The sequence below is a fragment of the Ambystoma mexicanum genome, chromosome 9 (genome assembly GCF_040938575.1).
Source record: "Ambystoma mexicanum isolate Mex_15411 chromosome 9, UKY_AmexF1_1, whole genome shotgun sequence".
NCBI classification, from domain to species: Eukaryota; Metazoa; Chordata; class Amphibia; order Caudata; family Ambystomatidae; genus Ambystoma; species Ambystoma mexicanum.
The window spans coordinates 361,010,063-361,082,151 of NC_090931.1; the positions used below are offsets into that span (position 1 = coordinate 361,010,063).

At 45.1% G+C, this 72,089-nt stretch overlaps 1 protein-coding gene across 2 annotated transcripts; it reads right to left on the bottom strand.

The window, feature by feature from the left end:
* Nucleotides 1–3,472: 3,472 nt before the first annotated feature.
* On the bottom strand, nt 3,473–38,792 carry BCL7B (BAF chromatin remodeling complex subunit BCL7B). Of its 2 annotated transcripts, none has more exons than XM_069614789.1 (6): nt 38,586–38,792; nt 16,894–16,969; nt 16,245–16,341; nt 15,843–16,013; nt 5,554–5,639; nt 3,473–5,205 (listed from the first exon to the last, which is right to left on the bottom strand). In XM_069614789.1, the coding sequence occupies exons 1-6, from the start codon at nt 38,675–38,677 to the stop codon at nt 5,110–5,112; spliced, it is 618 nt and encodes a 205-aa protein (XP_069470890.1). In that variant the 5' UTR covers nt 38,678–38,792; the 3' UTR covers nt 3,473–5,109. The 2 variants fall into 2 exon arrangements, with proteins under 2 accessions (XP_069470890.1, XP_069470889.1); XM_069614788.1 differs by having other exon boundaries at nt 16,245–16,344; nt 38,586–38,791.
* Nucleotides 38,793–72,089: the final 33,297 nt, after the last annotated feature.

A 72,089-nucleotide genomic window follows, 5' to 3' on the forward strand; every position in this document is an offset into this window, starting at 1 on the left:
TCTCAGATATCTCATCAGAATTAAGGCCGCAATTTGGAGACGTGTATTGAATGTGCCTAATGCCGTTCCAATTGCAGCAATGCATTTTGAATTAGGGATATCATCATTGAAGGTGTGTATTCAGTGGCAAATCTTGTCTCTGTTCCGCAAAATAAATATTTCGACCAGGGATTCTCTATAAACTGATATAAATATTTGCATGGAACTGAAGCAGGTACAGGAGGGGTATCCCATGTTTATTGGAAAGTTTAAACAAAATTGTGAAACCACACTAGATGATCTTAATCAAGATGTAAAGGATTTGATTACTAATACCGATAAAGTCAAAACTGCGCTGTCAAACCTGGTCCGCAAACATAAAAAGGAGGTATTGTGGCTCTTTATTTGCATATATTGCCTAACCATTTTTGGATCTATTTTAATGCGCCTAAGATGGAACTTGTTACAAACCAAAGAGGTGCTGCTAAAGAGGAAAATGATTTGTAGTGGGGAAGCCTATTGGCGATTTTATAAGGACAAAGAAGTAATAGAAACAAGGCATTTACTTTTGGAGTGTTCAGCTCTAACCATGTAAAAAACGGCATATTTTAAGAAATTGATTTTCTCTATAAAATGACCTGGCAATGAAAACCTCTGGAAGAGAAGTTTAAGTGTCAATTTAACGTCTGATGGGATAGCTGTGGTAGCTTTCTAAAATTCCCTGAAGTTAGGTACAGCGTTAAGTTCATTAGGAGATCGCATTTTATATGGTACTGATTTCTTATCTTTTAAACATTGTGTGGCATTAAACCCTGCGCTTTTTAGAGATTTGATATAATAAATGTGTGTTTTTAGAAGAATGCTTAAATGCGGATGAAGTATAGTATTGTGCACATGCAATTGTCTTTTATTAGTAATTGTAGGGATGATGACGTTGATGTAAATTGTTGCTTCTAACCTTAATCTTTTGTACTTATGAATTGTAAAGGTATTTTTCAACCAATTTTATAAATTAAAATTATTTGTACTGTTTTGTGAACGCCATTAGTTCTATTAGAACAAACTGGGAGCTAATATTGCATTACTAAATGCCTTTGCAGTCAATAACTGTCAACTGACAATTGTATCAGTTTTCAATCCTGGGTTCGCTCAGGACCAAGAACTTTAAATACGTAACATTTATTGAATGTAAAAAGTCAATAAGCCTAAAATGTGAGATATAGCTTGGACAGGTGGGCGAGGCGAGGCGGTTTATTTTATTGAATTTTCAAAATCACATTGTACACATGCATCAACTGATCCAATTAATAGATCAACATTAATATGACAGAATACTAAGCAAACAAAATATGCAAGTGCATCCTTCAGTCCCCACCTCTCCTACCACAACCCCCTCGTTCCCCATCTCTTATTTCACCAAAGGCTTAGTTGTGTACAACATTAGCTGCTTAAACCACTAGGGAAAACCTCAGCTCTTCACATGGATGACCACCTCCTTTCATGCATGTAAACCATTTAGATAAAATATTTAGGGCTTCATATCTCCCCAGTGGACTCGATGGGGCTCAAACCCACTTCCTCATTGACTGTATTTTGCACAGAAGTCTGCCCACTCCATTTCAACAGACCCCTGGTCTACGTGGATGGCTGCAGTTAGACGGTCCAGCAGATACAGATTCCGGGCTATATTAACCCATTCACTTTTCCTCGGGGGGGGGGGGGAGGGGGAGTTCTCTCTTCCAGTATGTCGCGAGACATGCCCTGGCAGCATGGAGGAGACCATGAATCATCCTCGGTAGCCTAGTGAATTCACCATCCTGCTCCTGCAGGTCGAACAATAGCAGCATCAGTGCTTTCTCCCTCGTAACCCTGCCTAGGTACAAGAGGTTTATGTTTAATCCCTTTAAAATACTTTAGAAATCCAATCCATGTTAGTTTATATTGCTTTTTATATTGCTAGCACCAACCTGGAGGAGCTTTGAGCATAGAGGGTAAAGCTCAGAGAAATGGTGAGATGAGGTAAAGAGGATGACAAGGGAAAAACACATTATGGTATGCTACTTGCTTGAATAGTATTTATAACTGCCACAAAATCAGATTAAAAGCGTAGAAAAGACAGACAGTAATTGGCTCCTGGGGTTAGGTGAGCAAAAGAGCCAATGGCGAAAGAAGAGTTGACACAAGGAAAGAGGCCTATGAAACGTGAATGAGGGGGAACAATGACCTTGGGTTGTTCGGGTGAAAAGGTGGCGTACCAAGAGAACAGGTGGTGGAAGAAAAGTGGAACACCGGGTGACGGAGACTATGGTGGAGATTGTTACAGGCAAGGCATTGGATTGTGAGAGAGTGGTACCTGGGAATGAGCGTGCATGAATGATTGGTGGAAGCTGTGAGGATTAGGGAAAGAGCAGGCGAGAGTAAGCAGAGTGTCTGAGAGTTAAAGGAGTGAATTTAAGTGAGATGAGGGGAGGAGAGTTTAGTAGAGGGGAGAAGAGGAGAATGTAGGAGAAGGGAGAGAATAGTGGAGAGTGGTATTGAGAAGAGAGTTGAGGTGATCGGAGATGAGACAGAGCATAGTGAGAAATTGTGTAAACATCACAGGGACAGGAGGGGAGAGTGGATGAGGAAGGAGACATAGGGGGAGGAGTAGTTGAGAGAGGTGAAGAATCAGAAAGGAACACCTGGGACAGATACTCAAGAGTCCGGAAGAACAGAGTGCCAGGAACTGGATGATTGAAAAGGCACCATACCTAATTTAACAACTCAATACCCCCGGGGATGGTTAGGATAGGTCCCAGACCAACCCCCCCAGTGAAAAATCACCAGGAGGGAGATAGAAAACGCTAAGGCCTTTAGGCCATCACTCTAGCTAGATGTATAGATTGTAGGCTTTATCGATCTCTAGTTTTCAACACAGGGAATAGGGATGCCTGGGCTAGATGTCTGGGGGGCACAGGAAACGCGAGAGGGACAGCCAATAGAGAGCCATATTTTATTCACATATCTTCAAGTTTCAGCCTCATTTGAGTCCTGCGCAATAAAAAACCTTGAACCATCTTCTGGAGTCTGGATACTTGTACGGCCATCTGTGACAGCAGGCACTTCTACCGAACTCATCTTAATGAAAAGCGGTTTCCGAATAAGCAGGACTACAAATATTACTCATTGCTGCTCAGGTACACAATCCTGACATGACAGTTAAAAAATACAATGTTATGTGCGGTGGCAGAGGCATATATTAGTGCAAGAGGGGGCACAAGGGCTACTCCTGGGGCACTGGTGAATACAGTTTCATTGAAGGGATTTGCTTAGCTGAAGATTGGCCAACCGAACGGTGCACAATGTCGAGTATTTTGATAGGGCCAGGAAATATCTTCAAATGCTTATCTGTATTGAAGTGATTTTGTTTAGCAATGGCTGGCAATTTGCAGGTTGTGTGGCTACTAAATTTCAACTAACAACCAGTGTTGCAATAGAGTGCACAGATACATCATGGAGTTTAAATATTAATAGTTTATTTTACAAATGTTATGTATACAAAACTAAAATATTTATTCATTTGCAGGAGACCAGTTTAATCTTCTTCAACAGATTGAAAAGCAAATAATAAAATAAAAAACGTTTTGAAAAATGCGTGTGAAAGAGGCAATGGAGAAACCGGGAAAGTCACAAAGGATGCTGTTTGGTAAGTCTGGAAAATGAGCACAAAAGTCTAAAACAGTGGTCCCCACGTCGATTCCTTAAGAATTACAATCACACCAGGCTTTCAGGATAACCAAATTACTCTCACTTAACTGTACTTAAATGTATTTTGCGTGGATAGCCACAGTTGATTTAGCACTTGCAGATTTGTATCTGCAGACCTCCGATCTAGGGAGTACTGGAAGTAACAGCACCTTCCCAATGCTTAAATGGAATGGAAAATGCATTGCAGCTTAAAGTGCTGTTAGGAAATATACAGCAATGCCAATAGATCAGCCACAAGTCTCAAAAGGAAACATAAAAAATAAAAAAATGATAATAAAATAAAAGGGTCCCTTTGCAAAACAGGAAACCTCTGTGTGCATTAGGGATACTTTCTGAGACTCGAATAGGAACCAGAACTAAAATCATACTGCAGAGGATCTCCCTACTGCTACTGTGGCAGATGTCAGGAAAACATCCTTCCGGAAAGAGTTTTGCTATGATCTTAGGAGGAACAAGACATTTAACAAAGTGGAAGATCCTGCGACTACTAAGAGGAATGGCTACCACCAAGATTCACAAGTGCTAAATTTAATACAAGTACCACAAGAGCCGCTGTACATGATCCCAAAACAAGAGCAAGCACCAATAAGCGAGACAGCCTAGACATATCTCTGTAGCCTCCATAGAGAGGGATTTTCATGGAAATAAGAGCATGGCCAGATTATTGGTTGTGATGCGATGACCCTGTGAAACCTAGTTTCAGTTAACTTAGTTCTCCCTATGGTTATGGCTGTACAGTCCCACACAGACCATACATCAGCCTGCTGCCCCAACCTTACTGTATGACTTAAGACCCTCCTGGGCTATTCTTGCCATTACCTATGAAACAATCAGTCTTGCTTTCACAGGACCATCCCCTTGGCCTGCTTAGCATCAGTTATGATCAGACATCACCCGTAGGACGAGAACAGCATTACACAGAAATCACTACCAGCGCAGCTGGAAACCACTAGAGATCTTGGATCACCATCCCTTATAGCATTGCTCCACTGACAACTTGCCTGCGTTGTGCATACTGAGGACAAACCTAGAATCCCCATAGCCTGAGCTGTTAGAAACTGGTCTCCGGAGATGTAACCGCAATCATGTTCTCTCTCATTACCAAGCATAAAATTCATGATACACTCGCCAACACATGAAATGTAGCTTGGCTGTGCTAGAATGCAGGCCCCGGGCCATGCCAATCACATACGCTGCTTTGCCTGCGCCATCGCTACACAGACGGAACACAGCTTATCAAAGGAATCTTGACCTCCAACATGCAGGTTAGAGACATCAACCTCTGTGCTCTTTGTACATATTGGTACCAAGCAAAGTCACGTTGTCCGTCACATCATTGTTAAGAGTCATAATTGCCATGTGGCAAGAGCTCCCAAGTTGGGGCTAGCTCTTGGAGTTCGCTTGGAAATGTGAATTCAGTTCTGTTCGCATCCGCTTCAATGGCACCACAAGCACATCATCTTTAGTCCCTTCTGTTACCTGTGAAGACACAAAGTTTTAGGAAAATCAAGTTTGGTTCATGGTGATCTGTATGCTACAGAACTCTATCATTTATAGAATACACTTGAAAATCAGTTTTGGTCCCGTCAGTTCTTCGTTATTACACAGAACCCCAGCTTTGTGAGTTTCGTGCCAGAGATAACCACTTTGTGTCACAACACCCCTAGAAGGATGATCTTCCTCCCAGCAAAGCCATGGGAGGATACAGGAATCCTAGTACTATTCTATTACTGATACTAAACTCCAAGCAGTGCCTTCCTTCCACCAGCCCTTCCTGTGCATTAGAATGCCCATAAGCTTAAATTTTTAGAAATCTCTTCCACATACTCGTAACTTTGTATCCTTGGATATCATTTCTTCTTTTGTGAGAGTTGGAGGCTCTGCTCTGAGTTCCAATGCAGGCTGGGCAGATTCTGAAAGCATAAAATGGAACAGAACAATTCATAAGGTGAAAGCAAACCTACTCTCCTCACTTAGCCGCCTCACCTAAACACAATTTATGAGAGTTTACATAAAGAAGTATAGTTCTCATTAAAGGGACCTCCCAGTGCTTTTTGTTTGAGGCACACAGTCAAGAAAAGTTAAGGTTCTTTAACTATGGCAAACGACACACTGCTTTTCTTGTTGCACATGGCTATTTGGTATGTTAGTGTAGCAACCTTCCATTGAAGGATTGGCAAAAAAAAGCTTGCCCAAGAGCGACCATCTTGACCTCCAGTCAGACGTAGTGCTTGTGGCAAGTATTTCTATTTTTGTATTTATTTGAAGACCAGGGATGTCAATTTCAAACAGAAATTGATCACAATAAACACATTTATAGATGGCAGTGACATTCCCACAATGGGAACCTGTACAATAGCACAAAGATGAGAACAAGTGGTGAGCAAGTTCAGGAGGGTGTCAAAAAGTGCAAAATATACCAGGGACAAAAAGAGAGGCTACTTCCAAAAGTAAGTAACTTAAGGGGGCGAGTGAGTCAAACTAAATAGGAGTATTGTTTACATATACAAAATTACATTATCACCCGAGGCGGTGTGGGGCCAGGCGGGGAGGGTGGGGTTAAAGGAAAGGGGCGCTCCTTCTTTGCCAATTGAGGTTTAAGCCGAGTTTTGAAGAGATACATTGTTGGGCTTGCTTGGATTGTTATGGGCAGTGTATTCCAGTGGAGCGAGGGGAGTAAGGCGGAAGCGAGTGGAGGTTCAGGCAGGGTATGGGACGGGGAGTTTCAGTGCAGAGGAGGATTGGAGGGAACAAGATGGTGAGTAAACCGAGATACAATCAGACAGGTTCTGAAGAGCAGGCCCATTGAAAGCTTTGTATACTAGGAGAAGGAACTTGAAGAGTGCTTGGAGAACCAACTAACATGTCAGTAGGTATAAGGGGGGGGGGGATCTGGGTAGGTTGTACAGTGTGGGTAGCAAAGTCAAGGACTTTGCCCTTCAAAATGGGGGCTGGTCCTCTCTAGGGGGGACCCGAAGAATGTCCGTGGGGGGGGGGGGTTGGGTGGCAGTGTGAGGAACTCATGGTGACAACAGTAAAGACGGACATCAGTGATCACAGTTCAAGGGCGTTTATTAAACTGTATGCAGGTTGGAAAAACGCCTAATCTAAACCTAAATCTAAGATGGGAGCAAGCGTCGACCATCAAATGAAAATAGGGCAGTCCTAGTGGCGTTGTGTCAAAATAAAAAGGGCCTATACTAAACCCATTGCCAACCCTTACAACTAATACAAAGGGGATGTGGGATGGTTTTCAAGAAAAGAAAGAAGTGACACACCGACTTCAATAGGGAAAACATGAAACACTGGGTGAATCTGCATGTGGGATGGAAGGGTCCGCTTCATTGCTACAGGGCTGATGACTTCTTCAACTGGAAACAGGCCCAAAAAAATCTATGTTGGGATTTTCACGGCCCCTTAAGAGCGATGTGCCTAAAAGCTAACCACACCTTGTCCCCCACTTGATAACTTGGAGTATCTCTACAGTGTTTGCCAGCAAATCTTTTCTGGCTCTCTTTCGCTGCAGCCAGATGTACCAAGGCTTCCTCTTTAGCTCTAGCAATGTTTTTATTTAAGTTCTGTACCGCAGGCATCTCTAAAGGCTCTGGTGGATCGAAAGCGGAGGTTTGTGGATGGCAATCAATCAAAAGGTAAAAGGTGGTACAACCGGTAGATGGGTGCTCTGAATTGTTATAAGCGTACTATGCAATCCAAAGCAGATCCACCCAAGTGTGATCTGTTTGATGGAGGAGACGTCGGAGATATTGTTCTAGGGTCTGGTTTGTCCGCTCAGTCTGTCCTTCAGTCTGTGGATGATGACTGGTGCACAAATGCACCTCAATCTTGGCCATCTCACAGCATCTCTTCCAAAACTGGGAAACAAATTGGCTGCCTCTATCAGAAACCATAACCGACGGGAAACCACGTAAGCGTACAATGTGCTCCAAGAAGAACTTAGCCAAGACTGATGCCGACGGAATTCCTTTCAGAGATACGAAGTCGGCCATCTTGGAAAACAAATCCACCACCAGGATTGTGTTGTAACCCAAACAAGGCGGCAATTGTGTAATAAAATCCATTCAGATGGTGTGCCATGGGGCTGGTGGAACGGCTAAAGGTTGAAGAAGTCCTGCAGGTTTCTGCTTAGAACATTTATTCTGAGCGCATATTCCGCAAGTATGAACAAAAGCGATGATATCTTTACGCCACGTGGGCGTAAAGACCAAATAACCACTTAACTTTCGCTGTGGTTTTAGCGATGCCCGGATGACCCTCCAACAGAGCACCATGATAGTCTGCAAAGGCCTGCTCTTGCAGAGTGTAACGTTTACCTGGACTCCTCGGGAGCGTAATGCCTTCTCAGCCTGTGGGCATGGTGCTTGATACTTTTTGGATTCTGGTTCCGTTTAAATAACAATAATAGAACACTATAACATCTACTGACTAAGATACTACTGCATGAGATGTGTACTCTTTTAATCCCTCCCTTCTCACCTGAGTTTATTTTTTTGTGGAGCTCTCCATCCTGCTTTTCTACAGGGGCGCGTTGAGATGATTAAACGAAGGGAACTTGGGTAGCTGAAGTATTCTATAATCTCTTGTAACAAAACTTTTTTAAGAATGAGACTTGGGGTAAGTAGCTGGTGAAAATACTGTAAAATGTTTACGGCTTGATTAATTCCTACGTTGGAGAGATCTCTCTTTCCAATATCTCTTTTTCTTTCTTTTACAGGATCTCAGAATTCAGGAAAAAGAATTATGGCTGCGGAGATACTTAGGATGAGAAAAGCTTTAAAACGTAAGTTCGCTTATACGGAGAAACTGCAGCCTTCAAGGAAAAACAACTGAGGTGAAAACTTGAATGTGAAATGCTTAGTAAACCTCTTTAACTATAAAATGTGTTTATTGTTATTTTAAAAACCTCTTGTCTGCAGGTTTTCGTAAAGCTGAGGAAAAATACCTTTGGAAGATGCAGGGGCTGCTGAAGAAACTTGTGACTGAAATTGCTGTGACTATTCTAATAAACGGGGGACCTGGTTACAGCCCTGCTCTACCCAGGTAGGTGAATATTCATAATACAAAATGAGCAAGGTTATGGAACCCAGTTAACACTTACTCCTACTGCCAATTACCAAATGGTGACAATGACTGCTGTTTTGCAATTTTAAAAACATAAAAAGCATGTATTTTCAGTTAGTCAATACTCACAGGACAATCAACAAATTACATACAACATCTAAAACATGGTACAAAGTAGGTTTATCCAAAAACTGGATAATGATTCACAACAAATACATTCTCTATGCTCCTATCATGGTTAACATGAGATGCAAATGTGCATTTGTGATATAAAGTGCAATTAGCACTAAAATGAACAGTGCGTCAGTGAAACACTGAGACAAAAGTCATATCGTCAACATGACTGTTTTTCGGCCTAATAGACCTCAACTGGTGTAGCTGCTGTTCGGTCGGCCTTCATCAGTAAGGGGTAACTTTGCATAGGGAGTATCCTGTGGACTCTGGCAACAAATTAGACAGAGGCGAGTAAGGAGTGTGTAGGGTTCGAAAAGAAATTTATAATTCATAACTGCAATGTATGCTTACTATCAATGTAGGTCTCTCGGAAGAGAATGAACCCAAAACGGGTCTTACCCTATTGGGTTGCGTGGGTGCAACGGTCTAGACATCCCAAGTGGTCAGACGGGGGATTCAATAATCCATCGGGGATCAGATCTGTAGATAATGACCGTAGGCTGGCATGAGAAACTGGCTAGAGTGATCTAGGATCTGGTAAAGCGGTTTTCAAATAAAAGCTCTTACCCGCTCTTTGTCAGGAAACTGGATCGGTCAGGTGGTTATGGCGACAGCACAGGGACAAAATCCACAGTAAAAGGGGCTACGTTGCATGGAGATCGTTGCTGTAGGTAAAATAAAGTAATAGTGGGTATGTATTGCATGTGGCCCTCGCAGGGATCATGCAAAATGATATTCAGTTGCGAGTATGGCAAGGGTACTGTGCCAAAACCTAGCCCTTAATCAAGATTGAACAGGGGAGCAGATTAATCAATGGCTGTTATGGCGTGGGATCGGAGGGGGACACATAATGGTCTGGCCCAGGGTGAGCGCACATAGTCAGATGATGGATGCGTGCCACGTGTGGCCGCAGACAGGCAGGGATTCTTACCATAAACGGCTCGAAAAGCAGCAAGTCCGGGTATCTGCACAGCGCGGGACAGCCTCTCGTCAATATGGTGGCCATATTGGATTGCCAACGTGGCATATGCGGATAAAACCTGTTGTGCTGGGTGTGCAAACGACTCCTACGATGTAAAGAAACACTATCCAAATAATTTACATTCGAAGGTTGGATGGCCCTGGAATTTAGGTCCCATAATATTTAAATGTTGTGAACTGTTGCCATGGTAACCATGGCGTTACTCTAAATGGAGGTAAAACCTGTCGGGTTCAATGGTAATAGAAGTACATTGAGGGGTACTAGTTTAGATCTGTGTCTGGGTTGTGGCGTTAGAGACCCGGCAGAGTGCATGGTAATCAGTTCCTACGTTCAGGGGAACTGATATAGCATGTGTCAAAAGCATGTTATAAAATGGACATGTCCAGCTATGTAATAATACCGGACAGCTAGGTGGTGTGTAAATACATGTCGGTACTGTGGCATTCAGTCAGAAGAAGGCCCATGACATAACTTAGGCGCTTAAGGACATCAATACAACAAGTTGCACATCATAGCATAATTTTAAAACTAACATTTACATAACTTGGCACAAAAGAAGTCTCAGATAAAATACCGGCACAGGAGATTACATTGTGCATTATATAAACACCAGGTGTATTCCATAACTATTTACCTGAATTACATATCAGTACAACATATTGTATTGTGTAGCATGTTGTTAAGGCAAGGGCATTATATGCCTGACATTTAACAAGGTGCTGGGCGTGCCAGGGGAGGCATCACATTTCCAAACCCTTAAAATCGCCATTAGATTTGCTGGGTTGGGCTTTGGTGTTCCAAGGTCAGGTGGGGCAAGAACGACATAACAAAATACCAGTATGGAGGCCCCTACATTCAAGGTATCGACTACCAGAGTGGGTATGTACTGGGCTAGATGAAATGTTTCCATTCTACTGTCACATTGAGTCCTTCTCTTACAGTGTTCAGCTTGTGTACCCAATTCTGTTCAAGTTGGGTCAGGGCTTTAGCAATGTCACCTCCCAGTCTTCTTGTGGACAATCTCCGAAACACAAACCTCTTGAGGTCCATGTTGGTATGTTTTTTGCGGTTGTAGTGTTCAACCAATGGTTTATCTTGTACATTGTTTTTAATGCACGACCAGTGCTCTGATATTCTGGTCTTGATTGCTCTCATAGTTTTTCCGACGTATAGGAATCCACACAGACATTCAATGATGTATATAACTTATTTATTGTTACAGTTGGTGTGGTCCTTTAGAGGCCAGGAGCCTTTTTTGTACTCAAAAGTCTTTTTTGTTTCTGTGAGTTGACAGGTGAGACATTGACCACATTTAAAATGTCCTTGCACTGAGAGAAGGTTCCACAGGGTGTTAGGTGTAAAGGTCGGTTCAATAAATGTATGCACAAAAGATTCTCAGGTTTTTTACTTTTCTTAAATGCAAAAAGAGGCATCTGGTTGAAGGTTCCGGTGTCCTTTATCAGATGCCAATGTTTTTTTACCTTGTTCTTGATAAGGTTGCTCAATAGACTGTATGTGGTCACACATACCAGTCTGTCTAGATCTTTTTTTGTTTTTTTTGTAAGGCATACAGTTCAGTTGTGACAGTACTGGTGTAGTGGTGGATGTCCTCCCTCTTGTCCCCAAGACTGAGGCCCAGGAACAATGAGACCATAGAGCTGCACAGGAACAGAAGTCATCAGCTGCATCTTTTCTTCATTGCTAAGGTTCTGTAAAACAGGTCTAAGAGAACCTACCTCTTACCGTGGAAGTGCTTGTAACTTCTGCAACTCACAAGTCTAATCAGCATGTGGCCCTACATTTGATTCTTCTTTTCATCAAAGAATCATAAGAACCTGTGCAAAGACTTTTCCATTTACTTACCTGAAGAGCTGCATCCTATACAAATACTTTTGCCCATGGACTTTGGCTTAGCCTATTGAATTGTATGACTAAGAGGATCTGAAAGTATTTGCCCTACTTAAGATTATTGATAATCTCTTGTGTTCTAATAACATAACCTTTTGCCTTTTACCAACTTTTAAGAGTGTTCTGAATACCAACAGTAAGATATTAATGTCCCCAGCACCCTTGTTATTGAGGTCACCTGTGGGTGTAGGTTGTCTGTGGGCCATCCCAAAAGGGTCTTGTCTGAGTCAGAAACTCAGAGTGTACAGTATTGAAGTGTATTTGTGTATTACTATTATATTGATCCCTTCTTAAGAAGGCTTTATAACTGACTGATAAATAAAATAATTGTTTATGCAAGAAACCTTGAGTGTAAGAGTTTTTTTGAATACCTGTAACTGTGAATCTTTGTGTACCTCCCCTACTGCTCACATTTCCCCTCTTGAGATAAGGCTGGCTGCTCAACACGCTACCAAAACTGTGTAGTACAAGCTTATACCAAATGTTGGGTTGCCTATACCTGTAGTCCTAGTTGTTTGTAGTGTTCCCAGAGGGTACTGCATTCAAACTTTGCCTAACAAGCCAGGAGAGAGTGAGAGCCTTTTTCCCACTCATGTATTTTAATGTGATTTCTGGACTTTGTGTTTCTTTTTGGTTGTGGAGTCTGACAAACTCCATAGGCATCATCTGTGCATTGTGTCACACAGCACTTTCAGTGCAGCGGCACAGGGAAGTCTTTCAGATTTGCCAAAGGCTTACATACCTTCTCTGGGATAAACAACTGTTTCCCAGAGCAGTAAAGTGAAATTGACTAAACTTAGATTTGTAACTTTCTAGACCCAGCACGCACTATCTTACAATAGGGTGGTGGTGGGGTTACCTAGTATCCCCTTTTATCTAACTTCTCATGCAACATTTTTATGTTTCCCTTACCTCCCTAAATGGTTGGTGGCAGTGGTTTCGTTTTAACTACTATGGTGTGCATTTACTGCGGGCTGTGTTCGCAGCTGCAGTGAAGCGCCCAAGGGTGCTATTTTTGTCAAAATGGCCCCGGTCGTCTTTTTCCGCCTTTTCTTTGTGGAAAGGTCTTTCTTGAGATTTACTCTGCGCGCCAAACCAGGTTTGGTCCCATTTTTCGATTTGCCTTTCAGGAGTGAAGCCCACCTCTGGCTTCCGGGTGTCTGGGGTGGGCAGGAAGTGAGGGAGGGGCCCAAAAACTCCCTGTGCTTAGTCTCCTAGGAGACCCAAATGCACTGTATGGTGATTGGTCGGCTGACTGTCCGGCAAAAACATCCACCCTGCTGGGTGACTAACAGCGAGGCTGAAATGAATGGGAGAAAACTGTATAAAAAGGCAAAGCTTTTGGCTTGGAAGGCAGTGTCGACCACTAGACGAAGGAACCGAAGAAGAACTTGAAGAGGACGCCTGCTGCGACTCCTGGACCGTTGGTTTTCCCGGTGAAGCCCTGCTGCTGTGCTGAAACTCCAAACTCGCATCGATCTAGAAGCCCCTGCAAGGACGACTTCTCCCGTTGAGTCGGTGGGACCAATCAGCTCCAAAGTAAGCCACCTGGACATCCTTCTCGGAGCTGGTTGAATTTCCACAGAGTTGCTGCTGGAAACCGTATAGCCAGGGAGAGGAACACCAGATTGTGTGCATTGCTTTTAAGTTGGCCAAGAGCTCCAGGAAGATCCTCCGGAATCCCAGGAAGCAGGACTGACCGAGCCTGAGGCCCCTCAACAGAGTGCGGGACCCCAGAAGCATGGAAAGTCCATCTCGACAGCCAGGAACCGCTGTGTTGCTATTTGCGGTAGTCACGAGGAGCTGAAACACTGTATTGCTACTTGTCGGAAAGATTGCCGGTTGCGAGCAGTGACCGTCCCATTGCAGTGCAGGAGTCCCCAGACGTCCTCCCTCTTGTCGCCACGACTGAGGCCCAGTAATAGAGAAATCTGTAGAGCTGCACAGGGACAGAAGTCATCAGCTGCACTTTTTCTTCAATACAAAAGGTACTGTAAAGTCTGAGAGAACCTACCTCTTATTGTAGAGTTGCTTGCATCTTCTAGACTTGTCAGTAGTAATCAGTTTGTGGCCCTACACTTGATTCTTCTTTTCTTCAAAGACTTCTACAACATTGTGCAAAGACTATTCTACTTATCTACCAGAGGTGCTTCATCCTATATAAGACTTTCGCCCATTGACTTTGGCCTAGCCCGTTATACTGAATGACTCTGGTGTGGGGATCCAAAAGTATTTGCCTGCTTGAGAATATTTGTGATCTCTTGTTTGTTCTAATAACCTTTTCCTTTTACTAACTTCGAACAGTATTCTAAATGCAAACAGTAAGATATTAATGTCCCCAGCACCCTAGCTATTGAAGTCACCCGAGGGTGTAGATTGTGTCTGTGGGCCATCCCAAAAGGGTCTTCACTGCTTTTAGAATATTAAGAGTGTGTGTTTTGAAGTGTATTTGAGTCTTACTTTTATATTGCTCCCTTCTGAAGAAGGCTTACTCTAACTGATAAATAAATTAATAATTGTATTCAAGAAACCTTGTGTTTAAGTGTTTATTTGAATACTTGTCACTGTGAATCTCTGTGTAACTCCCCTACAGCTCACAATGACCCCTCTTCAGATAAACCTGGCTGCTCAACACGCTACCAAAACTGTGGGTATCCCTACAAAATATCCCCACTAAAAATATTGCCGTACATATGGCCGTTTGTCTCCCCATAAGCGATATTTTTGGGGGGGATATTTTGTGGGAGCCGGGGTTGCAGGGGTGTCGCCCGCACATTTTAAAATAATGCAGGGGTTGCAAGGGTGTCCCCCGCAGGGTCCATGGGTCAATATTGGCGCAATAATAGGGCAATATTTTTGCGGGGATATTAACACATGGAACCAAACTGTAGTACACACTTCTACCCAAAGGTTGGGTTTCCTATTACCTGTAGTCAGAGTTGTTGTAGTGTTCCCAAAGTGTACTGCATACAAACATTGCCTAACAGTCCCCATATACCACTTCCAGGTAGCGCTCTAATAGAACGGTAATATAATATAGAGCAAATTCACATAAACCTGTGGACCCAGAGATCTGAGTGCACTTTATCCCCGTACCTTTGCCCACAGAGGTCACCTCGCAATTCCTAGTACACATACTGGAATAGTGGGCAAAGAGGGCACAATGGCCCCTCCCCAACAGCAACCCACAGATCCTTGGCCACATTGTGTTTTCCACTGTGACTGAGAACACCAAATGCAGAGGAAAGAGACAGATACAAGCTCATCATGTTGTGAATCTGGACACCTTTGATCCATGGCAGTCCCTCCCTTGGCTCGACCCAGACCGCATTCTGGGTGCGGGCCAATTCATTATGGAAGAGTAACCTGCATGTAACATGCAGGTGTTTTGTTCAGTTGCATGAAAGAAACTAAAAATAGCATGCTAGGAATCAAAGGAAGGACAACAGATGCGTGTACTAGACAGCACATCGAGATCCCAAATTAGAAAGCGCTGCATTAAATATAAATATTTAGATGTACATATAGGCAAATATAGCAATAACAAACCCAGACCAGAAACAGGTTATTCACAATGTACTCAAAATAGTATGTTCTTATTTAGTACAAACGTAGCAGGTATAGTACAACTAGGCAGAGTGACTTCCCTCGTACAAAACTAGCACATCGGTTCTGTGCACAGAAAGGCCTATATAAAAAGGCACTACCTTCAAACATTTGCACCAAGACAGAACACATTCCTACAAAAGACATTTCCTTTCTGAAATGTCCTGAGCACTATGGACTTATGACGAAAGTACTGTGGTACAATTCAGTTTGCACAGCAGTATTATATTTATGAATTCATTCACAGTACTGCGTGCCCTTTTGTAGTGCTTTGTGACATAAGCAGCAATGAGCCACACATGCCTATTTTCCGGTTTGCTGCACCTCTGCTGCTGCACACAATGTTCCACTGATGCTATAAAGTTACCTTCCAGGATCTCCTGTCCCAAGGTGGGAGGCTGCAAGTCGTCTGTTCTGAAGTCAGACATGTGGGGGGGACTGGAGGACTCGCTGAGCTGGGGGCTGGGACTGGAGTTAGTGCTGCTCTCCACCTTCAATAAATACCCATCTGACAAAGAGCTGTGGTTACTGTTTTGATCTTGAGACAAAAAGACAAACAAGCATTGTTTAATTGAACCGTTTTACATGGTTGAAAGCTACAGTATACTGACCAATGGGTAATGCTACAGTCTACTGACTAAAGGGAGCTGCTATTGTTTTCCATCAACAGAAGCAGGCACTGGACGTTGGTGACAGGAGAATCAATTAACTAAAAATACTGATTTGAAGGCAGACAAATTCAGGGACATACTGCCAGGAAAACACTTACCGTGGAACTCCAGGAGTAGAGAGGAGTTTGCTGCTGCTGGGTCCGCAGGTAAGCCATTCGATTCTGTCACTGGGCTCCTACTCGACTTGGCCTTAATCTTCTTCAAAAAGGAAAGGAACCAAGAAAATGGGATGCAACAACAACAGATGTGCAAAGATTGGAATTTGAACGAAAGTTCTAAAAAATATGAATGGCTTTGTACTAAAGGGGGTTGTTAAAGGGGTGCAGAGTACATTGTACTAGTAGTTTGGGAGGCTTGGGTGCAAAGATAGCCGGAGGGACCCAAAATGATGTGAGACAGTATTTCGGTCAGGGTGGAATGAAGTGCATCAAAGCCCAATAGGTGCAGTATTTTTAGTGCACGCATCAAAGCCCAATTCTTCAATGTACATGGCATTCAGAAGGCTCAGGTGCAAAGAAAGAACGCAGTTTGGAGATCAATGGCATTCATTTGGGTGTGGGGAGAGAAATAATGGAATCAAGAGGGACACAGAATTGTGGCAAAATGGTCCACAGCAGAAGTGGAATGCTGTTCAGAGGGGACTCGGGGTTTAATGGGAGTAAGGAGGAGCAAGGTATGATTGCATTAAGAGGGGCCATGGATCGAAGTGCGATAGTAGTTGGGGTTGTTCGCAGTGTACCATCTCACCTCCTTACGATCTACCACAGGAACCCACTTGAAAATCCGCAGTGAAGTGTCGCCAACTGTCACCCACTTCTTCTCCCTGTACAGTAAAGAAGAAATGGATCACAAAAAAAGATAAACCAGTGTAGAAATAGATCTGTCAAGTTCAGCCTCCCACATAGCGTTACCATGGGCTCTTGAACCAGTGCCAGAAGGTGGGTGCTCCGATAACTCTCTACGTCAGAAACTGAAGAAGCAAGGTATAGTCTGTGCCCGGTCTCCCAGATTCTGGGAGAAAAAGGTGGAAGCTATGCCAATTCTGGGGTGTTATAATGTTACTACACCTATCACCAAGGTAAGGTACAGCATACTGTACTGTGTCCCATGCCATGCTTGCCCTGACATGTGTTTTAGATGGAGTTTTTGAGCAGGCCTCCAATATGTGTGACAAAGCACCAACACTGTTAAGCGATGGCCAGCATGGACCACGGGGGGGAAAAAAAAATAGAAAAAAAAAGATGCCGTCTATTCGGGAATACTTATCGGAGCACTATCTGAACTGAAGCTTGTGCTGGAACTCTAAACAAGCAAGTAAATGCATGTTGGGAGTCTGGTTAGCCGCTTTGCAGAATGCCTAAGACCAATGAACTTCCCGCCAAACATTGGCAATCAGGACTCTACAAGTTCTTCCACGAAAAGGTTTTAGTGATGTTTTATGTACACATGGAGGGAAGCCAACCCAGGTGAATATGACAGCCAGTCAGTTCTGGAAAGCAACAAACCATGTGCCGGATGCATGCTACATCAGTACTTTAGGGCCAACCTATGCTTTCAGCTTAACTCTTCATGCACACACTCCCAAAAAGGTGGTTGGAAGACAGATAATGGCCATCAAAAAAAGAACACTATCGAAGTTCACCCATCTATAAACACAAATCAAGCCACCTCAAATCTAAAAAGGGGGCATGGATGACTTTCACAAGGTGTGCCAATTAAGTATGCTTGAGGCAAACCAACAGGTGCCATGGAAGCCTACTGGTGCTGGTTATTTCTTTTATAGGTGATGTGAGAAGCCTCAAGGTGTCTCATCTGCTAGTCCCCGGATCTGTCATCCAGGTGGCCAGGACACGGCCATCGCTTTTGGATCCAGTTCCTGGGGGTGGACCAGTGCGGGAGATCACCTGGAGGAGGGGTCTTCAGGGAGTGGGAGACCGGATGGTGAGACGCGGTATCCCCTCCCCTGTAACAACATTTCCACATCCTATCAGGTAGGATACTTGAGCTCAACCCCCTCACCCGACACAAACACTTTCTCACGGACAGCCCATTGTGAGCAAAAACAGACTAACACCAGAGCCGTATGCCTGACATATCCCAATACACTGGTCAGGCAAGGTTAGGCAATTGCTGATCATTACACACACCAGACTTCCATCACACTTCCCCCACACAGATAAAAGGCAGAGCATGAAAGCACACTTTAAGCAAGGCAAAGCACACTAGGCAGCAGCAGTTCCAAGATGGCAGTTTAATACGGGGAGAAAGACGGCAAGACCAGAAAGGGTTGCAAGGAGGGAAGTGCCCTTGACCTTTTCAGATCATTACTTCGTGAACCTTGGAAGAAAAGAAGCCTAAGACCAGGGACTAAAGCTGAAAAAACCTGCATTGTGTGTCAGAGGTACCCGGGCTCTCCCCTGTCGATAACCCAGGCAGGGAGGAGCGTTTCCCCACCGCAATACTGTCTTTGGCTCCTACAACAAAGCAGCACCAATAAATTCAGCACAGCCGGTGAGTCGGAGAGACTGATACCAGACCAGCCTGTCTTAGAACCAAGGGTGTAAGCAGTAACATTGTATGAAGAAATCAAAAGAGAACAGTGCGTGAAACTTATGTGACGAGCGATGCAAATATAATTGAAAACCAGAGGAGTGTCTGAACTTTGGAGGGCAAGAAAGATACTATAGACATGGTGGTCCGGCGCCATGTGGGTGCTCATTCGAAGGTCTCTGTTAAGTACCCAACTGGTTGGCAACTCGGAAAAGGGAATATTGAGGTTGAAGTGGTCCTGCAACGGGTCAAGCAAAACCGTATGCACATTCGAAAGTCTTCAATAGTTTAATGCAACTGAAATTGATCCGATCCCGGCTGAGGCAGACTGTCTAGAAAGAAGATCGGAGCACGGCTGAGGGGGATCCGGGATGAATCGTGAGTCACCCGAGAAAGAATATTCTCTGAACATTGTAAATGAGGGATCTGAGCCCATCACCGGAAATGAACTTATAAAAGGAAAAGGACTTCGTGTTTTGTTTTTGGTACATCAGGCCCTCTGAATCAAGAGACTTTGATAAGTAAAGAGACTTGGGCACAGAAGGCCCCGATGCTGGTAATGGAACTGTATACTCGTGCCGAAGAAGTCAGTGCGTGCGCTGTGCTCGAGTGAACCCTTATCCCGTGCTGACAACGTGGGGAAGGGAAATCCGAACATCCCGACATATTTTGTGAACACTTTTTCATGAACACTATTTGTATTTAGCGGTAAGGATTGGCAAACGTTTTTTTAGTTTAGGACCTTTTATTTTGACGAGACTCCACTAGGACTGCATTATTATTTGATGGTCGTAGCTTTCTCCCTTCTGTAGATTTAGGATTGGATAGGTGTTTATCACACCCTTGTTGAATTTCAATAAACACCCTTAAACTATGGTCACTTGTGTCTGTCTTACTGTTGATACCATGTCTTCCTTACAGTGACAACATCCTGAGTAATTTCCTGCAGTCATTTACGCCATGTGATGCATCAGAGATGCAGACGCTTTCTGATCTTGACCCTAGGGGTGCTGTTCTGTGGGAGGATCACAAGGGGGGTGGGAGACGACCAGGTCAGGAGGAGTGGACACCCCCTTGTTTATTTTTTCCAAGACCCTAACATTTGATGACCGATTATAGTGGACACTGTAACCAAAACCATTAACAAGTCCATTAATTCCCATAGTACTGGGACGAGGAAGAGGACTGCAGAGGCACAAGACTGCAGGATGCAGTCAATCAGGAGGATTTATCCACACCTGAGGACGACAGGCATAAAAAAGCCGCCTCAGGCGCAGGCCATTAGTGAAGGCGAAGGAGACAGCAGTAGTAACAAGTGGAGCAGTTTGGTACTCTCCATGTGGCAGCAGAAGTTGAAAGCTAACAGAAGCAGAGGCGGCGGGGCCGCAGCAGGGTGTAAATGTTATGCTGGTCCAAAGCGGTGTCTCAGAGGCTCACGTTTGCAGTTGCAGAGGTTGCGCACCGGAAGGCATACCATTTTGCAACTTTTCTCATTGTCAGACAAGCACAGAAGTCGGAGGAGTTCCGCATTGCTGTGGAGCCGGGAAAGCTCTGAAACTGACAGACGAGAGCCATTGGAAGCCGTGCAGAGGAGATTGCTGGGCCGCGCTGGGAAACCAAAGCAAAGGACTTGGAGGCGGCAAGGCGAAAGGACGCGCATGCCAGACCCGGTGAGTTCACGGTTACATTGTGATCCCGGAGTGCTCCATAACCACCCGCTTACCGCATCCAGGTGCTTGTATTTCACAATTGAGATTAACAAAGTAGCGTAAAAGCGGAAGAAGTTCCCTTTTGAATATTGAACAAATACAAAAAAGAATTTGACTTGGAATGTTAATCAGGCTGATGTAAGAAGGCTCAGAGGGCGAATTATGAACTGGATAATCGTACCATAGAAGTGTGATTGTGACATTTTGGGGCAAAGTGAGAGTCACCTATCAGAGGGGGCAATATTTGAATATCGAACAAGGAATGTTGTGGAAGAAGAGAGAAACCATTATTGCCAAAGCCAAAAGAGAAAAATAGGCAATTACAAAAGAACCATAATTGCCCAAACGAAGGCGATTAAAACATTAAACAATGATACAGATGGTTGCCCCCTCTAGAAAAGAGATCTCAAGTAGAATGATTTAAGTCCACATTTCCAAAGCCAAATACGAGTGAAAGTGTAACAGAATTCTTACCAGCAGTTGGTTGAAAGAAAAAGGGGAGAAACAAGAATCGCAGGCATGCTGCCCTTCTGAGAAAGAATATTCAGAGAAAGTGGAGCATAACTTGCAAAGAGTGAGGCAGATACACAGTGTAATAAGCAGCACAATTTTCCCTGACACATTGCACATACTTAAAATTGTGAAGCATAAGACACTGCTAACATATTTAACCTTTACTGCTGACGTACCTAAAAGAAGTATTCGGTTCTGGCCTGGCAGGAGAGTACACCAGGTCAGGAAGTGTTGTAATACTTTGATCTGTGCTGGCAGGAGAGTATACCCGTACATAGAACATTTTTGCAACATTTCTGCCAGATGGGTGGACCAGGTGGAAAGCACTGAAGAACTGTAGTGTGGTTAACAATATTGAAGCAGTTGAAGAATCCATTAAGTGTTTCTGTGAATTGAAGCATACCGACAAGTTGCTAATATTGAAACAAATGGTGTATGAACTGCTTCAGAAGTGTTTAACTTTGTCAACGAAGTGGTTTGTGTACGAAGGCTGAAAAATGATAAAGACCTTTTTCTTATTGAAACCAACGATGCAAGAAATTATTATAAGCTTAAGAGAAGACATTGGTTAAAGGTTTTTGGTACAAAGAAAAGGAACAAACTTTGTTGAACACTTGTGAACTGTTGGCTGAATACTATCTTGGAACATTTATTATCAAAGCGGAACAAAGAATTGATCTGGAACTTTAATAGACAGGATTTCCTGAACTGTTGTTTGGAACATGGGAACCGAATCCTGCTCAAATTGGGGGAAGGTTTGCAAGATGGCGGCCGGTGGAAGAAGATGTGTGTAAGCGTCTCTCCCGCAGGGCCGCGACAAAGCATTGCAAATAAAGCATTGGAGCCAAGACTCAATTCACAGGTCCCTGACAGGAAACAACCAGTTAGGGGGGGCTACTCCAGGAACAATCGGGACGCCACGATTCGTCCTGGAAAAAAACTCTGCAGCCCCGGGACACACGCCGACCGAGGGACATAGTCCGGAGAAAGGTGCAGGTACGGTGGCGCAGCAGAGTAACGGCACAGCAGCTGGATAGTGAGAAGAGGACTGGCCCAGAGAACAGCAGGAACTTCAAAGTGAAACTCAAGGACAGACAGGACCGCATAGCGGCAGGACGCGAAACAGAGGATGGGCCCAATACAAGGCCAGTCGGACTGCCAAGTGAAAGCAAAGGTGCAACCCGCCAAGAACCCAGGGAAAACCATTGAGGTAGTGGAGGAAGGGCGAGACAGCCCGACACCCATACACCAGGGACGAGCAAGGTACTGTCCCACCCCCGTTCACGTGACATAAACGTACGGACAAATAGAACGCTCGGATACCAATCAGTTATAGAGCGATTTCGCGCCGAGTGAGGAATGTGAGACGGAGAGATCAAGCACTAGCCACAGGAGAGGGGAGTCCATCGTTCTGTACGATTCCGTATACGGTGTGTAGTCAGTGACGATGTGGAAAACTGTTGACACAGTGATATTTGAAACCGCATACGTGACGGGTGGTTTCTTTTACACAGGTCCCCCTAATATATAGAATTCGTAGCGGCTGACTGTTTAACGCTGCAACTCGTACAGAGAACCACTCCATAAGTAGATAGCAGCATAGAAGTTGGGATCGTGGTTGCCGTAATTTCTATTTTAAGAAGAATGGGACCTCCTAGGAACAGGTAATGATTGCACCTTTGAGGTGAACCTTGTGAATGACCAGACTGAACATAATGGCTTCAGGTTTGACATTTTTTTTTTTTTTAAACAATAGAGTGGAAGTGTCAGTAAACATCTGAGTGGAATGGATTCAGAGAGAAAGTAACCCAATCAGATGGTATTATCTTAGGATGACCTATGTGAAAGGCGAGATAGGAAGAGAGGAAAATAAATTAATTTAATTAGATCTTCTTCATTAGCAGTATATGTTATACTGTCTAAAATTGAAAGCGTTTGGTATATTGTCCAGATGTGATGTTACACACCAGTTTGAGTTGTTTGGCATCTCTCGTGTTTTTCAGGATTTGAGCGGTCAGACATATTTGTTTGGATACTCCCCTACAGAAACCATTGTTGAACTAATTATTACAAAGAATGATACGGTAAGCCCTAGTTACAGTAAACTTAGGTACTGGCTAGGAAGAATGACAGTGAATTTGTTGATACTGACTGTTGTTCCTGGTTATCTTCCCTCTGTTTTGTTTCCCCAGGTCATGAATTGTGTGGCACAGAGTTAGTGGTGCACAGCAAAGAGTTTCTTTAAGATTGGATCTACCTCACGCGAAGAGATATTGTTTAAGGGTACAGATGGTCCCCCTGATGAAGTTCTTTAACACTTTGTCAAAGTAAATGGTTTTGAACGAAACATGTTGGGCAATGAAGTATATTGTGATTGAGTTACAATATAAATAGTATTACGATATTTCGGATACCTATCCTCCCCAAGGTAGCATAGATGGGGTTAGGAGCACACTCAAAAGATAGATTACTTGTAGAGTAGTATCCTTTATTAACAGGGAACTAATGAGCTACCGACCATTTGGTCTCTGTAGATTAAGTGGTCACCCTAACATTGTACATTATTAAGTTTTGTATAGGCAGGTGATGCAGGGGTGATTTACATATGGGAATTGTTTTAGTGGAATTTTTGTAAAAAGGTTTTTATGTATTTTTGCACATTTTAATCAATGATGTTTGACAGTGTTGAGTCAATTTTTGTGATGTTCATGAAATTAAAAAATGTGATTTATAAATTTTGATTTTGACTGAGTGCCTATTTGTTAAAAGCACTTGGTTGTTGGTTGACTTGGGTGATACAAGAGGGAGCAACAGGGTGACGTGGTGTGACCTTTGGTGTTAGGATTGTCCCAAATTTGCATTTAGGAGCCTGGTCATTAAATTGGCTCCATGTCTCTAGATGGTTTTTGTACTGTCCCACCCCCCACCTGGAATCCCAGTGGGAAGCGTCCACATGCCCAAGGACAAGGTGTAAGGCACGGAGAAGCAGTTACTCCCCCAATCATCTGTGAAAGGGGCCACTGACACCGCACATTCCGGCCACTAAGGGCACACAAGCAAGCGCCGAAAGTAATAAGAGACAGAACATTAAGAGAAGGGGACATACACAGATAGCGGTCTGGGGGGGAAAGACGTGCACTCCCCATACGCGAAACAATCGGAGGACTGGATAGAACACAGGCAGCACACCACAGCCCGGTAGGAGTCGAGCTAGGGAGTAAAGGAGGGGGACAGACAATCTGACGATTCATCAGAGAGAATCCCGAACATGATCTTTAACCACTCCCTCCCCAACAAAAAACCCAGATCTGCTGATCCATACAACGGGCAACACAACACAAGGATAGAGGTACTCTGCAAGCACAGAGACACAGGTCACCAGAGGCACGCACCGGACAAAGCCCCCAAGGGCAGAGACATAAGGGTGCTCAACACTGAAACCAAACAATATTCCCAGGAGAGGTCACGACAGAAATTGTGCAACAAAATAAGAGACCACTGCCGGTTCTAGGGCCAGAAACCAACCCGGGAGCCCACTGCAGAGTAACTCCAGTCCAGGCCCATAGCAACCAGCAGAAAGCCAGACGAGAGGAGGGAGCGTGTGGAGAACCCCGGGCAATGGTTCCACATGGACCCCACTTGTCAACAGAAACGAGGCACGTAGCCGGGCAATAAAGAGACAGTCGTTACACCCCTACACACCCTCGTCCCAGAACGGGCCCAACAGGACATAGGAAGGAGCCACACGAGGAGAACCGCTAACCAGGGGGCAGCACGAACAAGCCCTAACGCCCCCCCCCCCCACAGCACACAAAAAGTAAGAGAACCTCACCTGGGACCCTAAAGAAAATAAAAAGCCGGGAACCCCCGTCCACAGACTAGCCAATTTGGTCGATCGGCCATCCACGAAAAGGATCGGACCCCTCGTGTCTGAAGGAGGCAACAGCAAGAAGGTAGAAGCACGCACAAGGTACAGAAATGCAACGACCATACGCCCGATCCCGCCAAAAGGAGATAGAGGGGGCGCAGCAGGCAAAAATACCAAGGGAAGAAGGCTTGCTAGGCCCAGAATCGGGTGAGGAGACAACCACACCATAGCATATATGTCCAAATCAATAGGAAAGTGGGTACAGGCCACCCTGCAGAATCCAACAAGATTCCAATCTGATCCAGCTGTGGAGCAGCGACACAGCCTCCAACAACAAAGGGAAGGCTCAGGGGGAAACACCGTCGAACCCAGACCCGACCCCCACCTCCAGGGGAACATGGTACCCCAATGGGGTAAAACACTGCATTAATCTCCAAGGGGGAGAAAGGTTCTACAATCCAATGACCAGACAAGCAGTCACGACCCGGTAAGGGACTTCTACCGGGACACCGGGTGAGCCATCCGGGGTGAATGTGGGGTTTAGTACTCCCTACACAGTTATGCCCGAGTTTACTGAGGGTCAGGAGAGACAGGCATCTCGCCCAAGCAACCATAGGTTCTAAGGGTAATGAGTTGGGGGGGTAGGGTGAGGGGAGAAAGGAGCTGAGTAGGAGGTTCCAAAGGGGGGGGCAAGGGGAGCGAGGACAGGATGATGCGCAGGAACGAGATGGAAAGTTCTAACATTTAACGTGAGGGGTCTAAACGCCCCGGTAAAAAGAAAAAAGGTGGAAAGCCTCCTCCATCGGAAGAGGTTTGAAATCCTGATGCTTCAGGAGAAGCATGTCACGACAAAAGATGACGGGAAACTCCAGTTTATAGGATACCGACATTTTATACAATCCAATGAGTGAGAAAAAAGCAGGAGTCCTCTTGGCATTCCACAATAACTTGAAGATTCAGGTACATGACACCCTAGCACACAAAAACAGGGAGATATCAGTTTGCAAATGTGGCTTTGAAGGGTATCCATTACACTTGCATCAGTATACGCACCGAACAGGGAACAGGATGGATTCCTGAGGGATACACTAGAAAACCTGGAAGAGTTTGCAAAAGGTGAGATTGTCTTGGGAGGGGATCTGAACTTAGCCTGGTAGCCCAACATCGATAGGAGCGGCAAAAGATACTAGGGTCAGTGGGCGCTGTCTAGGAACCTACACCAAAAGAGGGAAACCCTGGCACTTTGTGATGTATCGCTGGAGAGGATGGGCCAACAAAATGGGTACACCCACTTCTCCCAAGTTTACCACACGATGTCCAGGATAGATTTCTGGACGTCGGTGGGGCTAATGGGAAAAATCCAAGGGATGGTCCGGGGGCCCAACTCGACTTCAGACCATGCCCCACTCTGGGTGTCTACCAGGCTAAAGTACAGAGCTGTGGCGGTGGAGACTCCCACAGGAGTTGCTCCAAGATCCCATAATGGAGAACAATATTAGGGAAAAAGATAATAGAATACTTCGCCCACAATGATTCAGTAGAAGTGTCGCTAGAAACCACTTGGGAAGCTTTTAAAGTGGTAATGAGAGGCCAATTGATAGCCCTTAAAGTGTCCAAAGATAAGCATAGGGATCAATGGCAAAGGGAACTGGAGGGGAATCCGCATGACATACAGGGAGAAATTATTCAAAACCCCACTAATAAACGGAAGAAGGCCTCGAGACATGTGCAGGGTCAACTGGAAGCGCTCCGAACGAAACAGGCAGAGAAGCATCTCTTATACCTTGACTGGTATTACACAAAGCCTAAGAAAGCTGATAAATACCTAGCTAGACAGTTGAGAGCCAAACAACACATTCAAGCTATAAAAAATGTCCAAAAAAAAAAAGAATCGGGGTGGCACAGACACGTACGGAAGATATAGGGAGGTCTTTAAAGAATTCCATCAGTTCCTTCATGCGACTGATAATCCCGAGGGCCAGGGGCAAGAAATATATCTAAACTCGATTGCCATTCTGTGAATAACGGAATCAGACAGACAATCCCTAGACAGAGAAATTACCTTAGAAGAGGTAAAGAATGCTATGCGAGGGCTGCCCCTAAGCAAAGTGCCGGGCCCAGATGGGTTCACCGCAATATTTCATAGGAAATGCATAGATATTCTGACACCAATCTTGACGAGGCTCTTCAACTCATTCAAAGAGGTAGGAAATATCACACCATCAATGAATGAAGCCAAGGTATTGGTCTTCCACAAACCGGGAAAGGATCCATCCCAACCGGGATCATATCGGCAGATTGCACTAATCAACCTAGATGCAAAACGGTATATAACAGAAAATTAGATTGAAAGAAGAATTAACTAAAACTTTTTAGGTTTTTCAGCACAGTCAGAATTTGCACATGGGAAACCCATCATAAAAAGAAGACACAAAAATGGCAAAGAACTTTAAAAAGACAAAGGATATTTTTGTGCTCCTGGAATTAAAGTCTTGGGGAAGAGAACCCTGAGACTTGAAACATGTATTGACTTGAGACCGGAGTCTTAAGGTTCTTTGGTGCATGGAATCGTGTAACAAGAAACTTGGGGGAAGGGAACCCGGAGTATTGTTTAAAACTGTATCATCCTGAAATCAAATCTGAGACCTTTTGCTGAAACTGTTTTATACTTGGGGAAGAGAGGTGAAAGGAAGCTACAAGCTAGAAGAGGCTCATAACTTTATGTTGGAGACTTTCATTTTGGTTGCTGACATCCCTACACATTGTATAGATTAGTTGTGAGGGCAAGTATAGGTTTTGGACACAGACAGATTCTTCAGTTGAACTCTTTGACTCTCTCCTTAGTTTTATTTAGGTAGTGAAATCTCACCTTAGCATAGGGCAAGTTAGGCTGTCAACCATCCTGACATTCAAGTTAATAAAAGTGTCTGTTTTGAATTCAGAATCTGTTGTCTTTGTCTTGCTTCATGGTGCCTCATAGTACCTAGGCATTTTTAAACAGGGAGGAAAAATACCCCAAAAGTCCATAAGACCTACAACAATACTCCACATTAATTTGGACATCCAAAGACCTAACATTAAACATAATGCAAGTGCACACATGATAATACATAATAATCTTAGATAGTAGGAAACAGTTCTGAATCTTAGGCATAGGTTTCCAGGAATTAATAGAACATTTTGGAAACCATTATCTTTGTCATACATTTCAGGGAAAATATTTACAGTGGCACCACGATTTGCTGAAATGTTAAAAATACATTCAGGATTGGAGAAATAGAAAGCAGGACTTAAAATAAAATATCATTGGTAAGTACTAAAATGACATACTAAAACCGGCGATATCCAACCCTTCCCCGAGGGAAATTCTGTAACGCCGCCCAGCCAGCAATCCAGGATTTGTCGGGGTGATGTCCCTGGCCTTGGGCGGCTGTTTCCTATGTGGTTTGACCGTCCCCAAGCCCAGGCTGCACCTCTGACTAGGCTTCATTACAGATTTTCCCTCCAGGGAGGAATGGGGACCCTGCCGGAGTTCCCCAGAACTGCTGTTGGACAGTCAACCTACATGGGAGACAGGCGCTGGAGGCATCAACTCCAACCATCATGGAGTTCTGGCTGGCCTGCGCTGCAGCTTTTCCCTCTGGGAAAAGACTGGGGCCCTGCCAGGGCTTCCTGGAACCGCTGCTTGTATTGGGGACGTTCAACCCACATGGGAGACAGCCACCCAAGGCCAGGGATATCACCCCCGACCATCCTGGAGCTCTGGTTGGGCTGCGTTATTGAATTTCCCTCTGGGAAGGGATGGGGAACCTGCCGGGGCTCCCTGGGACTGCTGCTGAGCTTGTGGACAGTACACCCACATGTCCTGGAGTTATGGCTGGGCTGCGTTACAGCTTTTCCCTTCAGGGAGGGATTGGCACACTGCCGGGCCTACCTGGAACTCCAGGACGAAACATTACAAAAAATGTGTCTCCGAAACAGAAGAGTCGGGGGAATGTAGCGTTACATAACTTTTCTCGATCTTCATTGAAGTCAATATGTTACAGGTCGAACCATGTCAAGCACATACCTTTTTTCTGTAATTTTTCCCCAAACTATGGGAATTTTAGCTACATGGTTGTTGCTTGACCCGTGCAAATGACCCCTTCCTAAACTTGGAATTCTGTCTACTTTTCAGAAATGTATGCCTTTCTGCCTTCCCATTCAGCTTTCCTATTGGAAAAAAAAGTAAAATCGCCTTCCTCTCACAAAACTGATGGTAACCTTATAAAAATATGTTTTCCATTCAACCTGTTCTTGAAAGCCTGGGAAATTGTGAATTCCGGGCAGCAAACCATTTGTTCCTAGCGCTTACAAGGGGAAAAATAAAAATAATTAAAAAATTCCCCCAGGCCTCTTTGTACATCGTTTTATTGGCATTGTCTGGAAAAAACACATTTGCTCTCTTTTTTGTTTTCTCTCACCCCAATACAGCAAACTAGGATTCTTTGGTAGCATTATGACCGCCTCTATGTGGGAAGAAAAGGGGCAACATTTGGCCGATATAGCACATGTAACAAAAAAGTTACAAGAGACTAAATGGCGACATACCGAAAACACCAAAAAAGGGCTTAGCACTGGGAGGGAAAACCATTGGCAGTTAAGGGGTTAAGGGTGGCGAGGTCTGAATCGTACCAAGAGTTGCAATTGGATGCAGGCTTCAAACGCATCCTCATGACACGGGGCAAGGACATCAAAAGTGTTAGAGATAGAGAAATGAAGGTTGGAGAGGGCTGTGTCAGAGTTCAAGTTAGCCAAAGGTGAAGAAGTAGGAGAGAAAGTAGCGGGGAGAGAGAGAGGAAAGAAGTGGTCACTCCAAGAGAGGAGGGGTGAGAGGGTGAGGCTCTTTCGTATGTTATTTCATGAAGTTACCGCCATAATAAATGTGATTTTCCATGAACTTATGTTATAAATATCTGTGCAAAACATCCAATAGTTCATAAAAATACATACACAAAACAGGGGGGTGAGGGGCGGGTGAAAAAGAGTCATGTATCATTATTCACCCATCAGAATGTTCGGGAAAAAGTTTAGTGAATTCAAAATCAATATCATTTTTTGTTGACATGCCTCTCCCAGCTGGAAGATCATTGTGTGTAGCATCTACATTCAGCTTGATACTCACGCTCATCACTGTGACCTTAAACTAGAAGGCAAACCCCTGCTTGCTAAACGTGGTGCAGGCGATCTTACTGCACACGATGCCATTTATTCATTGCCTTATATTATTATTAGATAAAATAGAGCAAGAGACAATAAAATAAAAAAATACAAGCAACAGATGAACCAAATTAACCATAGCATTACATATGCAGAGCGTATATCATAGATCGAAGATGCTCGAAAGGACAATGACACTGCAGCCATATTTAAGCCTGTTGACCTATGCAAACCTGTACAGCAGGAGGATGAAACAACTTGGCAGTGTCATACATTCCAAGAAACTGAAACATGGGATACTTGCTTACTTTCCTGACATGGAAGCACATAAGCAAGGCAGTCCGTCATGTGATGCTTACATTTAATAATGAGAATGGATTTACACTGACCAAAGCATGTGAATACGATGCAGATAGTGATGCTGTTCTTCTTGCTAAAGCAGCAAATATAAAAAGAAAACATCTTTAAAATGAAAAATCACTTCAACTGATCTTTAGGAAAGAAGTGCCAGGTAGATACTGTGCCAGCATCTCCGTTACATCTGGTTGCTATAGTTACAAATGGCCCAAACATTAGAGCACAGTCAAGTTCTTCAACAATGCCACAACCAATCCTCACCGTTGCACAGTTACTAATGTACAACAGTTTGGTGGGACGTCGGTCTGAAAGAGCCTTGAGACACAACTGAGAATGGGAAACTCCTTTACCTTTCTACTTCGGTATTTTAATCCATACAAAAACTTGCAAGCGTTTTGAAATCCTGCACAAGCTTGGGTTAAGCAGATCATATGACCGTGTGGTACACATCTCATCAGAACTTGGCAAAGAAGTATGCCATCACCATCACACAGAAAATGCTGCCATTCCACTTCTGTTAAAAGGAGGGGTCCTCATGACTAATGCGGTCAACCATATAGACCACAATCCAAGCACTACCACAGCTCACAACGCTTTCCATGGTACAAGACAAGAAAAGCAATATTTCAACATCCAAATAATAATTTTACGGGGACTGATCGGACTATGACTAAAAATCTATGTGCCTAGAAAGTGAAACATCTTCCTGAGTGCTTCGCCAGTGTACACCCTGTTCCTCCTATGAGAACTAATTGTCCTCTGCTAACAGTACAGTAGGAGAGAACTTAGATGACTACCAAGTTACACCGCAAGCTACAGTGAATGAATACACTTGACTGAAGCATGTAACAGAGGTTCTGGCTTGTGACAACCTACAAGGGGATGAAATAATCACCTGGGAAGCATACCACTGAAGTCAACAAGAGGAAACTCCAAAGGATTGTGAACTAACACTTTCATCCCTGCTTCCTCCATTTCCAGACCATGCTTTGCCAGTGGCCATGATTCGCCATTCAATGGATATTCTGAAGGCAACAGTTAAAGGCCTTGATCCACGGCAGATTCCAATCATTACGTTTGGCCCGCCACTCTATGCATTGGCAAGACAAATCCAGTGCAACTGGCCAACAACTCATGGCGAAGATCAATTGATTGTAATATTTGGTGGACTGCATATTGAGATGGCAGTTCTAAAGGTTCTTGGATGAATGTGGGGGGTACTGCAGCACTTGTTCGGGCTGATTACCAAAGCTGGAAAAGCGGATTTGCTTATAAAAAGGTTTCCATATGACTCGTACCGATAGGGCTCATCAAATCACAGCCAGTAGTCTATTTACTTCTGCAGCAGGCCTACAACGACTACAGCCAAGACAGAGTATAGCAGTCAGGTTTAGTCACTTGAAGACTGGTGTAAAGAAAGAAGTGATGCATGTACTCAACTTAGATGCTGGTACATCTTTCTAAAACTAGAACTCCTTTTGATTACTTTTCTAAGAGCGATACAAGAATGAGATTTCCAGCTCCATTTAGAGGCGCAATCCAAGATTGTTCCCTGGTTCCTTTTGTTGGACCATACTCACTATGCTCAATGGATTCCTGTCCACTTACGTGATATGGTTTCACTTAAAGCACCCTAACACCTATGCAGAATTCATGAAAGGAACATATGCCACAAGAAAATAAAAGTGTGTGTTCTCTGCTATTGCCATTAATCCAGCCCATGAACATCATAATGTATCAGTCAAAGGTGATGAGGAGCTGTAGGCCTGACAGAAAACCCAACATCTCTGCATCAGAGGATGGACTCTAGTCCTGAGATGGTCCACTTAGTTTTTAATTCTACAAAGAGATAGGAAAAATATGATCATCACCACGAGGCCAACAAGCCTTCAGAGATGGCTTTTGCAACAAAATATATCAAGTCTGTTACTCATGCAATACAAGATATGGGAAACCCATTTAGTGAAACCAACTGTGATCTAATGGTACTTGACAGCAGAAATATAGTACATCCGGCAGTCGCAGACACATTGCTAAATACTGAAAAAATTGAAGTTGGCCAGTATGAGTTATATGTAAGCAACAAGCTTATTAATCAAACTAACCGTATTGCAGATCCTATTAAGTGGAATAACCTCCACCTATCTACATTGCATTACAGATATGTGATGGCGATCTAGATGGTTTCTTTAGACACGAAAACCAAACATATCCTCTAGCACGGTTGAAGTTAAAGAGTCTAAGAAGCGGAATAAAGTCTGCTTTATTGATTTGCCTGGAAGAACTCACCTGTAAAAAAAAAAAAAAAAAAAAATCAGAACTTATAAACCAACAATCCAAATGACTATCGTTGATGGCGCTGGAATGGTCAGCATTCAATGATTATGCCAGTACTGTATTGATACCCTACATCAAATCTCATCTTCAATATGTTACAAGGCTAGATATCACCTGTATTTGTATTCAGTTTATTTGTATAGCGCGCCTAGCCCAAAGGCACCTGGGATGTCTACTGGTCTGATAGCTTGAAGAGTGAAACACGCAGTAAAAAAGTGCTCGGAAAATTGTTGAACCAAGAAACACCCTCCTAAAAATTGGCAGGATGTTCCCCGGTTGATTAAAATAACAGAATTTTTCTCTTTGTTTGCAAAAACCTTAACAGCTATTGACACGAACAAGCAGGTAATTAGCACAAATAGTGCCAATGTTCTTTCTATAACTCGTCAAGATATCTGGGACTGGCTCCATGCTCACACGTAGAAACAAGTCTATAAGATCCTAAATGATCGCAATTGTTACCAGACCCTGTCAGGAGAACAGAGATCTATGTTTGCACAAGAAATACTTGTCATCACTAAAATCGGACTGGAGGAAGGCTTCTTGTCCCAAAGAGAGTTTACATTTCTGAATCCGAGGAATTTGAGAACTCAATTTTTTATATTTTACCCAAAATACATAAAGACTTGGCCAATCCTCCAGGGAGATCCATTGTATCCTTATGCGGATGGATACTGGAACCCATTGGGAAATACTTTTTTTTTTAAGACCACTGGCCATGACCACTACTACTTTTCCAGTAGATACCAGGGATGTCATCAATGAAATAGAAGGATTTGAGTTCAATTCACTCATCACCGTGGATGTTGTATCTCTATATTCGAACATACCACAAGGAGAAGTGATCAAAGTTTGTATTGATTATTTGGACTATAGACCCACTCCACATACGGTTCCCAGTAAATGTATCTTCTCTCTTTTGAAAATGGCACTCAGTAAAAACTTTTTCAGATTCAAAGACAAATACTTTTCCAAACAAAAGAGAACAGCGATGGGGGGCCCCTTTTGCGCCTAACTTGTCCATACTTTACCTAGCCAAATTTGAAGAATTGTACATATTCTCTTCAGATAATACATTTTCCAAAGCCATTTTATGGTATAAGAGATACTTCGATGACATTCTGATCATCTGGGAGACTAGGGAGGGTGATGTAGAGGTTTTCTTCTCTTGGATTAACCAAGTAAATGGCAACTTGGGATTCACTATGACCAAAGATACAAGTGCATCCCATTTCTTGACCTAATGATTACGTCAGTGGAAAATAGACTCAACTAGGGCCTATATAAAAAAAAACTACAGACAGGAATACCATACTGCATAACAACAGTTTTCAACCCAAGGCATCAATGCAAAGTATACCCTTTGAACAATTCCTTAGACTAAGGAGAAACTGTACCACATTAGAAACATGTAAAGTGGAAGCTATCGAAGCAGGACAGAGGATTACTGATCAGGGCTTTACCAAGAACACAGTGAGGCTAGCGAAAGAAAAAGGAGCACAGGATCAGCATAGACAAAACTTATTGGACAAATCTGAGGTCAAAAAGAAGAATGTTAACCTGGTATGTGTGACTACGTTTTGCAGACAGAGCAATGAGATCAAAAAATGTACAAAACAAAACTGGCATATTCTCCAGTTGGACAATACCAATATGGCACCACCATTAATCGCCTTTAAAAAAGGAAAAAACATTAAACAGCATCTAGTAAAAGCCGATCGTTTGATCAGAACACCATTGCCTATTTTAAGAACTTTCCTGGGGCTACTTAGAATTACAAGACATCCACTGTGTGGCAATTGTTGTGTCAAAGGAAAAAAACTTCCTTTGATGTGAATAACAAAGAATGGAAGCTTAGATTTCAGAGCAACTGGAATAATAGATATGTCATTTATGTTATTCTATGTCCTTCAGAAAATCTATGTTGGTAAAACAAGTAGACAAGTCAAAACAGGGATTATTGAGCATCGCTCTAAAATTAGGACGCAAACCATCACAGCACCACTAGTGACACACTTTTTGGAAAAGGGCCATGGTGTTGGATTGTAGACAGAATTGAGACGAAGGTCACTCAAAAGAAAGACGCACTACTAGCTAAGAAAGAACAATTTTGACTCTACACTTTACAAAGTCACATTTGGGGCCTTAATGACAGAAGAATGTTACCCTTGTGTGGCATTTATGCACCTTCCACCCTTAAACATACCCAGGCCCAAATGCCTAGAACACCGGTGACCAGTTATGTTTTTCATTTTTTAATTTATTTATGAGACTATGGGGCTATTGAGCCATATATATATATAATTTAATCTTTTTTCTTTTGAACACACCATTAATTTAATATGGAATGAACAGCAACATTAATTTGGCCCACTACTATCATCTAGGCTCTGACCCCTTGGTAACGAATACGGGTAAAACTCCCCCTGGTTGCAACCATGATTGCTGTAGTTACGAATAAAGTGTTGCCAATTTACATGTCTGGTACTTTACCTCTATAGCAATATAACATGGATTGGGCTAAAAAAAAAAAAAAAAAAAAAAAAAAAAAACACAGCAGGCTACAATTCATGGTACCAGAGTCATTATGACATGTGGACGTCAACAGCGTCCCTCTTTAAATCACTGTGTTATCCCCCTTTTGTCACAAACTACAAAACACGACAGTTGGCTCCTGACAGGTTGCCAGGAAACTCGATACTACTGCGTCTCTTCCCATGGCATACCCAATGGCTGGGCAACTGCTATTAAAAACAGAAGGTCGCACACAATGCTGCACGGGTTGCTAGGATACCCAGACGCTTCAGCGTCCTATTCCTCGGCATACTTCAGGGCGGGGCGGTTGCTCTGCAATCTGCCTGACCTGCCCATGGTCCAATCCTTGAGCACGTGAGATATCCTCTGTCGACAGCTGACTTTCACGTTACCGCTGACGTTCTCCTTTGCAGGCATACTAATGCTGACTCTAATTTTAGCACGCCAATTTACGGAAAGCCTTGCGGGCACACGGCTTAACAGAAACGAAGGGCAAGCCTCTTAATTTAACTTCTTGTTGTCATTCTTGGCGCTCAGTGCAATTTTAATAGCTGAAGCGCTGGATGCTTCTCTAATTCAACTGGGGGCTTTATCCGTTTTCCTACAGATCATTGTTTTGGAGCCATAGCTAGAAATCACGAGGCAGGGTTTTGTCGCCCATGCCGTTTTTTCAGTGGAAAAGATTATACCATTGAGCGTAAGTGTATCCCCTTACTGGGCTCTCGCTCCCTTTTCTAATTTTGTAAAAAATTATGAAGTGGAATCTATTTCCTTTTTTTTTTAAAACATGTTTTAAACATTTTTGTCCTGGTTTACAAACACACAATATTCACTTGACCTCATTGGGTTTTTTTTTAGGCTCAGCGCTCCTGCAATATGGCATGATTTGTTATGAACAACCACATTAGTGAATATCCCTTTACATTTTGGAGTTTGATGCTAATACTAATGTTTAATTGGTTCCCTCAACACACTGAAAATGTTTTCTTTGTGTTTTGTATTAGGGGCATGAGAAGTTCCTTTCATTTTTTAGAACAATTATTGTGGCCTCTATTGAGCACACCACTGTATTCAGTCCTGAGGAAAACTGGTCCCTTATTGGGATAAAGTTGAAACTAGAACAGGGTACCCAACTGTTGGGCCCCAGTCAGAGCTCAGATTGAAGACCATAAGGTTTATGGTCTCGGCTAGGAGACTGTTCAGGAAATTGACTGCTCAAGTAACTACAACATTGTTGAAGTATGGGTCCCACAACGGTATACATTACTAAATTGTTCATAGTGAACTTTGGTCACAATAAGAATTTAATTTGTGTCCATCATTGTATTTTATCTCTGTATTTTCATAATTTCTGTACAACGTTTGAATATTTGTTGATGTATTTAAAACACATGTAAAAATGTGTCGTAGGGGATTGGCCTAATTTTAAAATGGCTTTTTGGATAAAATCAACATGTTTTTGTTTGTAATGTGTTGTGTGATTCATTCAATTGATGTCAATTTCAAATATATCCTGTGTATACAAAATAACACATGTAGAAGCAGACACTTGCATCCTACTCCATTTATATGATGCTGTGCAGCAAGGATATAACAAAGCCTAAATATGCACTGTGGACACTGATGTTGGAGTTCTCGCCATCACATCTGCACGTTGTCTGAACATTGAGGAACTATGGGTTGCATTTTGGAGTTGGGAAGAACTTCCAGTGTTTTTCCGCTCGTGAGTTAGCAAGAGCTTTGGGTCCTGATTGTTGTACTGCCTTACTGATGTTTCACGCAATAACTGGTTGCGACACAGTGTCCTTTTTTGGAGGAAGAGGCAAGAGTACTGCATGAGGCACCTGGAATGCATACTGAAATAGTACCTCAGCTTTTTGTGGATTGGCTGACAGGCCTAGTCGGCAGACAGTAGAATAAATGCTGATACCATTGGATAGATTTGTAGTTTTACTATATGACCGTACTAGCAGTGACGAGCATGTCAATGAGGGAGGAAAACACCTACTTACTCAGAAAAGTGGAGCAATTGACATTCTACCTCCCACACAAGATGCGCTCATTCAGCATTCAAAAAGAGAAGTCTATCAGGCTGGTTACTGCTGGCCCCAAACGATGGTCACAAGTCACCACAACTTCTATAGCCAAGTATTTAGGGGTGGAATAAGAAGGATGAAGGTGGATGGGAAATATCCTTGACAACCCTACCAGAGGTATACGCAAGCTTGCAGGGAGCTCTTACGATGTGGCTGCAAGAAAGGCTACACACTACTGTGCAAGTGTAGGAAGGCTGTCCTACAGTGGCTCTTTTACTGACTGAAATAAGGTGGGGGGTGTTACCAGTAATTTGTTTGAGGAATAGTATCAATATTTATTAATTGATGAACAATAACATAACAATTAGTAATATACATAAACATCTATCAATAATTGTTAATGGTTTTGTTTTTCTTCTTCCCTTGACCAAATCAATGAATTTACATATTTGGTTATAAATTATGGAGAGAAAAGGACTATTAGACTTAATTTATACTTCTAAAGTGTACAATAAGCATCACATGACCACAAGAAAATAGTTGAACAATGAATGTATACATAAATTAAGATACCTATATGACAACTAGCCGCTACTTTTTTTTAAAAAAAAAAAAAGGGGTGTCAATTTTGTTACAGGTAAAACCTGAAATTACTTCACAGCCAAAAATGTTCATTAGGGTGTGGTCTAAACGTGTGCCAAAATTCATGGTTCTGGCACAATTGTTTCACCTATCTGCAATACTAATAAGATGTATTTGATAATGTAAATAAAAGAACAACTCTGGCCCATCTCAAACACATTTAAATATAATGGATCATACATAGGTTAATGTGTACATTTCATGTGGAAGTTAGATTTGCAGTGCGAAGAGTAGTTGAACCCCTAATCCCCCCCTCCCACCTCCGCGGTTTCCGATTGGTAGCTCCAGCCTACTAGGTGATGCTAGACACAGTGGAGCTGGTTTAAGCTCCTAATCATTGAATCTTAATTTCGAACGCTGCCATTGCCAGGCAAGCAATTGAATAGCTTCGAGACACCAAATACCAATTATTCTCGTAGAACTATATCAGAAGTTTGCCTGACAGTAACATGGCAACCACTCAGACAACGCTCACGTATTCAGTCATCGACCATATGGCAAATCACATGTCATCATCACACCAATAAGACTATTGGCTGTGTAGTCCGTCCATCATGAAACTGCGATACCATTATTGGCCGCAGCGGCTCACACATATTGGAAAAAGGGCGGAGGGTCTGTCATACGCTAAGTTTAAGCACATCCCCAAGGTTGGGGCTGAGCACGGCACCGGTTCTTCCCCGCCCCTCTTACCATCGCCGGACCTTTCCGATAGCGGCCATCACCTTCTTCACGTCATCCTTAGCCCGGCTGCGCGTCTCCGCTCTGCCAGAGCGACCTGACATGACGGCGAGGGACCACTATTCCCCGTGACCCTCTATCTCCCCCGGGGCAGACCCGTGGCCTTCTTCGCTCGTCACTTAATCTCAACGCAGAGATGGGCGGAGGATGATGGGAAGCGTGCTGACGTAAAGCTAGAGCGTGCTGGCCTTTACCCCTCCCTGTTGTACAGCGGGTGTACTGTGCAGTCTGCTGCAGTAGAGAGATATGGGAACGCCTGGCCTTTTTTTATTTTCAACTGTTTCATGAAGACATTTTTGAAGGATGATCGTCAAGGGAGTGCTCTGTCGCTAGAGTGCAGCATTCCGTTGAGTGTCGTGTGACCTTCGTTGTATGGCGTTCTGTGGCATGTTTTCAGGTGTCCAGTGCAAGAATGTGGTATGCTGTGGAATTTTCTTTTTTTATTGGTAGTTTTGCCAACATGGGTGTAACCTCCTCACCTAGCGCCTTTCCTATGACTCATTCGTTAGCTCTTAAGCAGAGCTTTCCCATACGATCTACCTAGTAAGGGGCTACAGACACAAGTGCTCGTATGCCAACATTTTGCAGCACCTGGGAGGGAGAGGAAGATTGTCATCAAAAGCGTGAGAACTTAATTTCCCCATTGGTATGCATTGGGTTTAGATTTATTTTAAGAGGAAGAAAGTTTAAAATACGATTTTTAATAGAAAAATTGCGAGTCTCCTGTCTAGATTCGGAGGGTAGACAAGTGTTGTGGTATTATTTTACCCCTGTCCAGTACAGTTTGTAGACCATATTACGGTTGGGGCGAAAAAACAAAAGACGCTTCCCATAACGTTGTGTAGCAAGAGCCAATACCTCTCTCATTTGGTGAACACAGCGACCAAAGGCCGTTCCAAATGCTCCGACAAAAGACTGAAGATGGTGTGACATAGAAAAAGGCCATTCCTACCTATATTAAGTAAGGTTAAGTTATGAAGAATGCCTTGAAACTACTTCAAAGTGCTATGGGGAAGACAACAGTAATAGGTGGGTTATGAGGTGAAGTTGTCCTGTTCTGATATGATCTGTGTACCCGAAGTATAACGGTACTTTTTAAACAGTGTGAGTGCATCAGTATTTATTGGGAAAACCTGGTATATGGTGAGAGTATGCAAATACATACGGTGTCAATAACTAGAAAATTGCATGAGTACTTGGGCATGTGATGGCAACAACAACTTAATAGGGTGAGTTTTGGGGCATATGTAAACTTCTGGCGAATAGTTACATGCCAGATGGATAGCACGTGTGCTGGTTTTGGGAATGCGACAATGCCATTCAACAAGTTTGAAAACTTGGTGGTACCGATTAGGCCCTTCTTCATTCTGGGGGTGATTAATCATCAGTGGATTTCAACAAGGTTCAAAATTAGCATTTGCCTCTGGATAGGGATATTTGACTCCTGCCGAGTAAGAAATGTTGTGCTGTGTGTATGTATAGAATTGAAATGGTAAGTAACTTTTTTATGGCTGTCTAGTGTCTTGCAACTTGGGGTCAAGTTCTTATCAGTCTACCCAAAGCCTAGGTCACCTCTTTGTGTATTTGGAAACTTTTCTACTTTTTATAAATTCAGAGTGAGGGCTTGCTTGAGGTTTCCTTGGACAGTGGGGCCTCCACGTTTTACTCTATGGGGCCAAGTATTGTATAGTAGTACTTTAACCTCAGTCTATGACGCCGGCTGCTACATCTAAGGGGCATTTCCATTCCACCTCTGACTTAGCGGCTAACCTAATGAGCTGCCTTGAGCTGGGGTGAGGACTAAACCCGTAGGGATCAGTCTCCTTTCTTGGCTGGGTATTTCAACCTTGGTTAAGCTAAACGGGTCAAACTGAAGGACACTCGCATGGCCCGTTCAGCTGTAGGGGTAAGGCATTTCACCAACTTGGGGCCCAACGTTTGTATCTGGTTGTTCGAATTCCACTTCTGACACCACTTGTAGATCAGGAGATGGGCAGGGTGGCATTTTGGTGGAATTCTAAATCACAAAGTCTAAGCTGTCCCTAAGCTTTAGATTTTCTGCCCTGCTCTTTAAAGGAAAACGTAAAAGGTTGTCTTATAAAACAAGAAGTCCCCCCATTCAGAAACCTATGGTAACCTGCGTTCTGTCCCTAGCACTACTAAAAACCAAATATTTTAACAAAAACACACTCCGAGCCCTGTCCTAAGCGACAGAATGGTGGCTGGTTTCTGACCCCCACACTCAATAGGGGCTCTGAGCCCCGTCCAAGCAAATACACAATGCCTTTTTGTTCTTTTTCTCTCTCTTGGGGAGTCCCGGCCCTTGTCCCAATTTCTAATGTTCCCTACCAAGAAAACTCTGGTTGTTCTTGCCCCCATGACCATTCCTAGTCTTTACCCACCTCGGGACTTAGCTTCTTTCACCACACCTTGAAGTGTCGTAGGGTCTCACCACCCTCTTCCCGGTTCCTTGGAGTGAACTGCGTACTTCTGATCTCCTGGCGGCGCGCCTTGATAGAGACTCCGAGTAGGACCGATGCAGCACCATCCCTTTGCTTGCACACAGTGGTCCACGTCTGGCAGGGCTTGCCCTCTCTTCCTGCTGACTTCCAGTGGGACTTGGGCATCAGCACCTCGGTGCGCTGGTTTTCTGCTTCCTGGGCAGTTTTCACTTCTCGGCACCCTCATGGGCTGGCTGTTCCCGGGCAGTGTCCTGCAGGGCTGGCAGCGTTCTGCAGGCTCAGCCATGACTGGGTCCACCACACTTAGTGCGGACCGTGAATACAGAGGTTCAGAAACCATACAAGAGGTCTGCAAATGTTCTGCCTTCCTATTTTTTCAGTAATTTAAATATATCTTTTTAACTTAAGGGGTTCCCCTCTGCACTAAAAAAAATAAAAATAAATAAAACTGGAAGGCAATGTGCTTTGTCTTGGAACGCAAATAATTCACACTTGATGTACATTTTGTTTATTATCTCAATTAAAGATTATCACAATAAAAGACAGAAATGAAATAGAAATACATCACCATTAGAGTTTCTCTAACATTCTTCCTCTTTGCCAAGCCTTCACTGGGAATCAACAGGGTGGGAGAGAGAATCCTTCACCACCGGGAACAGGCTAACAGGAACATGCCTGCTTCAGTCAGCCCAGCAGGAGTTCAAAGTAAAGTGAAGTGACTTGCTCTTTCCCTGTCTGTGTGATGTCTTTCCCTCCAAATATAATCCAGTGTTTTTCCAGAGATGTTTACCGTCAGTGGAACCCCACAGTTGCGTGGCCGTTGCAGCTACTGGACTCCACTGAATTAGTAAATAATCTCTGGATTCTCATGAGAAGCCGACAGACTTTGTTCTCTGCTGCTAAAAGAATGCAAAACAAGCTTAATCTGAACACATAAATAAGCTGTCTTTCATCGTGCCAGCAAACACACTTTGGGCTCAGAGAAATGGGCCTCTCTTTAAACTTGAAGTCAAACGTTCATATGTGTTCACAGAATGCATTTCACTTAGACTCCAGCTTGGAATCAAAGGTTACATTTTTTGTAATGCATTACATCCTACCCTTGGACATTTTACTTCCATAACGCGATGGCACTGTATTAGGTTTTTGAAATCTATGCAGCATTATAACTGAGCTAGAAACACAGTGTAAACAACACCACAATAAAACCAAAATAATCAGAATAACAAAAATGCAGTCAATGGCATATTTTAGGGTCTCGCCAGTATTTGGGATCCATGCAAATAGCCAATCCCACTAATTACCTGAATGATAAACAGTAGCCTCCTTGGTCAATTCCTTCAATTTGTTGATATGATTTTGCCCAAACAACACATTCCTTCAAACGCATTGCACCCTAAATTATGCTTTAATAAAAGTTAATCAATAGCTGCTCTATTTTGCAAAACTGCTTTTCTCATACATGCCATGTCATTGTTGACGCTGGTGCATGTGCTTGGAGTACGCGTACATAGTCTCTCTTTTGACTAAACGCACAATAAATAAAAATAACAAATAAATAAATTGATACTTTCCAACCTCCTTTGGCTGACAAGTCATGTTGAAACAAATGTCTCCATTGGCAATGTTTTAAGTGTAGAGTTTAGTCATGTTTTTCCACGTATCAATCTTCTGCTGGCAAAATTTAAAATAACTGTAGACTGAAAAGGTTTGACAAACATAGTTGTCCTCAACTGAAGAAACTTTTTGAAGTCCTTTTGAAAGATTTGTTTTAATATTGGAGCAGGCATTGGCACTGCACCAGACATGTCGTCAGTAGGTTCATTCCATTATGAACATCCAATAGGCAAAAGTAAAACATATTAAGGATTTCTTTGGCTATATTTCCAAATATTCTGTGTTTGAGTAAATTTCATTTGCGTAATCCTTATTTCCTTTTAGAAACAGTTTCTTTGTGCATGCTGGGACTGGTGTTTTGTCATCACCACTTGATTTCTTAATCACATTCTCCATTTTCCCCACTTGAACATTGATCCTTGATACAACTGTGGCATTTTGGATTGGTTTCCCAATTGTTTGAGTTGATTCTTCCAAATGGAGACCATTGATACTTGCAATTACAACAGCCCGGCACATCCAGTCCAGAATCTGTAAAACAAACCAGAAAAGGGCATATCAGCCCGGCACATCCAGTCCAGAATCTGTAAAACAAACCAAAAAAGGTAATATCAGCGTTGCTAATTATTCTCTTAAATAACACTTTTCAGCCGGAACATATTTCAATTTTTTTTTCTTTCCAAGTTCCTTGACCAGAACTACTTGGTCTCTGCCTACAGCAATGATCTCTGTTCCTCTTGACAATACTCCTGAATTAGTTTGCCTTTCACATTTGTGCCATGTCACTCTGAATGAGCAAGGGCACTCCATCCTGCAATATAATCTGGACTAGCAACTTTATGGTGTTAAACTTTGTAGCCCTCTTGCATGACAACACCATCAGATATCCTGAAAAAGTATCCACAATAGTACATGCATATTGGCAGCCTTTACTGATTGGCATAGGCCCAATATAATCGATCTGCCAGATTTGACCTGGAAATTTGCCTCTTCGCAAAGTGCCCTGCACGGTATTAGGGATGGGTCTATGTCGCTGTTGTTGACACACCGGACATTACAAAATAACTGTTTCATGACATCTAAATGAGTGTTAATCCCTCAAGATTGTGCCCACCTGCGAGTGGCTTTTTCTCCAAGGTGCCCGCATTTCTGGTGGGGCCACTTGGCCAGACTCTTAATTCTCCTCCTGAGCCTCTGCGTCCACAGATAAAATCTTGGTGTGTTCATCTGCAACAGAATTAAACCAACATTCTAATGAGTCAGTAGTACGGTGTGCATCAACGTAATACTGTTACTTCACTTTGTGATCACATTTCCCATATGCCCTGCCACAGTTCCTTTCCCCACAATTCTTATGAATGTATTTTCCATGCATTCCTTGGCCATGTTGGCAGCCACATAGCTAGCCTATTGGCCACTGACCATGAATCTGTATACAAATCGCATTGACCAGGTGTCTCATGTTTCAAGGCTTGATAGACTGCATAGACATCTGCAAACTGACTGCTCTTCCATTTCCCTTATGTTGTCAAGATCTTTTTTGTCTTTGGATTATATGACACTGCTCTTCAGTAGAGCTCAGTCCCTACATAGCAAGCAGAGTCATCAGTAAACCAAGCATGCTCTGTTTGCTCCAATGTCATATCTCCATAAGGTACTCCCCATTTCACTGGAGAGTCCTGTATTTCAGTCACTTCCTATGGTATGTAATCTATGGGTGGCATATTCGACACTTGCTCATGTAACTTTGCCACTCCACCCTTTCCTGATTTGGCTCTGTCTTGAATGTACCATTTCCGTTTGATTATGCTAGCCTCTTGGGCATGACCTAGCCTGTGACTTTTAGGAGAGCTCACCACCCACTGCATAATTGGGATTTCAGGTCTAATTAGTACATCATGACCCGCAGTCAATTGTTCAGTATCAATAAGGAGCCCAATAACATGCCAACAATGTCATGATGCATACCCCTGGGCATCCAGACCACGTCCATCAGCCCCGGGAGCAGGCATCATGTCGCCTTGAGAAAACCCAGCAATCCCTGCTAGGGGCTGTCTGGGTTCGACCTGGTGCCTATGGCGCCAGGCTCATATGGGACATCAGTCCTGGCGCCATGGGTGCCCGGCTCATAGGTGCACACTTACCTGATGCAGACCATGCTGCAAGAAGATCCAAGCCCATGTGAGGCCTGGAAGGGACTACTTTACCTTGGGGACTATTTTGTTACTCAGGTGTGGTCGGGGAGGAATACCTACCTGGGACTACTTTGGCGGCTATTTAAACCACGCCCGAAGAGCAGCACACGCTTCGCGTTATTCTGCATCCAGCAGCGTAACATTCACCGTGCCAGCAGCAGCATCCAGCCTTCTGCCACGCCCGCCTCGAACCTGGAGCACCTAGAAAGAAGGAAAGAAGCAAGCAAAGGTTAGAACAAGAGTATTACCTGATTTCTTACCTATTCAGGATTCATCGCATCTTCAAACCAGAGGAAAGCCTTTGTTTTAAACGCGTCGCATTGCCAGCAGTAGCGCCGCGCCATACTCGCCGTTCCACGCAGCATCTCTTCGATCTGGCGCTGTCTCCATCTTTACATCGCCGAATCCCGGCACCTAAGGGGGACAAGAAACAAGGTGAGCAGAGAGAACAGACAGACAATTTCTTTAGCCACCATATGCTTACCTGATTTTACCGCCGGAGGTATAATTCATCAGCACGCCACATCTTCTTTTGCTGCACCTGTAAGATAAGGAGACAGCAGCAAGTTTAACCCTTGGCATTATTTACCGGACAGTGTTGGGTAACACAGACTTTTACCGGAGCGCTTTCAGCTGTCAATCTTCTTATTGGGTCAAAGCTGCAAGATAAAAGAGGAATTGGACAGGAGTGAATTCCAGACATTTTGAACTCTTACGAACTATATACTTACGGCTCCTCGCCAGGACCTTTTTGGAGTCGGGATTCGTCTATAACTCTTCCAATATCTTCAGGCCAGTGAAGTAACTGGTCATCAACGCGCCCCTGTGTGCTTCGCAGGATGGAGGGCTCATCCTTCAAGAATATAAGCTGAGATTGCTGAGAGGGCGCTTGAGAGGTGATTAGTGGGGAGGACAGTGGGGGTGGTACCACTTGAATCCACAAGTGGCTAAATCCATCTCCACTTGTAGGAGAATATTTCTACGGGTCAAGCTGACAAGATTAGGAGGGCAGATCCAGTCAGTCATCGCTGCACTACGCATCACGTGGGTGGAGGCCGCAGCAGTCCAGGTCCGACCGTTGCCCCTGTGGGAGCCAGGTGAGCGTAACAAACAATTGCTTCTCAAATGGAGTGTACTTATCACTTGCCTCTTCAAAATCCCAAAAGAACTCGCTTATTGACTTGCTTCTGCCACAAACTCCAGTTCTTCCTGTACAGAGACATTTAACTCTACTTCTCCTGGCTTCAAAGGGCACAAATCAAGCACATGTTGCACAGTGTCCTTTGCCAATCCAAAGGCTCTTTGCTGCTCTTCTCCCCATTACAAATTCGGATTTCATTCGTATCACTTTGTACAGTGGGGCCAATATTTGCCCTAAATGTGGTATGTGCTGTCTCCAAAACCCAAATAGCCCTATGAATTGTTGATCTTGCTTCTTGGTGTAGCAAATTCAAGTATCTTTTGCTTGGCTTTTAGCACTATCTCCAGATGGCCCATTAGGTATTACCCAAATTCACCTTTTACAATTGACCTTTTGCACAATTGAACTTTATATTATTTTAGTTATTTTATATATGTATTGGGTTGGTGGTTTTGGATTATAAATAATATAAGGGTATTGGGTGGGTGGTTGCGGGGGGTTTTGGATTGGGTGGGTGGTTGCCGGGGGTTTCCCCCTGCATATATGTCCTAATTGACCTTCTAAATGAGGTAAATTCTCCCGAGGTCAATTGTGAAAAGGTCAATTAGTATACAACCCCATAATACCATTGAATCCCCAAAAATATCACTGTCTCAGCTGGCCCTTGAATCTTGTTAGGGCTAATTTCCCAGCCTTCCATTTTCAATCCCTCAATGATTGCTTCCAGCCCTCCAGATAAGCTGCGTAATGGCCATTTTACGCATGTAATTATGGCTTTTACACAGCATTTAATTTTCTTGCGTACCGTTTACGCTTTATTTTCGCCTACTTTCCTCCACTAGATGGCACTAGAGTGCAAAAGGTGTCTTGGATCTGCACCAACAAACACATTTCTTTTATCAGTGGCAGAGACTTTCATATGTATGATAGTTAAAGTGAGCAACCCAAAGCGTCCATTTAATTATGTGTTTATATTAACACATCATTAAATGGGCGCTTTATATATCTACGCTGTCTGCTCGATTGACGCGCAAAAAAAATGAAGTTGCTTTAAGTTACTAATCAAATGTTTTCAACATCATAATATTTATTATATAACATCTTTCTGACATCATTGTGATGGGCGAGTGAGGCTGGACTTTAAGGACGGAGGCACTGCGCGCAGCTCGTACACACACACGGCGAGTCAGGGGTGCAGAGGCCGGGAGGGGAGCGTGCTTTGTGGTCATCGGGATTGGATCGTGGGACTCAGGCTGCCCTTCCTTTACAGATGAAACCCGGCGGACACATATGGAACCCGCTGAACGCAGAAGGTAAGACGCCGCGCCTGCCTCATCCTCCGTGCGCTTGGGTTTTGGCCTCTCGGCACTAGTTCCCGGCGCTGCACTTAGTGTTGGCAGATGTTGGATTTAGAGGGCGTGTGAGCGATGAAATGCATGTCGGACATCCCTTCTGATACATCCACGGACCTGTGCAGTGTGTGTTTGATTTTAAGCAAGTTCCCTTTAGTCGTTGTTGTAATTCTTAGCCCGGTCTGATATGGACTGGTAACGTTGTACATTATAAAACACAACGCGTAGTAGGGTAGACATTTATTTTCCGAGTTTGCATTTTGTATTTAAAATTGTTTTTGGTCCTATTACATAGGGAGGGAGGGTGCCGGGGGGTGTTTTCGTCAGTGGTGATTTTTCAGGCTTCAGCCTTGGGGGGGCCACATGTTGTTGGCATATGTGCCTAGGATGTGGGGAGCGGGCGCCCATCTGGGTACCCTCTGTAGCCTGTAAGGGGGCGGACGGAGCTCCCGCAGTCAGCGCACTACCTCCATGTGGCAGCCCAGACAGGCACCCCCAGCAGGCTGAGTGGGGGCGTGTCCCGCACGCAGGTTCATGGGGCGCATTGGAGACTATATATTCACTACAAATGAGCCAAGCTGCTCGGTGGGTTGTGCACCTGCTGCAGGGGTCACCTGGTATTTCTTGGTCAGTACGATTAATACTCGGGTAAGGTGACGCGAGTTCACCTGGCGATTTGGTGGGTTTCTTGTGCAGTGTACAGCTTTGTGTCACGTTGGAGTGCTACTGCACCGAGGTACAGAAGTAAGGATGAGGGGTGGGTGGAACGTGTGGGGCCGATCAGTTTACAGGGCAGAGGGGGGTACTCTGCATGGGTGTGATGATCGTTCCTGGTGGTGGTCGCTTACCCACTCCTGATACTTTTCTGTGATTTATGTTCTATAGCATTTGTAAAGCGGTTAACTGGCATTGGTACGACCTTGAAGCGCTGGAACACATATGTTATGTTATGCACATATGTTATGTACCTGGTTGAGAACGGGCTGTGTTCTGTTGCGTGGGTGAGTGAAGAGACGAGAATGAACGGCTAAGTGAAGGGCAGAGAGTGCACAACATCGCCAGGTGTTCAGACAGCGCTTGCATGATGCAGCACCCCTCTCCGCTTCTAAGCGCTGTAATAACCAGTTCATATTATTTACTAGTACTATTGATTATTATCCACGGAAAGTTGAGGGGCTGGGTCGGCCTTGGTGAACAGAATGGCTAGCACCACAGAGGAGACAAGCTCATGCCCACCTGGCCTGTCGCCTGCATCCCCACTGTTCTAACTGATACGCCTAGAAGGACAGACACCGAAGGTTTGGCGGTGGAGACAGGCGGCTATTGCAGCCAACGCGGCAGGCGCTACTTTCAGCCTCCCTCTCCTAGAGCCGGCCTTCGGTGGGCACTGTTACCTGGGCCGCCTCTGAAAGCGGTCTCTGTTCCCCATACTGGCCCCTCTGTTCGCCCTGACGCGCAAGAGGGCATCGCAGCTGATCCCACGGGCCACTGGGCAGGCCTGGTAGGAGGCCAGTGTTGTCGGGACACAGAGCCCTGGCCCTGTGCAGGTGGTCCTTGGAAGGTTAGACGGGCACCATTGAGTTTGTGCCCTCTGCGGTTTGGCCTTGACACAATGGGCTTGACAGAGTAAATGTGTGTTGGGCGGGCCCAATAGGCCTAAGAGCAGAGGCATGGGTGGGCTTTGACATGCCTACATGGGCAGACCCCTCAAGGGGTACCTGTCGACACCCGAAGGCCAATGCACCCTGGTGCCTGCCCCCTCCCATGACTTTGCACCACCCTACCCACAGAAAGGCCTTTTTGGCCCCATACGTGCAGCTTTTTTATCCGTGTCCATAAATATTTGCTTTGCTTAGGAAATAAAACCTGCAGCCTTGTATTGCAAGCGAAATCTCACCTTCCAGGTGCGTGGGCCCGGTGTTCAATCGCTGCAGTGTTTCCCTACAGGACGCTGGGTTGACTTTGCATGGCGCAACCTTCCACCTTGATCGCTGGCCACGGCCACTGGATTATGCGCAGAATTTGCCAGACAACTTTGATCTACAACTCTTTTGGTCTACGGGTCCGATTTTACGGGTCTGATTTTACATATGCATTGGGTGTATGTTGGATACGTTTTACTCTCTTGCAGAGGAGAAAACTAATTTTTACTCTCTTGAAATTGGAGATACTCTCTAATTTGAAAAATCATGCGTAAAATACTCCCACCTCAAAATCTTATCTGGAGCACTGATTGCTTCCCATTGATTTTGCACGCTGCGCTCATCCTTTGCCTGAATCAAAATGTTATTAATGTAGTGTGTGGGTTGTGCAACAATCAAGATGGCAGCTGCTCGTTAAAGCTTTCTCACCAGGGGCCAACTCAGGTGAAAACCTGCCTTCTTCAGTTTAAAATTCACAGTCCCAGAGCGAGAAACAAACCACAAGCAACCCCGACAACATATCGACCTAACTCTGGTCTCAATCGGAGACTGCAATACGGAGAGCGGGAGACCTGCGCTCTGACGGTGTTGAGGGACGGTGAGCATACTGGGGCCAGTGCCACCCACTACAATGCGGTGGTCGGCTGCATCGACCCGTCGGAGCACTGGGAGTTCTCTCCCAATCACTGGAGTGTGGCAGGTCCTTTCCTCCCTTTCCCCCCCCCCCAAGAGTCCTTTGATTGCTGGGATCGCTAGCCGCGGCTGCCTACGACATCTGACATATATCCGCTGTGGCGAGTATCCCCTTGCACCACAGACCGTATCCCTCCTGGCCCACAGCTAGAGGCCGATCTGGTTTGCCATACGCTAGAGTAACCCTGGTGACTGATCTGGGGACCGGGGAAGCTCTATAGCTACGCTCTGTTCAATTGGAAAGCCTAGTGGCCCATACTGTGGCCTGGAGATAACGCACCATTGCGACTGGCGGCACAGATGGAGATCCGTACCCCCTGAGGCCATCTCGAGTTGACGGGGTACTCTCCAGATCGCTGGAACCCCAGAGGTAGGTGCACCCCCCCTAAATGGACAAAGGCCGCCATATTGCCAACTGTTTGACTGTTCCCCACTGGCTATGCAGCGCTATCTTGCTCCCAGCTTGAGATACAGGGCAACTTGAGTCCCACGGCGGTCGCCCCGACCCTAACCACCTTCCTGACTTTATTGTAAAGCTGTGAGAGCCGGGCTGGTGGTTGATCAAGTTGCTGCCCCGGGATCGCGTATTATATGAACCATTGACACTGATACAGATTTTGAGGACGGGCCAGTTATCCCAGCCCCTACGGAGCGAACATCTGCCATATCGCTGAAGACTACATTAATAGGCACAGACAGGATCCTATCCTGCGCTAGAGGTCGACCCAGTCCGAGGGGGATCCCACATGTCTGGACCACCGGTTGTGGCACTACATTGGTCCTCATTGATGGAGCTCAAGACGCTGTAGTAAGACCACCTTTTGATATTACTGCGGTGCTGCGGGTGCCTGCCTTTGTGACGACACCCCTGAGACGCCTCCACTCTACGATCTATGCTCTTGGACTCACTACAATATGACTAAAGGGAGTGCCAAGAATCAACGCGCTCTGAACCAGTACGCCAAGTCTACTCCCAAGTCATCGACCACCGGTGGGACATCTCTAGATATGGAAACAGTGGCATTACCAATGGAGCTTATTGAAACCCAACGCATTATTGCATATATGCAAGAGGGATTTGCCAAGGTCCACAGCAAACTTGACGACATGATAGCACCATAGACTCCATAAAAACATGCATTGACAAGACTGATCAACAGCTAACGGAGGCTAAGTCTAGAGTGGGCACATGTCTGCCATGAGGAATGAACTAACTACGCTATCTAGGCGAGTGTTGCAAGTGGAGAAGAAGAACAACGACTTGGAATCCTTCCGCAACAATATTCGCATTACTGGGGTCCATAAGAGTAACATAGAAACATTGTTAGAGCAGTGGATGGAGACCACTTCTGGGAAACCCAACATTATTGCTGCAATTTGTAATCGAGTGAGCCCACAGATCCTTGGCATTAAAGCCCAAACCCGGAGCACCTCTGAGGCCCATCATCACCCGCATCCTCAATTACCGTGACTGTGAAATGCTGCTCCGGGCGACCCACGAACAGGGCTACCTGATGCTGTGGTGGAACAGAATACATAACTACCCCGACTTCTCGGTTGCTGTTCAACACGAGAGGAAATCCTTCTTGGCTGTCAAGAAACAGAATTTGAAATACGCAATGTTATACCCTGCGAAGTTGCGCATAGAGTGGAATGACAAAACCTTCTTTGCGTTGCTCGGTGAGTCCATGAAGTTCCTGGATGAGGCCCTACCGACACCCTGAACACTGGCCATATGAACCCGAGAGATATCCTTGTGGAGGCGGTTAGCTTTCTCTGTATGCATGTATACCCTGCAGATCGCCCTACAGGACGAACAGCTACATATCTCTACCATTTATGTTGATGTCCCTAGCGATGTCTCCTATTCGCTTCATTTCAGCTGATAATGTGTATGTTACCCCAACAGGGGTCAATTCCATAAGAAGCATGTGAACACTTATCCTTCTATCTGTTTTCAAGTCCTGAGTTGAGCCGGGTGGGTATGAGCACCAACTTCCCCCATGCAATGTTGCGTTAATAAGTTGGGGTGGTATTTGTGGGGTCGCATCTCCCAGGTTTCTAGGGGATGAGGGAGGGGGATGGCAGGGACTGTTGGGGCTGTAGAAATTGCACTTGACACGCACAACGCCTACAAATAATGAAGAGACTGTGGAGGAGGAAGGTTGGGAGTAGGGGGAATGGTTGGACCTGTACACGACGAGGGTAAAAATGTGAATCGCCTTGCATCCAGATGGGTGACGTAACTTGCCTTAGTTGGAATGTACATCTTCTTGGTAACCCTATAAAACGACAGAAAATACACTTGTATGTGGAAAGGCATAAGGTCCATATCCTGTATTTACAAGAGACACATGTCCTCTCGGGGGTCTGCAAGGGATTTGCTAAGAACTGAGGCAGAAACCACTTTTACATATCCTACTCATCACATTTTAGGGGGGTTATGACACTGGTGCATAGATCCCTCCCGTTTCAGTTGAAGCCATACAAAAGCAGACCCATTGGGTAGATATGTTTTGGTGTATGGGGCTCTTGCGGGCAGGGAAATACTGTTGACGAATGTTTATGGTCCGAATGTTGATGACACTCAATTTTATACAGATGTTTTGCATGAGCTTGCTCGGTATCCACTAGTGCCTATTTTATGGGGGGGAGATTTTAACACCATCCTGGATCTAGAATTGGACAGATCCACCCACATTTGCAGATCCCCCACCGAGCTGCCTCTACTATAAAAGAAGGTATGAGTTCCCTTGATCTCGTGGATGCTTGGTGGACACTGCACACTGACGACCGCTCTTACACTTTTTAGTCCACTGTCCACATCTCTCTCTCCCGTATTGCTATGTAAACCAGGAGGAGGTATGAGGTATCATTTCTAACTCATTTCTCGGAGGAGTCAAAGACATTACCATGCTCCCTCGCACCTATTCTGACCATTTCCCTGTTTTCCCTGACGCTGCCAATGCTCTCCAAGCCCTGCAGCAACTTGTGCTTCAAACCCCTAGCCCTACAGGATGTTATGTTTACATCCACCATAGATGACGATGTACACTTGTTTTTCTTTTAAAGAACAAGGCATAAAATAAGCAGTGTCGCATAGCAATTTGCTATGCAATTCTGTAGGTCTGCTAATCAAATGAACACTTGTATAGCAAAGTTAGCCATTTAAGTTGCTCTCTTCAAAGAATGCACAGCTCGCCCTGCATTCCTCTTACCCTTGGTGCACCAGTAATCATTTCCTCCACTCAAGTGCCAAAGGCATGTGTGTAGGAGTGCTAGGCAAGAATTTCTTTTTTTTTTAAATTGCAAACCAGAAGTAATCGGGATGATACTTCTATGAAGCTTTCTATATCCTGTCTGGCAAAGACCAGTATGTCAACTTTATATCTTTTTAAAAAGACAGTCATGCAATTCCATTCCTAAAATGAAAGTTGTTACATGATGCATACTTACAGTATTGATACTGTAAAACACTGCATCATCTTCATGCTTTACAGTAAAGTTTAAGTTAACATATCTGAATTTCATAGTGTGAACTATATTTCATTTTGTTGGGTAAGATGCATCATGTTGACTAGTGAACTTCTGAAAATGTACACAATCAAATGCTTTTCATGGCAAATTTAGTTCTGTAACCTGCAGGTTGCATACACCTTGCAACTGGTGCTAAACCCATGACCAAACCATTGACATTCTACATTATCACCGTGTTGATTTATACCAGGTACCCTGAAAGTGAGAGGACCACAAAATACGATATTTTACCTAGTTTGTCCAGTTCTCTGCCTGCTACGTAATCCACTCTGCTTAGTCTTTCTTGCCTATTACATAATGAATACACAAAGCAAACTAAATACTTAGGCAAAGTAGTGATCAATAATTCATCCAGTCTGTACATCTACAGATCTACTGCAATACCAAACACTAGTCAGCCTCTAGTGCTCGCTTTGCTTTTTGATTTTATTATATATTACCACCTGCAGGAGACAGCTGGCCAAACCTTTTTCTTTTCCATTTAGTTTTTATTGAACATTTTGATTAAGACAGATCGGCAGATTGCAAAACCAAGCAATAAATCAACATTAAGAACATCTGAAGTAGCCCAACCTCCCTCTCCCACCCCCCGCACAAAATATTACCGAGTTCAAACTGAGTCCTTGAACAATGCTAAGGAAGGTTGGGTATCATGGTTTGAATATTGCCTGACACTTTTGGATTTGAGAAGTATAAAGGAAGGCGGTGGCAGAGACCATGTATCAGGATTCACAGTGAGGTGGGGGCTCAACAATGGGAGACAGGTCAAAGTCTCAGTGCCCCACAATCTTCGTGCAGAAGCACCACTGTCCAAAGCCTTTTTTATCATATCTATTTATTTGTGTCCTTTCATGCAGCTAAACTTTTACATTATACAGACACTCATCTATGGCTCGCACAGTCGATTACATTTTATGAAGGGCGAGTAGCAATTACATGCAATGTTTTTTATTTAACATTTACTTTGTTTGCAGTACATTTCAAATAAAAGTTTCACTGTGCATGGCTGGCCTCTGAGCGGCAACAGCGTGGCAAACAAAGCGTGTTTGTAGTGACATGCGCCATTTTAAAATGTGTTGTCCTCCGTTGCTATGGGCCGAATGAATTTCTCTTAGGTTGAATATGTAAACTAAGTTACCTGACTTGCAGGTCTAGCTGAAGTTTAAAGAATTTGCAAGGCCTAACTCCTCTCACTAATGTCTTATTTCAGCGGTATGCAAAACTGCTGTATTTTTGCTAATCTCATGTCTTTGGTACAAATAACTTTTGGTGACATTAACAATATTAGCACAAAATTGCTAATCAAATGGGCCTGTTTGCTAATCAAAAATATTTTAATTAGCAAACTCTGCTAATCAATTTTTGAAAACAAATTTATGCCTTGAAGAACATAGCCTCAGAGCCCTCATCTAATACACACTGGGAAGCCTTTAAGGTTTACATCGGTGGAATCGCAATGATGGCAGAATTCAGTGTCCTCAAGGCAATCCGACATAGTGAAGTACAGTGAGGATAGGTTGCGTAAACTAGAGCAAGAACTAACCGGCGCCCCCCTCGCAACCACACTAGCGCAGATTAAGGAGGCTATTGATGCCTTTAGAGCCCATGCGGAGTGCGTGGTAAACATTTTTAACGCTCCTATGTCTGCCAGGAAATATGGTGAAGGGTATAGACTGGGCAGACTGCTTGCTCGCATGGCACGGCAGGAGGGTGGCAGCGGATGTATTCCGCTCATTCGAGATACTTCAGGTGACCTGGTCCACATGCCCGTCAACAGGGTTTTTGCAGGGTTTTACCGAGACCTCTACACTAATAATGACACATGCGTGAGAATAGATTGACGGGTTTCTTGATACACCTCTAAGTCAGATATCACAAGATACTAAGGCCCCGTAAGATCTCCCGATAGCCGACATTATCCAGGTAATTGATCACCTGCCAACTGGGAAGGCCCCTGGTACAGATGGCCTAACTGCAGAAATTTTAAAAGTGCTACAGAGAAACTCTTGCCTCATACCTCCTCCTGGTTTGGCGTGAATCTCTTGTGTCCCAGTCACTTCCAGGCACTATGCGTGAGGCAGTTATCATGGTCTTGGTGAAACAGGGTAAGCCAGGAGATCAGTGCGGTTCACACCGCCCCCCCCAGTTTTGAATTAATACTGATGTGAAAATATTTGCGAAGATATTGGCTACACATCTGATGCCGTTTATGCTGTACATTATTCACCATGATCCATCGACAGGTCCACGGCACTTAACCTCCGCCGCCTCTTTAATATTCTGGCGCAGATAGACCCCAAAGCCCACATGGTAGCAGCCACATTAGATCTCCAAAAGGCATTTGATTCCGTCTCTTGGCGGTTCAGTGATGCCGTATTATCAAAATGCGGGTTTGGCCCGGGGTTCCTCGGGGGCCCTACAGCTCATCAGTGGCCAGGGTCAGCACAAATAGGCTTCTCTCCTTACAGTTTGTGATAGGCCGGGGCACCCGTCAGGGCTCTCCCCTGTCACCCCTAATTTTTGCCATTATAATTGAACCTTTGCCGGATTTGATAAGAATTGAACACAGACAATGCAGGGTCCGGATGGTGGGTGAACCACAGATAATCTCCCTGTACGCGAATGACGCATTAGTATACATTCTGAACCCCCAGGAACACTTAAGGCCGATTATAGAAGATTTCCTAAACTTTGGTGAAATGTGTGGTCTCTGAGTGAATTGTAGCAAATCCAAACTCTTTCCACTTACGGACATCACCGCCCCACCCGTTGACCTACAGGGGTTCAAGTGGGCTCCGGCAACTATACGCTACCTGGGCGGTGGCTAGGCATGCCCCATGCTGCATGACTGTAACTACAACACGTATATGACTCAATTGCGCTCCTTAAAATGACAGTTCTTCCTAAACTTCTAGATTTCCTCCTTAACATACCGCTGTGGCCCGGGCGATCCTTTTTTTCAGGAACTAGAGAGTGAAATCTACAAATCCATATGGCACTCCGGAGCGGTACAGCTGAAGTGGGACACACTGGCACAAGCATTTGATAGGGGAGCGTATGCTGCCCCCAACTTTAAGCTTTACTGGATGGCTCCACACGCACAATTCGCTGCCCTTTGGTTTGCCGATGACCCACGCCCTCCTCACACATTGCTAGAGAGGCACTCTGTGGGGAAACAGGGACCTGCACTCATTTGCCTTCCCCCATGTATTTGCGGACGATTGCTGTTTAGATCACGTCACAATGCTTGCCTTGCGCAAAATATGAAAAGTAATAGGTGTACACGCCCCATTCCACAAAGACTTCCCCCTATGGAATTGTGTCCCATCCCTAGCAGGTACCCCTGCGGCATGGGCACAACAAGGATCCACACATTGGGATCATTATACCTGGAAGACAACTTCATCCAGACCCCCGATATCCCAGGATTTACAGGTAGTACATCCTCTCAATGGTTGCAATATACAGGCATGCAAGAAACTATTGAGTTGCTTCCCGGTCAAAACCGAGAACAATGCACTGTGGGAGTTCGTGTTAACTTCAGGCAACAATCGAAACCGAGTGTCATCCCTATATCGACTAATTCAAACTCACTCAGGTGTGGTATATCACAAAGTACGAGCTAAATGGGCGGAAGACCTTCAACTAGACATAACCGATGATCTCTGATCTGACATGTGCATGCAGACCCACAAAGTGTCACCGGTACTACCACACTCGGGATAGACTATGCATTTTTTTCAAAGAAGGTACAGGGACATGCCCATGCTAGATACTTCCATGTGTTTTGGTACTGTCCGCGACTTGCGACCTTCTAGGGAGATGTGTGTGCAACGCTGTCTGAAATGACTGATACAGACGTCCCCCCCCCCCACCCCTTCCTTCCATTGCTCTCTGTTTCATATTTCGATTTCATCATCTGGCACTGTGAGGACATTTGTACGGCTGTGCCTCCTGGCCAAAGGCTGTATTCTTTCATGCTGGACGAGTCCCTATCCTCCCAACAGAGACCATTGGCTGGAGGATATAACGTGGGCTAATGACATGGAAGAGCAATGGGCACATATGCAGCCACCTGAGTCACGTCCAAGGGACATTTAGAACCCCCTCAGAATGTACCTCTCCCGCACTGCGACAATAATGGACAGATCCCTGAATCTGCAATTGACTTGAATTGCCCCCCCCCCCCCCGAGGGTATACCTCCTGAATAGCAGTCATGTCGAACCATCTCCCCTGTATGTTCATCCTACTGTACTGTGTAATACTTGCTCCTGTAGTTTATTGCCCTCTCATCTGTACCGACTTTGTATTAGTTATCCTACTGTGTTGTGTTACGTCAAGTGCTTTAATAAAGAAAGTTTAAAAAAAACGATGTAGTGTGTGAGTTGGATGTCAGGCTTACGTGGTATCTTGTCTTAAGTGTTCTGCCACTGGTCAGAGACAGAGTGGGAATATGCAAGTACCCCATAGGTAATCTTGTGAAGGTGTACTGACACCCACTCCAAGAAAATGAGAACTGCTCCTGTCACTCTTCGGCAATTGGCACTGTGAAAAATGCTTTTGCCAAATGTAACACAGCATACCAGGTTCCCTCAAATGTCTGGATATTCTTCAGGTTTTAAATTTTTATTCCAACAGTGCAAACCACAAACATCACCAGTGTGTACAATATCTCCGGTATACAATCAACAGTGCACATAAAACTAATTTTACAAAAGAAAGAAATAGCCAACAGAGGAAGACAAAAGGACAAAAGAAGAAAGAAAGAAGAAAAAAAAACATACATTCTAAGTACATAGACATTCTGGATATTCTTGATCAAGGTAACAATATCTGGCACTGCAGGAATTGAAGGGGGAGTGTGTTTATTTAGCTCTGTATAATGCACAGTCGTCCTCCAGCTCCCATCCCCCTTTTTAAGAGGCCAGATGGGGTTGTTCCAAGCAGTAGAGACTGGCCTTAACACACCTGCCTCCACATATTCTTTGATGGTGTGTGAAATGTCCTTGTGCCCCCCGGGAATGCAGTATTGTTTCATTGACACACGCTTTGTGGCCGATGGCACGTGGACCGGAGGGATCTTGGTGTACAAATCAATGCATTTACTCCAAATGTATATGTTTTTCCTCGTAACCTAAAGTCAACCCTTCCAAAATGTCAAAAACAAAAATGTAGTCGGTATCAGGACAATGAATATGTCATATTTCAGTTTTTTTCAAATTGCCAATCTTCATTTTCACTCCTGTCTGTACTGCATGTGTCTCTTTTCCACCCTGTCCAGTAATGGTAAAATGTCTGCCTTTCAATCTTGAAGGATTACCATGAATCAATGAGGCCTCTGTCCCAGTGTCAATCAAAGCTCTGACCTCTTGTGTGTTTCCAGCCTTCCAAAATATCTTTACATCCGCATGAGGTTGCCTATACATTTTTGTAGATACCACAGGGATTTGGCCATAACTTCTATTCAGACTTTGAATGAGTGTATCCAGACTCAGCCTTCAACATTGCACTTTTACTGCCTTTTTCAACTCGGCATATGTTGGCTGGTACTGGGAAGGAGTTCCCATAGACCTTTCTCCCTGCTTCTCCTCAGGAAACGCAGAAGGTGAGGTGACACCCTTCTGCTTAGACACCACCTGTTACTTGACTTGCTTATAGTTCTCTTTCCCAGCATGCCCTCTCTTGTACAACTCCTACATTTCCCTGGTCTCAATAAGATCCATTTCTTCCTGTGGCACACCACCTTTCAATAGTGCCAAAAACATGTCCTTTCTAGACACACTGGCATCTCTACTATCTTTTTTCACTGTGCCCCTCCCTCTCTCAAGGCTTGTCTCATTCCCCCAGATCTGACAATTGCTGTATGGCATCCACCACTTCCATCGGTGGGTTTGCCAGTGATTCCTACTGTTAGGGAGAATTCTCTGTAAAGGCTAATTTCCCAAACCTAGTGAGTCCCCCAGCAGCTTTGCTGGATTTTTGGGGTTTATTTTTTCTCCTGCTAAGAGTGAGACTCTTTTACTCCCACTCTTAGACATGATTTGAGGTGTTCCTTTGTCTTTCCGTGTGTTTTATGGGCTATGTGGTATTTTACTCCATAGGGTGTCATGTGTTTTTGATGTGGGTTACACAGAACCCTCCGTGCCATAACCCAGGGGTGTCGTAGCGACCCCCCAACATAGACTCCATACCCTGGGACTGACTACTGTCTCCCAGGGCATGTAAAGTCACCATTGTCTTTACTAGTCCCAAATTATGAACAGAAACCAGTACAAACCATCATTGTGGACGTACTGGTCGGGGCAATTCGATTGCCCTGGGGTCTGTTGTTCGAGGTCCCCCCTGATCGAGTTTTGGCTGGTAGCAGTGGATACTACATTTTATATTCGACCGCAAATATATCTCTATGGGATTTTCCTATTGTTCGAGGCTACCAACTTTAATTATTTAATTCTTATAGCCTCGAACATACTGCCGGTTTATTTATTTAATATTAATTCACCGGTTGGTATTTTTTGCCAGAACTCTATTCTAAAGTGGCGTTTGTGTTCTCTTATGTGACTCCAACCCAAGTCGAGCCCTTTTGTTCCACTTTTTGGCTGGCTTCTCCACAGAAGCCTCCAAAAGTGGTGCCACTCTGTCTGGGTACCACAGGGGATGTGGGAGGGGGTTTAGGCACCCTGGACTGAGTTACCTTGGTAACTCAAGTCGCACTCTTGTGTGATTGGCCCAATCACTTAGCATGTTTGATTGACAGCTAGGCTGAGTGAATGGGGGTGTGCTGCATAAAAGCAGGGCTTTGGGGACTGGAACTTCAGAAGTCGCCACAGGACCTAGAATCCGAGGAGGGAGAAGCTGAGCCGACCTGCAATGACAACACCACCGGTGGAGCCCTGCTGAACCGTCTCACCACTTTTCCCAACGACAGAGGAGATCTCCAGTCCGGAGAGTCTTCTTCCTTTGACTGGTGGGGATAACCAGTTTTGCCTTCTTTTCACCTTTCTGGAGCATCTCGTGGCCGCCTTGCCCGTGCCAAGCACCCCGGCAACCGGAATACCACGGTTTACCACTACCGCAAAGAGAAGGGTAGTACCTTTTAACTGAAGAACTCCGCGGCTGGTTTCTTCTGTGGCAGTGCAACGACCTTCATCTTTCCTCCACGGCGAGACCTCTTCTTCCTCTGGACGAAACGCCGACTTGCACCTGCTGCCAGGAACAACTGCCCTCGCTGGAGCTTCCTTCACACTTAAGGTACTGTGTCCTGCCTGGCTTCCCTTGCGACAGATCGTTCGGGGTGACAGTAAAGCCTCGACTTTCTAACCTGGGCTAGCCTGAGACAACCTAGCTAACCTTTCCTGACTTTAATTTCATCCTTTTTGTGCGAACTACCTACAAGACTCTTTGGGCATAACCCCACTGTGTGAACCTGGACCCCTTCTGCTTGCTCTCTCCAAGAGTGGGCCTTGCAATTGACTTCCTTGCTCTCCAGTAGAACTCTGCATGTCCTGCCTTACTGTGGTTCTTTGAAAAAGTATTGAAACTTGTGTGCTTCCTTAACGCTGCCTTTTTCCCTCCCTTTCATAACAACCTATTAGAGTGTCATCTTATGTTAAGCGCTCACCTCTATCTGAAAATAAGTGGTGTTTCTCACTAAGACTTGTCTAATAAGTGAATAGGGTTGTATATATATGATAGTGACTGTGTGCTGAATTTACTTACCTCGTTTTTGCTAGTGTAAATCACAAGTGTGTTTTTTTTTTTTTTAAATTCAATTTTTATTGATTTTTTTGAAAACAACAGCATTGGTACACAAATTACAAGATTTGGGCAATCGCCCTCAACAAATCAAACTATAGGCCATTATTCCCTGCGTTTGTTCTGAGCTTGGCTGCTCTGTGGTAAGTTTGTAAGACTGGGAGGCCGACCCCCCCCCTCTATCCTTAGGGAGGGTGAGTTTCATAACCTATTCTAGGTCTCTGGCCTTGCCATATGAATTTCGTTATGCGTTTTTTGGCTTCTTTAAGGAGTGCCTTCTAAAGGGAGCATCTGGAAAACATACAGGACCCTGGGGAGGAGGTTCATCTTTACAGCGTTTATCCTTCCCATCCACGAGATTTGCCCCTTGCCCCATGTCTCCATATCTTTTAATAAGTTGTTAAACAGGGGGGGGTAATTTGCCTGGTTTAGATCTTCGTGGGACCGGACGATGTTGATCCCCAGGTATTTAATCCCTTTGGTACGAATGTGAAATCACAGGGGGGACAGTTCCGTGAGGTCCCTGTCTGCATCTGGGGCAAAGGGGAAGATCATTGACTTCCCTATGTTCATCCTGAAGCCTGAGAATTGGCCAAACCGTTCAATAATCCGAACGGCAACCGGGACCAAACTAGTAGGTACCCTCAGGTGGAGCAGTATGTCATCTGCATAGAGGCCGAGCTTGAAGGTCCGACCTCCAACGTCAATACCGCGGACCATCGGGGCACATCTGATGTACTCCGCGAGTATTTCCATGGTCATGGCGAACAGGATTGGGGAGAGGGGGCAGCCCTGCCTCGTCCCCCTTTGAAGGATGAATGTTCGTGACAGGCGACCATTTACCGTGACTCTAGCAGAGGGGTCTGTGTATAAGGCCTTAATGGCTCGCCTGATTCCCTCGCCAAAGCCCAGTTTGACAAGGACTCTGTGTAGAAACTCCCAGTCCACCCTGTCGAACGCCTTTTTGGCAGCGATGGCCACCAGGACAGGGTTGTCTCCCTTCGGGGCCGCTTCCCTCATCAAGTGCAGGGTTTTTCGGAGGGTGTCCGCCCCCTGTCTCCCCTGTATGAAGCCCACCTGGTCGGAGTGGATGAGTACCGGCATATGGCTGTTTAATCTCGTGGCTATGATCCTGGTGAAAAGTTTAGCGTCCACATTCAGACGGGAAATTGGTCTATATGACCGGCAGTCTGTTTGATCTTTGCCCTCCTTCGGGATCACTGTTATCAGTGCTTTGCCAAAAGACGGAGGCGCACTCCCGGTCCTCATGATATTTGTGAATAGGCCCACCAAAAACCCAGCTAGTAGGCCTCCAAAGGCCTTATAGAAGCCTGCGGTGAATCTGTCCTCCCCGGGGGCCGTGCCCAGCTTAAGACCCGATATTGCCTTGAGTACCTCCTCGCTTGTTATTGGGGCGTCTAAGGCTGATGCCTCTGGGGGGTCCATCACAGGTAATGTTACTCCTCCGAGGTATGCTCCCAGTGCCTCCACCTCCACTTCTCCTTCCCTCCCGTAGAGAGTCTCACAAAATCCCGCGAATTCCTCCACTATTCCCTCGGGATCTGTTTTTGTCCCCTTATCCCTGCATGAGATCCTTGACACCCATCTAGCTCTCCGTTGGCCCCGGAGTGTTTGGCCGCCAGCATGGCGTCAGCCTTATCCCCTTTTTCATAATACCTTTGACGCAGGTGTTGGAGGCCCGCTACAATTTTCCCCATCTCCAATGCTCTCAGCTCTTGCTTTTTCTCTCTTGCATCCCCCAAGTCCCTTTCCCTCTCCTCATCACTCTTCCCTTCAGATCCGTCCAATGCTATTATCTCTGCCCGTAGCCTATGAGCCAGGAGAGTCCTGGTCCTTTTTTTGGAAGCCCCCTCTCTAATCAGAACACCCCTCCAGGTCGCCTTTGCTGCCTCCTCAAACTGACTCTATGTTGACTTCACCCGTGTTATTCAGTTCAAAATATTAATTGATCGCCTTCTCCATCTCCTCCTTAAAAACCACATCCCTTAACAGGAAGTCATTGCATTTCCACAGGGATTCTCTGGGCTTCAGACCCAATACACTAATACCTGCCCAGACCATATTGTGGTCCGACCAGCTAACTGGGCGGATGATGCAGGACTCCACTCTGCTCGTGTTCTGGCGCCCCATGAAAAGGTAATCTATTCTCGTTCTGGTGCCATGGACCGCTGAGTAGAAGGTGTATCCCTTTCCCTCCGGATGCAATTCCCTCCATGTGTCCACAAGCCCATAGCCCGACACCAACTCCCGGAATTTCCCCTGGGCTCTACCATCTCGGCTGCCTAGTGGGATGGCCCCTCCACTATGATCTAATTCCCGATTTGCCCACATGTTAAAGTCTCCACCCAGTATAAGGAGCCCCTCTGTCCTGGCCATTATCTCTCCCATCGCCTCTTTGAGAAATTCAACCTGGCCCACATCAGGACAATAGATAGCTGCTAGGGAGACCCTGGAGTTGTGCAAGTCACCCGATATAATCATGGCTCTACCGTCCTCCCTCCCCCACCTGGTTACCTCTGTGAGTCTCTGGTTTCTCTGCAGGATGATCCCGACTCCACTCCGTTTCGTGGGAGCGGATGCCCAGAAGGTCTGGCCCACGTGTGCTCCCGGGATGGCCCTCTCCTCTCCCGTGACCGTTCTAGTTTCCTGTACGAAGAGGATATCTATTTTAGCATTCTTCATTTCTCTCCCCAAGAGGGAGCGCTTTGCTGGGGAGTTCAGACCCTTACATTGAGTGAACCAATTCTCAGTGACTCAGCCCGGCCCCTATTCTCATTGTCTGCCATTGGGTCCTTGTCTTTTGTGTACTGTCTTCCAGGATCTGTGCTTGCTGCCGCCTTCCAATGTGGTTTTGAGACTGTGTGGGTCCCCAAATTCCCCAACCTCAACTCCCTCCCTTCCCTCCTCCTCCCTCCCCCTCTTTATCATGACGCCTGCCAACGGGCAAGCCACCAGGGTGAATGCAAGTCCATCCACCGCAGTCCCCTTGTTAAGCTCTGCGTCCCCGGCTGGGGCTGTTTGATTCAATCTCTCGGTTTCTCTAATAGCGAGCCTCTGACCACTTAGTCCCCTTCGGCTTCCATTGTGGGGGTATTTAGTTTCTTGAATTTACTTCGGCCCTTTATCATCTTCTTTGTGGACCAGGGGCCCTCCGGCTCCCTCCTGGCGCTCCGAGGCCCTTGCACCTCCATCTCGTTTCCTTCCTCTGGGGTATCCCCTTTGAGTACCTGCAGCCCTTGGGATGCCTCCTTGCCGCTGGTCACTCTATAGTCCACTCCTGAGCGTTCGAAAGGACAAGGCGAATGCGAAGGACCACCTGTATCTTATGTCTTGGCTGGTGAGCCACTGGGTGAGTGGCCGGCACTCTCTTCTGCGGGTAGGAGTGAAAGCCGAGAGGCCCTGGAAAATCCTCACTGTGTCTCCTTCGCACAAGAAACTCTCCAGCCTTCTCGCTTTCTCGAGGACCTCCATTTTTTCTCTGTAGTGGAGGAAGCACACAACTATGGACCTTGGCCGCCCCTCGCTCCACCTCCCCCTCGGTGGGCTCTTTCCAGCTGGACTTCCTTGCCCCCCTCGAGTGTGAAGAGTTGGTTGATGAGGCCCTGAACCTTTCTCCCCACGTCTGCGGCAGTCTCGCCTCTCTGTTGAGTCACACCCATAATGCGCAGGTTGTTTCGGCGTTCTCTGTTCTCTAGGTCGTCCATTTTCAGGGCTATGTCCTCCTCTCTGATTTCTAGGTCCGTTAGCCTCGCTTCGTATTTCATGTCTAACAAGTCCATTTGGAGGTGGTTGTTTTCCATTCCCTCCATTTTTTCCTAGAGCGTCTCCACTCTCCCCCTGAGATCAACTATAGAGGCTTGTATGTCCGTTCAAATCGCTTTTATGTCCTGGAGGATGTCCTTGAGGTCGTCTTTCGTTAGCACTTGGGGGGGTCGGCACTTGAAGGCATGGTGACTCTGTGTGGTTCACCGAGGGGTGCGTTGAACCGGCGGAAGCGTTGGAGGGAGCGGATTGCGCACGTGGGCTGGGTCGGTTCCAGGACTCCGGTCTCTGGGTGCAGTTTGGGTGGGGGCGGGGGCGCCTCTCACCCTGTCTTAATGCCTTGAGCTTTCCTCTGGTCGTCTTGGGCCCTCCCTGCTTCCGCGGAGGCAAGCTCGCGTGTGGGGGGGACCCCGGCGATGGCTCAGGTCCTCATGAGGGGGGCTACGATTGTGATTGGGGGCCTGTTTCCCCAGATGCATCACGGCTGAAATGATCCGGGGGGACCCCTGTACTCCAGGGGGGAAGGCCGTGTCAGCTTTTACGGGGCGAGTTGCGCTGGTCCGTGCTGGAGGGCTCCGGAGGGGGGGCCAAACACAGTCCGCCGAGACTCAGGTATCAGTTCTCCCCCCTGCGCTCCTCACCTTTTTAGTGTGTTTTTAAATAAATAATTATATACTTTTACACCAAAGCTCTGGTCAGTGTTTGTTTGTGCTACTGTGTCTCTGTACCTATTGTGTATACTCTGCATACTGCCTAACTCTTCTTGAGGGAAGTCTGACTGCTCAGCCACAGCTACCAAGTGAATTTGTGTGGTACAGACTGCTGCCAAGTGGGTTTACTGCCAAACACCGGTAGTCTTAAATCTTTTGCAGTGGTCCCTAAGGGAACTGCACAGGTTTCTGCCTAACACCTACTAGCAAAGTCATTGTGACACTCTTGTATGCTGGACGGGAAGTTCTGATGATCATATTTATGGTTGATATCGATAGTGGCAGCCGTGTGTCCCGGCTCATCAACATGGATTGCCTCCTTCATTGCATGTTCCCTAATCTTTTGATTTGCCTCTTTCAAAGTATACCATCTCTTCCCCTCAGAAGGCCAATCAGTGGTAATCTGGTACTATCTATTCCATCCCTGAGCTGCACAGTGCAATAAAGACTCCTGTTAGGCTTGCCCATTGGCATTAGGCACTGGTCTACCTCACAACACTTCCTGAACATTAGTTTCATTTCATAAAAGTAGGAAGCCCGGTGATTCAGTAGAATCCGCTAACAAACCTACCCCCCACTCCCATCATATAACCACAGCATCCAAGCCAATAACGGCTCACCTGACTTTTGTCTCAATCTATTGATTATTTCACCCACTTCCCGTGCCGTTTGAAATCCTCAAATGTGATTAAATCAACTATGCCCCCTGCTGGATTATGCGGATGAGGCCCAGCTCTGCGCCTAGTCACCGGATTCATTCATCTTTTTAACTGTAGGTTCTATCTTTATTTCAGTGTCAGAAGATGTACTACTCGAAGAGGAATGCCATATATTTGCATCCGAACAATCCAAGTCCCAGTTTATATCAGCATTTGTAATGACAGTTGCTACCTTGCGTTTTTTCTACATCTGTGCTTTCTATATCGGAATTGGCCCACTCTAATTGCTGCATTGTCCACAATTTTTGGAAATTTAGAAGCATTGTCACTCCTAATTTTTAACTGCAACTGCTGCTTTAAAGAAGCCTGCCTTTCTATTGCCAATTCTTTCAGAGCGCTTTACTTCCTCATGTAAGTGCACAATCCTCTGATGTACCTTACGATAAGCTTCTAGTACAATCCAACTTCTACTGCTCACAGCAGCAGACTCACTCCCTTTAATCACTGGGACTTCACTCCCTTTAATCACTGGGACTTTTTGTAAACAGGCAAGCACATCATCAGGCTGTCCACTAGCCAAAATGTCTTCAGGGCTACATGCACATTCTGCAGCCAAAGTATGATACAGGGCAGAATTCCAAACAGCAATGAGTAATTCACAAGAGGCCCTGCCAGCAGGACAAGTTTTACATCTTTTCCTAAATAAGGAATGGATCTTACCACATAACTACGCACCAATTCAAGTACAGTGAATACATCACTGCGGTCACTTTAAAAAGTCAAAATAAAGTTGTGCACTGCCGCGATCAGCACACACAGCAAAAGCCTTCACTTACAAAACCAAAGCCAAAAGAAAAGAAAAAAATCAAACCATTTAAAACATTGTATTTCAAAGTACATGGAAATGAAGTCTCGTGCTCCAAAGCACAAAAACTACAGATTTGTCAACTAAGGAATTACCAGCTCAAGGCCACTGATCGTGACACCAATTGTTTTGCCTTCCTGTTTTCTCAGTAATTGAAAGATATCTTTTTAACTTAAAGGGTGCCCTTTGCATTAAAAACAAAAGTGTAGAGGCAATGAACCACGCAACATGAGTTAGACAGATGGTTTATTGCTTATAAGGAAGACTGCGTAGTAGATACCCCCAACCATCGCCACAGTGTAACATCAACTGACTGGTTAGTCAAGCAATAACATTCTATAAGCAATGCTCCAGAACTTCCATGTCATAGCATCTATCACAAGAGTTCCACTCCGCACAATAATAGAAGATTATGCTAAGACATCACCATAACACACCCCCCTCCCATATCAAAATAAAAAAAAAACTATATACAGATATATTTAAACTAATACCCACAAAAAGAAAAAAGTTAAAAACTTGAAAGATGATATATATGCATTTTATCTTTAAGAACTTCAATGTATGTGTGTGTATATATATATATATATATTTCATCTCCTCACCTTGGCTACCCTTGATAAATTCCACACCTGTCCACTTTCCAATTTAACAGCACCCTCAAAAACCTGAGCAACCCTAACTGGATCCAAATACAGAGGATCACCCTTCTTTGCAATAACTGCTTTTCTGATTCTGACCAGATCACCAACTTCAACAACCGTCCTCCTTGGAAACTTCTCGTAAATTTTCTTGACCCATTTTTTCTTTCGCTCATCCATTCTTCTTTTTACTTCATCTATCACCTTATCAGTTTCTCTCGCCCGACCTAACCAAGCTGGAGACAATAAAGTATTGCCCCTCCGGCCTCTCATTAACTCAAATGGGCTAACCCCTGTTTCAGTATTAAGAGCCATCCGCAAAGCATACATTCGGTCCTTGACCGCAACCTTCCTGTCCATACCACATGCACTTGCCCCCCCTAATACCCTTCATTATACAGCGGTTAACCCTCTCAATCATAGCATTGGCTTGAGGGTAATATAGTGCTGTCTTTTTATGTTTAATACCACACTTGTACATGTACTCCTGAAAGATGCCCCCAGTGAACTTTGGGCCATTATCTGTCAACATGCTCCTAGGTAACCCTTCCCTCTCAAATATTTCTTCCAAGAATGCCACTATAAACTGCCCTGTGACATCCCTCATTATTTTGAACTCCGTCCATCGTGAGAACATATCTACCAGAGCCAGCACAAAACTACCACAACCACTACCCATATCTACTGGGCCTAAGACATCCATGGCCAGATCCTGCCAGACACCCTTTGGACTTTCAACTCCCCTCAACGGCTGCACCACCGCAAATACGTTCTTCCCAGACTTTACACAATCTACACATCCACCAACTGTCTTCTCAATCTCACGGTCTAAACCCGGCCACCAATAATCAGCCTTAATTACTTCTTTCGTTTTATATGTCCCAATATGACCCTGATGCGCAATGGCAATAAGACTTCTACTTAGACACGTAGGGACCACAAGCCTGTCCCACTGATATATCAAACCGTCCTTCACCGACAGTTCGAATCTCACCTCCCACAAAGCCCTTTCTTCACCGGATAATAACCTCTTCTCGGGCCACCCCTCTCTAATGAAATGTATTATGCGCCTCCACATTTCATCTGATGTCAATGCTCCAACCCACTCTTCTTTGTGAATTACACCTTCCACGGTGGCAAACACCATATTCTCGAATTCTGCAGACGGCCTTCCATCATCCTCATCTTCAACTCTTATTCTCGACGCATGATCTGCCTGCACATTGTTTTTACCCGGCATAACCTCAATACTGAACTTGTGGCATTGTAATCTGGTCACCCAACAAGCAACTCTTCTAGAAACTTTGTCCAGACCTTTACTTTCAAAAATGGCTTTCAATGGCTTATGATCTGTTCTCAATACAAAATCCTGACCCCACACAAAGGTTTTTAGTTTATCTATCCCCCAATGACACGCCAATGCCTCTTTTTCTAAAACGGAGTAGTTTATTTCGGGACCCCTCAACATTCGGGAAGCATGCAATGTTCTGCTCCATCAATTCCTACTTGCGACATCACCACTCCAATGCCGGTTTCACTCGCATCCACTGACAATATCGTCTTTTTTCTAGTATCGTACATGGCTAGGGGTTTGGCCATGTCGATTTTGGACTTAATCTCATTCAATTCTCTTTCGCACTCTTTGTCCCAAACAGATTCTACCCCTTTTCTCAATAATGCCCTCAGTGCAGTAACACTGTCAGCATAATTTTCTATGAAACGGTGGTAAAATTCTATTGTCCCCAAAAATGATCGAAGTTCGGCCTTATTCTTTGGAGACCTCATTCTCTTTATTCCATCTACTAGCTCTCTCTTCGGCTTTCGACCTTCCTCCGATATTTCATGCCTTAAATACTCCACCACCTGAGTGGAAAAAACACATTTCTCAGTTCTTCCACAAATTAACACATCGGGCCTCATTACAAGTACACCGGTCCGGAGTTAACGCCGCCGGTAAAACCATACCAGCACCGTTTCCACGTCCGCCCAATCATGACCCGCGGCCCCGGAAATAGCACCTCCTCAAACCGCCACCACGGAGTTAAGGGTCCCGTAAAGTCCACCTGCACGGAAACCCCTCCGTTACCGGCAACACGAAACACCGCGAGCATCACAACTAGCGCGGACAAGGAAACACCGCCAGAAAAATGGAGTTAAAACCGTGATCACGGTGGCGGTACCGCCGCCACCGCGAACATGACATTAAACAGTGCCTGCTGAACAGAATCGGGGCACAGGTGCACCAAATCAGCCCAGCTGGACCCAGCAGCACACTGGGAGCCTACAAAAGGGCCACACCCAGCCCAACACAACACAGAACCATGCAGGCAGCAGCTCTAGTAGCACCTGGACTTGGCCTACTCAACCAACAGGCAGCACTGCACATGATGGCAGTAATGGTGCAGATGAGGAGGCGGAGGAGGCGCAGGCGCCTACCAGCCAACCCTGCACCTATGGCAAACCCCATTGTGCAGCCACCACAACCCTGCAGGCAGCCTGCAATACCACGCATCAGGGCCTCACCCTAGAACCTTACCCCAGGACAGATCCACACACTATACCGGCAGGACCGCCCAACAATCCTGTACATCACTGGCATTATTGAGGACGACATCAGCAGCCACATAGACACCCCCAATGCCACCCCCCCCCTCCTGAAGGTTGTGTCTGTGCTGCATTTCCTTGGCACTGGCACCTATCAACACACGGTCGGTGAGCTGCACGGCATATCACAACCCTGTTTCTCAAAAATCCTGGTACAGGTACTGGATGCCCTTTTGTGCCATGTGTCGGAACACATAGCCCTACCCCGTACCCATTGCCACAAAGTTGGCCTTGCATGCCATAGCAGGCATGCCAAATTGCATAGGTGCACTTGACTGCACCCACATTGAGCTGACAGTACCACGTGCAATTGAGATGGTGTTCCGCAATAGAAAACAGTATCACTCACTGAATGTACAGATGGTATGTGATGACACTGCTGTGCATGTTTCCCAGGCTCAACCCATCACTCAATGGTACTGCGGAATTCCACGTTGCCACGGTACATGGAACGCTATGCCGGACAAAGCACATGGCTATTGGGTGAGTACAGCTGACAATGCTGTGACCCTGCTGAAGCTTTATGTATGTGTCCAGGCCAATGAGCAATGTGAGTGTGCCGCTGGACCGCAAATGCATCACCCCCTGTCCCATCTACCAAATAGACAGCGGATACCAAACATCTCAAAGGAAGACATGACAGGTCACCACAGTGTGCCTGTACACACCCTGCCACAGCCCATCGTGTCACTGTCCCATACACCTTGTGCCACTGCAGACCCCACCCACAAATGGAACACTGCCCTCCCAATGCAGGAGATGCCTGTAAATGAGACGTCGTGCATTGACTACTTCAGTACAGTGGAGTCACTCTGCCATGTGTGTACATCACTGCACTATGACATACTCACAATCCAATGTCACCCGCAGGGCACAGTACACATGCACGTACATGTGTAGGCCAATATCCAGTTGGGGACATCCACTGTGATGCCCAATGGACACGTCCAACCACTGCATGGCACATATGCATGAATGAACAATGATACAAGATAGCACAGCATCAGATTAAGACATGATACCACTAACACTGACATGTCCCCCCATCTTCATCCCATGTAGGTGATGCTGGATATGCACTCACGCCATGGATGATGACACCTGTACGGAGACCAAGGAACAGGCATGAAGAGGCATACAATAGGGCACATGTCCGCACACGTGGAATGATTGAGAGGACATTCGGACTGCTGAAGGCCCGTTTCTGCTCTCTGAGCAGATCTGGCAGATCACTGCTGTACAGCCCAGTGAAGACGGGTAAAATCACGCTTGTATGTGCCATGCTGCACAATCTGTGCCTGCGCAGGAACATCCCAATGCCCCCAGACGCAGATGAAGGGGATGGGGATGGGGATGGGGATGGGGATGGGATGGCACCACCTCCCCCTGGGGGTCCACTTGATGGCCAAAGAGCACGGGATGAGCTGATTCGCATTTACTTTTGAGACACAGCACATTCACAGCAATGCATAGAGTGATGACAATAAATGATTTCTTGTACTGCAAATGAAATAATAGA

Excerpts from the sequence above, each read along its gene's own strand:
- BCL7B (XM_069614788.1), bottom strand. The coding sequence starts at position 38,677 with ATGTCAGGTCGCTCTGGCAGAGCGGAGACGCGCAGCCGGGCTAAGGAT. Across the intron at positions 16,970-38,585 it reads ATCGGAAAGGTCCGGCGATG|GGAGAAGAAGTGGGTGACAG; the intron begins GTAAGAGGGGCG and ends TTTACTGTACAG. Across the intron at positions 16,014-16,244 it reads TCTACTCCTGGAGTTCCACG|ATCAAAACAGTAACCACAGC; the intron begins GTAAGTGTTTTC and ends TTTTGTCTCAAG.